The sequence below is a fragment of the Puma concolor genome, chromosome D1 (assembly GCF_028749965.1).
Source record: "Puma concolor isolate L17-30 chromosome D1, mPumCon1.1.hap2, whole genome shotgun sequence".
Classification (NCBI taxonomy): domain Eukaryota; kingdom Metazoa; phylum Chordata; class Mammalia; order Carnivora; family Felidae; genus Puma; species Puma concolor.
Genome location: NC_141676.1, coordinates 15,090,448 through 15,162,536, shown reverse-complemented (window position 1 = coordinate 15,162,536; position 72,089 = coordinate 15,090,448). Strand labels below are relative to the sequence as shown.

General features: G+C 39.1%; 5 protein-coding genes and 1 pseudogene across 6 annotated transcripts; 5 read left to right on the top strand and 1 right to left on the bottom strand.

Moving 5' to 3' along the window:
- The first annotated feature begins 6,260 nt into the window (after nt 1–6,260).
- LOC112865452 (olfactory receptor 4C15-like) lies at nt 6,261–7,265 on the top strand. The gene has a single exon (XM_025928551.2). It carries the CDS (start codon nt 6,291–6,293, stop codon nt 7,263–7,265), a length of 975 nt encoding a protein of 324 aa, XP_025784336.1. The 5' UTR covers nt 6,261–6,290.
- A 7,005-nt stretch (nt 7,266–14,270) lies between these two features.
- LOC112865453 (olfactory receptor 4C11-like) lies at nt 14,271–15,185 on the top strand. Its single transcript, XM_025928552.1, has one exon. It carries the CDS (start codon nt 14,271–14,273, stop codon nt 15,183–15,185), a length of 915 nt encoding a protein of 304 aa, XP_025784337.1.
- A 4,428-nt stretch (nt 15,186–19,613) lies between these two features.
- Nucleotides 19,614–26,165, bottom strand: LOC112865168 (solute carrier family 25 member 43-like; annotated as a pseudogene).
- A 3,714-nt stretch (nt 26,166–29,879) lies between these two features.
- On the top strand, nt 29,880–30,788 carry LOC147576501 (olfactory receptor 4C11-like). The gene has a single exon (XM_086676396.1). The coding sequence runs from the start codon at nt 29,880–29,882 to the stop codon at nt 30,786–30,788; it is 909 nt and encodes a 302-aa protein (XP_086532522.1).
- Nucleotides 30,789–38,339: 7,551 nt separating this feature from the next.
- Nucleotides 38,340–46,093, top strand: LOC112865257 (olfactory receptor 4C11-like). 2 transcript variants are annotated; one of them, XM_086679393.1, is made up of 2 exons: nt 38,340–38,353; nt 45,193–46,093. In XM_086679393.1, exons 1-2 carry the CDS (start codon nt 38,340–38,342, stop codon nt 46,091–46,093), a joined length of 915 nt encoding a protein of 304 aa, XP_086535519.1. The 2 variants fall into 2 exon arrangements, with proteins under 2 accessions (XP_086535519.1, XP_025784080.2); XM_025928295.2 differs by lacking the exon at nt 38,340–38,353 and having other exon boundaries at nt 45,185–46,093.
- A 17,020-nt stretch (nt 46,094–63,113) lies between these two features.
- On the top strand, nt 63,114–64,025 carry LOC147576500 (olfactory receptor 4C11-like). Its single transcript, XM_086679392.1, has one exon. It carries the CDS (start codon nt 63,114–63,116, stop codon nt 64,023–64,025), a length of 912 nt encoding a protein of 303 aa, XP_086535518.1.
- Nucleotides 64,026–72,089: the final 8,064 nt, after the last annotated feature.

Sequence of the window (72,089 nt, the reverse complement as noted above, 5' to 3'; positions counted from 1 at the left end):
AAGTGCAAACAAGTTGGATCCCAACTGTGCTGACATCAGAGAGCCTGATGCGGGGTTCAAACCCATGAACCATGAGATCATGACCTGAGCCAAAGTCAACACTTAACCAGCTTAGCCACCCAGGCGCCCCCTGTCATTACTTCTTTTAAAAAAAGTAGAAAGAGGGGGCGCCTGGGTGGCGCAGTCGGTTAAGCGTCCGACTTCAGCCAGGTCACGATCTCGCGGTCGTGAGTTCGAGCCCCGCGTCGGGCTCTGGGCTGATGGCTCAGAGCCTGGAGCCTGTTTCCGATTCTGTGTCTCCCTCTCTCTCTGCCCCTCCCCCGTTCATGCTCTGTCTCTCTCTGTCCCAAAAAGAATAAATAAACGTTGAAAAAAAAATTTTAAAAATAGAAAGAGAAACATTCCTTTAATCTCTAAAAATTGTTTTTAGTTTTAAAGTCATAACATATATCGCTTAGGTATTCAGACATAAAAAAAGAAGATTTTTGATGAATCCACACAGCTTTGCACATTATTCATAAAATGTGTTATTCCTGAAAAAGCACTTGTTATCTAATCCTAATCCCAACACATTACAGATCCTTATGAATTGTGCTTCATCCCAGAACTCAGCTCTTGTATTTAGTAAATACACGGGCATTTTGCTTGAATCCTGCACAGAGATATTATGTTCCATCCCAGTATACATAGTTTTCTATTCCTGAATATGAAGGGAAATCAAAGCATCTTCAAATGGGAACCCAGGAGAAGTTTAAAAAAAAAAAAGAAAAAAAAACTTTAATTGGTTAGGGACATAAAGGTTTTGCAAGTACCTGCATAAATCAAATCACAGATAACTGTGTCTTGAAAAATCATACTGATGGGAAATTTCCAAACCCTGAGGAAAACTAAGAAGGAATCCTACAGGTTCATAGCCTCTCAGGGAAACTTCTTTAAATCCTAGGTGGAAGTCAAGGAGGAAACTTTTGCTTCTTTATTTTATTTTTTTCCCTGAGGCCATGTTGAAGACTGCTTGAGAAGCAGTGGGGCACATTCTCTACCTCGTCTGCCAGAGACGCTCTTCTTCTGTCTCCTAGATGTAGAAATAAGACTTGGAAACATGCTTCACATTTTGGCCAGCCATTGAATGGACTTTTCTCCATAGAGTATAGGTGATTGCCATCACCAGAATTTTCAAGAAACTGATAAATGGTGAGATTTGTGATTCACATGTTTGCATTTTCAGAGAGAATTTTACTCTTTTTACTGCAGCAGTAAATAATAATCTGGATCAAAAATACAGTGGGTTTAGGAATTAAGGGGGAATAGTTAATCATGGAGTTTTAATCTATTCTTTTAATATGTAATAACCATGTATATTTAAAATTTACATGCAAATGTGATTGATATGTACATATAAGTACATAAAAACATATCTTAAATTTACTGTTTGTAATATAATTATAAAAATCTACCTATAATGACAACCTTACTAATAATTCCTCATATAGTTTTAAATATATATTTCAAAATTGAAACAAGCATTTCTATTATTTTCAGAAAGATTGATGCTAGATTAGTTTTGTTGCAGAATGAATGGGAAGGAAATAGTGGACAATGGGGTTAGTGGGGCGGCACATTCCCAAGGTCACAGCCCCAGGAAATAGTCCACAGCCCAGTTCATGGCCATGAGAGTCCCTGAGCAATCTCTGGTGTACGTCCAGCACATTACAAAGTGTGGCCATCAAGAAAGGATAGACCTTGGAATCTTTGGGAAAGTTTGGCCCATGATATGGATATTTATGAAAAGTTTACAATAGTTAAAAATTATTAGTTTAAGAATCTATGTCATGTTACCATGTTAGTGCCACCTATGCAAACTAATGATACTGGATAGTTAATAAAACTATCCTCATACCCTGTCTCCTTTCTCTGATGCTTAAAGTGATGGAAAATATGGTGATATGGATTTTAAACTTGATTTTTAATTTTAAATTGTATATATTTATGTCTAGATACATGTTGAAAATAAAAGTCTATTTTCGAATGATCACTTCTTGATTTTAAAATTTTATTAAAACATCTGTACAAATGGGCAGAGTTATTATACTACTTTTGTTTTTCTCATTTCACATTGATTAGCATTTTATTGACAGCATCCTGCGCTATTGGTAGTAGTTTGATTTACAGAAGCATTTTCCTATTATTGACCATGTTGGATATTTCTAATTTTTCACTATTATAAATGACACATAAATGACTATTATAAATGACATGACATCGTCTTCCATTATAAAAGTTACACCACCTTAATTTAAGCAAAAACCAAATGAGCAAAGGGGAAGAGAGAGAGAGAGAGAGAGAGAGAGAGAGAGGCAAACCAAGAAACAGACTCTTAATTATAAAGAACAAAGTGATGGTTACCAGCGGGGAGGTGGGTGGGGGGATGGGTGGAACAGGTAAAGGGGATTAAGGAGGGCACTTGTGATGAGCATAGGGCGATATAGGGAGTGTTGAATCACTATACTGAACATCTGAAACTAATATAGCACTCTATGTTAACTAACTAGAATTTAAATAAAACCTAAAAAAAAAACAAACAAACAAACCCAAACCCAAAATACCTTAGCTAAAATATTCAGAGGTATTTCAAGCAAAAGAAACTACAGGAAATCATTTGTTTTAACTCCTACCCTTCCTGCAGATAAATTTATTATTTCTATATTAAAAATGAGCCAAAAAGTATTCAGTCTACCGACTTTTGCGCAGTATTCAATAATGCTACCGTGTTCTGATAGCTCATTATCTTATAGTATCTTGATACATACTTGATACTTGAGCATTCAGTCTGGAGTATTCACAATGTATCAGATAGTATAAATAAAATATCAGTTCTTGGGGGAACCCTAGTAGAGCTGGTTGAATAATATGTCCCACGGGATAGGTCTACCAGAACATGTGAATGTGACCCTATTTGGCGGGGGTGGGGGATGGTCTTTTCAGATGTACTTGAGTTAAGGATCTCATGATGAGATTTATCCAGATGGGCCCTAAATCCAATGGCAAGTATCCCTGTGAGACAGAAAAGGAGAAGACAGAGATACCGAAGTCCCAGACCAAGATGCAGAGGAGAAGGCTATGTGAAGAGACAGAGGATAAAGTCACGCGAAGTCTAAGGCAGAGACTGAAGCTGCGCGCCTATAAACAAAGAATACTTGGAGCTGGAAGAGGCAAGAATGGATTCTCTCCTAGAGCTTGTGGAGGAAATGCCCTGGTAACACCTTGAATTTTTACCTCCAGCTTCCAGAACGATGAGAAAATACATTTCTGTTGTTTGAAACAAACAGAAAAAGTGACACCACCTTATTTCACTTTTAGAATAATTTTTTGTTTGGTGGGAGTCACTACTATAAGGAATAAAAACATGTTTATGATTCTGGAAATATTTACAAAAATATTTTCCAAATGATTCCATAATGAGAGTTTCCCTGCGATTTTAGAATTAATATAATTTTAAAAACCAACACTTTAAAGACACATTTTATCTCATGATAGATTAACGTTTTCAGCTTGCTTTGTGGGTGTAAACACTGCTTAAATATCACTCTGATATCAATATTTCACATCTTCCTTCTGGATTATACATTGCAAAACATAGGCATAATGACTATGTCATTTGACTCTTGTGAGCCATCAGCTTGAACAAGCGTTACTAAATCTATTTTATGGGAGAGGTTGCTGAAATTTAGTGGTTTTATTCAATGACACATGGGTGTTCAGCAATGAAGCTGTAATTGCTAGTTTTTTGACAGCAGAAACTGAATATTTGTTTATATTATTAAAAAATTTTGGGGGTCCCCTGGGTGGCTCAGTCAGTTAAGCATCCGACTTCTGCTCAGGTCATGATCTCGCGGTTTGTGAGCTTGAGCCCCGGGTCGGGCTCTGTGCTTACAGCTCAGAGCCTGAAGCCTGCTTCAGATTCTGTGTCTCCTGCTCTTTCTGCCCCTCCTCTGCTCACGTTCTCTCTCTCCTTCAAAAATAAATAAACATTACAAAAAAAAAAAAAACACCACTGTCATCTCTCTTCTGTCAGTAGCTCTGGGGCTTGTTCTTACCATTTATTGTAATTTTTCTCCTATGATCCTAACTACATAAATGTTATGTGTCTCACCTTTTCTGATTCTCACAAGAATCCTACCAATAGGCATTTTTATATATACCCAGTTACAGAAGTAAAATCAGAGTCTCTGAGAATTTCAAGTGATTTTTTTCCATCACACGATATAACTAAGTAGAACAGCCTGGTCTGTATGAATCTGGAGCTGATGTGCTTCCTCATTTCTTTCCTGCTTTGGCTCTAGGATAAGCTGATCACTGCTGGATCATGCATTGATATTCTTTACTTTTTAATAACTGGTTGTTGACTGATCCAATGACCTTCTAGTGTTTGATATTCTTGTTTTCTTAGTGACAGCTTGTAGCCAAATATCAACTTCGCAGTCCAGGCACTATTTAGGAATGTCTAGTATGCTGGAAAAATAATGGAAATAGTTATCTTAAAGCAAGAGACAACAGATATTCGTATACATGGTTGTACATTGGTTAGTGTTATTAACATTGTAAACTGTTTTGATTAGCTCTAAGGGGCGTTCACAAAAATCAGCTTATTTTTAATTTGCCCAATAAGACCCATTATTCTTTTATTCACCTGTTTAATAAACATAGATTATGTGTATATGTACATACATATACGTAAGGATGGATAAATTTCTGCTATATGTGCAGGTGAGGACATAATCATTCTTCAAAGCTGTGTTTTGCTATCGAAAATGAAGTCAAAAGTTGGAGGAATCATCTGGATGCCTTATGGAAAAGATTTCTGTGGGTAAAGTGCTTGGGTTTTTAAATGAGAGAGTAGTAATTATGATTGGTAAGGACTGCTGAATCTAAGTGACACTTTTCCTTTTTCCAGTTTGACCCACATCATAATCCTGTGAGATGAGCAGGCAGGTTACGTATGAATATCCCCACTTTACCATAAAGTCATATTCATTAGCAACAGATATACTTTGGCAAATTGTGCTTAATCAGATTGGACCACTTTGTATGATTAATTAGCAAGTAATTAATAAAGCCCTAAGATTCTGGCAATATTCACCGTGCTGTTACTGTTCCTTACTTATGTGATTGTTATCAATTTGTACCTTCAAGTAATTGGGTCATTACCTTCTGATTCTACACTCATCTGTTCTGTGTCCTTCATCAAAGGGACTCCTTCAAACATGAATAAGGAAATCAGAAGGTTAAAACCTCTACAGGTGGATGAACGTTTGAAAGGCCACCCTGCTCTGTGTTCTTGCTAGAAAAAGAAAGTTCTTACTCCTTTCTGTTGACACAGTGGATGGAGTTGGGGGTTAGTGCCAGAGTTTCTTTGTTAAAATCCCAGACCTAGCACCTGTTATTTGCTAACCTTATCTTTGTAAGCATGAGCTTCCCATCAGTAAAATAGGGATAAGACCTAACATGGACTGTTTCTTGGGCAGTGGGCCCTGAACAATTGTTTTTCTTGTATTATTTAACTTAGTCATCATGGCAAGACTCTGAAATAGGTACTTCAAAAAAACCCACAAAAAACGTTTGTTCTTATTTTAAAATGATGAATAAAAAAACCCCCCAACTTAACACATGCATACTTGTTCTGTGTTCACATGGAGCTTTCTCATGTATCTTTCTCTTTTATAAGGAATGAATGAACTCGTCTTAAAGGCCAAGTTCGTCTCAGATGTTTAAAGAAATATTTGGGGAGTAGCCATGATTTGCAAGGACCTTTTAACCTGGATGTTATTTCTTCTGTTTGCAGATCAGGCAGACTCCTATCAGGGATGGCATGCAAGTCCCCTCGGCTCCCATTCCATCTCATGGTGGACATGATGACCACATTGTCATGGTCCTTTCCTCAGAACCTGGATGTGCTTCAGAACCCTTGCCAACAGTTCACTCCTGGAAGCCATTGCTAAGGGACCCAAGTTGGCAGTTGAGATAAACTATTTCTCTACATGTGGATACCTCCATTCTTCCCCCTTATTGGAACTCTGGCTATTTTAAAGTATTTAATACTACCTTTCTCCTCCCCAATTCTTTCTGACCTCTCACTACCACCTTCAACAAACTTTGACTTTTGTGTGAGTCACAGTGACGCCAGAAACATAGAAGATAATTTTTCGTGTGGATGCACCAACTTCTTACTGACTGTTGCATTACTGTCCGCTGGTCCGAGACAAATTTTTCTTTCTCATAATTGCAGATTGCACATGCTCCTTCTGGCGGCTTTTAGCTTTTCCTTGGAAATCATGCGAAACCAAAGCTTTGTAACTGAGTTTGTCCTCCTGGGGCTTTCGCAGAATCCCAGTGTTCAGAAAATAGTATTTGTTGTATTCTTGTTCAGCTACATTGCAACTGTCGGGGGCAACTTGCTAATTGTGGTGACCGTCAGCAGCAGCCCAGCACTCCTGGGCTCCCCCATGTACTTCTTCTTGGCTTTCCTGTCCTTCCTCGATGCTTGCTTCTCCACTGTCATTGCCCCAAAGATGATTGTGGACTCCCTCTATGAGAGGAAAACCATCTCCTTTGGAGGTTGCATGGCCCAGCTCTTTGCTGAACACTTCTTTGCTGGGGTGGAAGTGATTGTCCTCACAGCCATGGCCTACGACCGCTATGTGGCCATCTGCAAGCCCCTACGCTACACATCCATTATGAACTGGAGGCTCTGTACCATTCTGATGGGTGTAGCCTGGACAGGGGGTTTTCTGCATTCCATGATACAAATTCTCTTTACTTTCCAGCTTCCCTTCTGTGGCCCCAATGTCATTGATCACTTCATGTGTGATTTGTACCCATTATTGGAGCTTGCCTGCACTGACACTCACATCTTTGGCCTTTTGGTGGTCGCCAATAGTGGGTCTATCTGCATTATAATCTTCTCTCTGTTACTCGTCTCCTATGTTGTCATCTTGCTCTCTCTGAGAACCCATAGTCCTGAAGGGCAGCGGAAAGCCCTCTCCACGTGCGGATCTCACGTTGCTATTGTGGTCTTGTTCTTTGTCCCTTGCATATTTGTGTATGCACGACCTCCATCTTCTTTCTCTTTTGACAAAATGGTGGCTATATTTTACACCATCCTAACTCCCTTGCTCAATCCTTTGATTTACACTTTCAGGAACAAGGAAATGAAAAATGCCATAAAGAAAATGTGGAACAGAATAATGGTGGTTTGTAGTGACAAATAAAACATTGAAGTTTACAAAATATTGTAAAGAGTAAAAGAGTCAGCTTTTCTAGACTAAGCCTTTGTGTGTTTGGGTCTGTTTGATAGGAGCTAATGTAATGCAATAAAAAAACCCAGTAATATGGGGTCAGGAAAAATGTTTTCACACTTAGATCACTTATCGACTCTGATTTGGTAACTCAGTATCTTCATAGTAAAGTAAAAGTGTTGGATATTATGTTTACTTAAAATCTTAAAAAAAAAGATTGAAGGGAGAAATTACCTATCAGACCTGTTGTCACTCATCCCATGCTTTGGTAAGTCTTTGTGGAGGCATGACAAAAATATCTTAAGAGGTTAGAAACTTAACACTATTTCAAATGAAAAGAAGTTTATGCGTAGGGCAATGATTTCAGTGATTGAGGAATTAAACAGTCATGGGTCTAGTGGAAGAGATCAGTGCATTCTCAGAACCTCAGCTATAGGTGTTCCTGTGTCATGGGACTATGTTTTGAAAAATAGCAACTTAGATTTCATAGCTCCACTTCCCTAACCTACTCTTCATCTTTTAACTTTTTTGAGAGAAGTTATTATTTTCTGATATGCTGTATAATCTGTTTCTTTCTTGCTTTCTTTCATCAGCCTTCTCTTATCGACATATTTAACTTATTATTGAAAGAGAAGTTATTTTCTCATATGCTACATAATCTTTCTTTCTTCTTTCTTTCTTTCTTTCTTTCTTTCTTTCTTTCTTTCTTTTGTCAGCCTTCTCTTATGGATTATAAACTCAAGTGAGGCAGGGAAATTTTCCCCTCTTGGGCTCATAATGTATCATTAGCATCTTGAACAGTCTGAGGTAGGAGTTCAGTAAATATATGTTGAATAAGTGAATAAATGAGATATCTTCCCATATTCACATTTAAATATATCTTTAACATTAACACACTAAAGTGTCAATTTTGGCAAAGGAGTGTGGTTATTGCTGATACGAGCTCTTAGCTCTTAATTCTTAATTCTTGACATACATAGAGCATTTAAAATAAATTCTACATTCTAGCAAATTTCCCCATGTTTAAAATCTAAATATAATATCTCAAAATTCAAATAGAAAATAAAGCCATTATTCTCTATCCACTTTCTCATTTTCATTCTCTATCCCTTCTTCCGTTCCCTGCAACAATAAGTCTTGCTCTCAGTGATCTGACTTTTATTCATAAAATATTTATGATCCCAATAAAGTCATCTATTGCCTCAAATTTGCAATTTATTAGTTGGGTTTATCTAGCCAGAGTTTCTGAATTATCCACTGGAAACCTTACCTTAGTAAGATACAAATTTCAATGAGCAGAGTTTATTTTATTTTTTTATTTTTTTTTCAACGTTTATTTATTTTTGGGACAGAGAGAGACAGAGAATGAAGGGGGGAGGGGCAGAGAGAGAGGGAGACACAGAATCGGAAACAGGCTCCAGGCTCTGAGCCATCAGCCCAGAGCCCGACGCGGGGCTCGAACTCACGGACCGCGAGATCGTGACCTGGCTGAAGTCGGTCGCTTAACTGACTGCACCACCCAGGCGCCCCTCAATGAGCAGAGTTTAAATAATCCTAAAATGAAGCCAGAGGTGGCTCAAACTAGTAAAAACCTCAGCTAGCATTTGTTCTGTTTCCACAGTTCCCATGATGGAGTGAGCATAGCCAAGTGCATTCAGCAAACCCCGCCATTGTTTTGACAGGACCTGGAATCCAGATCTCATTTAGTCCTTTGGTCTATAAGGAATTTAATGAGTGCTAAGGGTCAGTTCACTTAGAGATCGAAGAAACTTCAAGAGATCATTGACTTGGCTTCTTGGCTTTGACCGCTTCAAAGATCTCCTTGGAAACGCCCTCTGCAAAAATTTCCCACCAGCACTGGAGAGCTTAATCCTCCTTCAAATGTAAGGAGTTAAAATGGGGCTTTTTTGATTGGGAGGTTGAAGGCAGGGGCTCTTTCATTGCTTGCTCTTGTTTCCCAGCCTAAGAAATCTTATGACATTCCTGTGCACATCACATGAAAATAAAAGAAGTTTAGACTTCTACTTAAGAGATGTGGATTCTAGGCTCATTTCTGTTGCTTCTGTAACCTGTTGCTTCTGTTCTGTAACCTTCATGAGTTATTTCACTTCTCTGGTGCTCAGTTCATGTTTAAGCAGGAGTAATAAAAACACATGAATATTTCTTCTGTGCTTCTGCGAGCCAGGGACTCATTGTTTTCCTATGTTATATATTTTAAGATTTGCAGAAACTTTTTTTTAAAGGTAGGTTTTCATATTACCGTTTAATTTATGGGGCAGCGGAGGCTCTAAGACTTTAAGTGACAGACCAAAAACCTTCCTCAGGATTCTTCTAGTCCTTTTCTAATACAACAGGCCAGGTGTTGGGGTGTGATTTTCTCTCAGACGTTTCTGTGAGACACCAGGCCTTGCTGGTTGTCACTAGACCTTTCAGCAAGAGTTCAAAGCATTGTGAAATCTTTTGTAGTGTTCTCCTACCTCTCTTTCTGTCACCACCCTCTGTCATTCCCCTGTCACCTGAATGGATCACTTCATCCTCACTGAAGGTGCCTAGTGGACAGTGACGTGCCTGGCAGGAGATTCTAGAGCAGAGTGCTGGGTTGTAACATGATTTGCTTTGTGAAAAGTATTGTTTTAATGTAATTTATCCCATCTTTAATAGCTTGTAACCATTCACAAGCAACTTTCTGTACATAAGTGGAAGGGCATGAATCTTTAAAAACAAAAAGAAAATACAGAAGACCTATATTCAAAAATTCTTATTCTCATCTCATTCTCTGCATTGACTAAAAAATATAGGTAAGATTAAGAACAGGGGAGAACTGAACACTAATGTTAAAAATAAATAAATAATGATTACCAGTTGACTTTTCCCAAGAGAACATTGGAAATTAAAGAGGTTGAGAAACTTGCTTAAAATCACATAGCAGATAGTGTTGGGGCCAGGGCTCACGTCTGTCTATCTGACATGTATCTATCTGAGCCTTTAAATGACATCAATGACTTTCATGCTTCTAGAAGAGATGAGCTTAAGCAAATCCTATGGAAAAGTGAACAGACTTTCCTAACCTGCAATCATAGTGAGTTGAAGCTAACTAATTGGCCCCAAAGCATACATTTGCCCTTGGACTATCTGAATGAGGTAGCTCATTGGACATCCTTTGGGACTGGGTTAGGAGTAATGGTTTTCCTGGAAGTCTTGAGGCTGAAAGCCTGTCTTAGGCATTTGCAGACTTACGTGGGAATTGTCGTAAATACCTAATAGCATAAGAAGAAAATGCTTACCTCATTTGTATTCTCCAAAAGAAACTCTGGGAAGAGAGGTTGCTTCAGAGGCATTTCTCTCTCAGAATGCAGGAATAAGTTCCTCCATAAAATTTTGAAGGGCTGAATTAAGAAACTTTTCTTTTTCACCACCCCCTCCCTTCCTCCAATATAGACCTTGTTGTTTTTGTCGTAGTGCTTCCGGGGAGGAGCTGTGTCATGTGTGGCCACATGCAGAGTCCCCTTCCTCCATAAACTCTCTCTACCCCATCACCTCTTGTGATAAAAAAAAAAAACCAAGGATAAGTGTCAATGAAGTATGGTTTGCATGTGATATTCAGGCTTCATATGATTCACTTTCTAAGCAAATGGAAGTTGAAGATACAAGAAAATATACTACATTGGAAGTCATCTATTTCCTCTTAAGCAAAGGGGTAAGTTTTCCAGCCTGTCTGAGATGTTTTCATCATGTTGCATCTTCAAGACTGATCTGATATCAATACTCAGCATGTCTTCTAACAAATGATGAAGTTCCTGGACAGTATTTCCACCCATGAAGGGTTGAGGTTGTCCAGGGTTCCTAAGACTTTCCTGGCCTCAGCACAGAGTTATACTGACTTTCAGATAATCTCTGCTTAATGTAGGGGGTGAAGAACGATAAACTGCACCATGGCATTGAGGCCAACTTGGCTGAAGTTTCTACTTTGCAGGTCCTCTGATTTGAAAAGTTTTAGGTCACTGGTGATGTTTCTGGAATGGAGTATAAGATAGGAGTGTCCCTTCTCTACACTTGGGGTTTCAAGAACCTTGTTAACTCTTGCTAACGACCCAAAACTGCACTCTCTGTCTTTTGTTGGGGGGCAAGTGATAGTGTGGTGGGTCAGGAATAAAGAAGCTAAACTCTCTGATGAAAACTTGGGTGAAATGACTCCAACATTTTTTTGCTCACCTCTCCTCTATACATCTTTTGAATCTTATCCCCTGTTTCTTCTCTCCCTGATGTCTGCTCATTGTCACTCTCCTCTCTCCTGTTCTCTTTTCTGTCTTTGCCCTTCGCTATTATTCATTTGGATATCTAATTTTCCTTTTGCCATGAAGTTTACAGAACCTGATTTTGGAGTTGGGAGCAGGAATTAAGGTATCAGTTGGCATCCTTCCCTGATGGCTCAGGATTTATCTTCTCTTGGATGCAATCTACATGGTGATAGGGATTTGATACATTATATGACCTGGAGGGTGAATGATAGAGAGACTTCCAATCTAGTAGCCTCCCACTCAAGTTCTAGCCTGGTTGTACTCAGTGAAACTTTCTGTATCATACCTGAAACTTTGCACATAGAGTTTTTTGTACATAGGGCAAGTGGCCACACCTACATTGTAGGAAAATGTGCAGGTCAAATAAAATAACAAAAGTGGAATATCGTATGAATGGTAAGATTATAGAACATGAATAATGTATAATCTAAGATTGCCTTGTTCAGTTGCATATAAATATAAATATATATACATTTTAAATATATTTCTTATTTAATTTTTTTAATGTTTATTTTTGAGAGAGAGAGAGAATGACCAGAGGAGGGGCAGAGAGAGAGAGGGAGTCACAAAATCCAAAGCAGGCTCTGGGCTCTGAGCTGTCAGCACAGAGCCCGATGTGGGGCTTGAACTCACGAACTGTGAGGTGATGACCTGAGCCTAAGTCTGATGCTCAATCAACTGAGCCACCCAGCCGTCCCTACAAATATATATATTTAATAAAGCACATAGTAATATAGGATCTAGGGGTAGAGGTTTATTTATCTGGGAAAACCAAAAGAAGACTTTTGGTACCAATATAATTTGAAACTGGCTAAAATTTCAACAGATAAAAGTAAAACTTAAGAATTATTAAGAGAAAATACTGTGCTCCATTACTGTGATATCCTCCCAGATCAGAGAAAAAGTACAGTCCAGGAGTTTTGGAAATGATGACTGAATTCCGTGATAGAACTCTAAGTGGTGGTGTTGATCTCACATAATGCATACATCTTGTCAAGTGCTACTTTCTTGTCTTTATGTCCCCAATTTTTCTTTTTGCTTATTTAAAATAAAACAAATAGAATTACATCACCTGTTTTTCACAGTTGTCTATTATCTGCTCCCAAACTTCTCTGTTACAACCTTTTGATTTAACAAGAGTATAGTTTCTATGGAGATAGTCTCTATGTTGACCTGAAGCAATGCACGTTTCTCCCTTTATGATATTTTACTGACTCTTCTCACATAACTGCTCCTTTCTTCTCCGCCAAGAGCCCTTTTGGGTTTTTTTTTTTTATCCCTTTTTAGGAATCTAATGTTTCAAAACAAAGTAATAATTAATTTATTTACTTTTTTTATAGCTATCAAGAGATAATTGGACCTGCCAATCAGAGTTTGTAGTTATAACATCTCTGGTTTATCATAATGCACTAATATTATTTTAGCTGGATGGAAAATAAACTTGAAGTTTTTTAGATGCATAAATTTACTAGGGGTAAATGGACAATTTGAGTGAGTAATTTTGAACTATATATTTTACTTAAGGAAAGCCAGTATAAACTTATGGAATACTTGAGTTTCAGAGAACCGTATTGGGAACCAGTTTAACATATTTAAAGCAATTACTTCACATCTTTCTCATTTTTGAAACTTCACTGACCAATCAATTTAGAATCTAAGGATCTTTGTACTTTTGGAATCAAAAGTACAAATGCATTCAGCATTATCGCATAGAATTGTATATAATTCTTATGTAGTTAATTATCTTACCTAGAAGTGTGTTGTCCCTCCAACCTTGTTGTAAAGAGATTGAGGGCATATTTCTATGCCCTATTACATAGATTGAAGATATGAGTATGTGCTTAGTACATATTGGTGACTGGTTTGATGTTATTAATTCATCGAAGGACTGGTGATTTATCAGAAAGGAAGAGGATCTCAAAACTCATATTAAATTATAGATCATTTCACATCAATATTGAAAGGTAGAGAAATATTGTAAGACAGAATAAAGACAAATTGTAGTAATTTCCTAAGCTGAAGTAATAGGTAAAATTATGGCCACCATGAACCTGAATTTGGGGAAATAATTTCTTCTTACAGCATAATCTAACCAAGATACCAAAGAGGTCAGGAATAATTGGTACAAACCAGTGTCCAAATCAAGAAATGTGTTTTTTTTTCAAGAGAGAGTCTCCAAGTGTATATGTTTTAAAATCATATAAGGTTATTACTTTTCAGTAATTGAGCTGCATATACGTTACATGCACATATATACCATACACATATGTATGTACTTAATAAACTATTAGTATCTCTAATTGCAAATGAAGAAAAAGCTTCCAGACATTAAAGTGACCTGATCAAGATCATACAGCAAAGTCATTAGTTCTCAGAATTTGGTAGAGGTCACGATCACTTGAGAGATTTTTTTTCCCTCTCAAAATTTCAGTCCACATTGGAAGACCTTCAGTTAATGCTCATGGTGAAAGCGTGGACATCAGCATTAAAAAACAAAAAGTTTCCCAAGTGATGACAATACATAAAAAACTGAGAACCGTTGATTTATTTGTTGATGGAATTAGAACCACAAGAGTGAAATTCTGAATCAAGTCCACTGCTGTTGCTAAGTCACCATTTCCCCAACTTTCTCTGCAGATGAATACTTTCTCAGCTGTGTTTTTCTACGTTCACTGTGACCATGGAGTCGAATAGCAGTGTGAATGAGTTCGTTCTGTTTGGGTTAACACAGAGTGTTGTAAAGGGAAAAGTAGTGTTTGTGGTCTTCTTGTTTCTATACCTCGCAACCCTTTTGGCAAATTCACTTATTGTGATGACCATAAGATACAGCCAGACACTTGGGAGCCCCATGTACTTCTTCCTTTTCTACTTATCCTTTGCTGATGCCTGCTTCTCAACAACCACTGCTCCTAGGTTAATAGTAGATTCTGTATCTGAGAAGAAAGTCATCTCCTACAACGAGTGCATGACCCAGGTTTTTGCAGTTCACTTCTTTGGGTGCATGGAGATCTTGGTGCTTATCCTCATGTCTTTTGATCGCTATGTGGCCATTTGTAAGCCCCTGCGATACACTATCATCATGAACCGGCATGTCTGTGGTACACTGGTGAATCTAGCCTGGGTCGTGTCTTGTATCCATTCTTCTGCACAGATTTTCTTGGCTTTGAAACTACCCTTCTGTGGACCTGATGTTATTGATCATTATTTCTGTGATATGCCACCTTTGTTGAAACTCGCATGCATGGACACCTATGTAATCAATTTACTCATAGTTTTTAACAGTGGGGCTATCTGCATGGTGAGTTTCGTCGTCCTGCTTCTCTCTTATATTTTCATCTTACATTCTCTGAATAACCAGAGTGCAGAAGGAAGAAAGAAAGCCCTCTCTACGTGCACATCCCACATCATCGTTGTCATCTTATTCTTTGTTCCATGTATATTCACATATACTCGCCCTGTAACTACGTTTCCAGTGGATAAGATGGTGGCTGTGTTTTACACTATTGGGACACCCTTGCTCAACCCTCTGATTTATACTCTGAGAAATGCAGAAGTGAAGAATGCAATGCGGAAGTTATGGTGTGGCAAACTCTGACTTGATGTGGGAGAAAGCAGAGGACTCCAATCGCTAATTCTGTAACAACGTAAATAAAATTGGATTAATAGAAAAGAGAAGATGTTTTCATCCTGACGTGGACAATTGAATTCTCTCCCAGTAGAACTTTTGGAGACATAAGCAGAATGACCACAGAGCACCGACCCGAATTATTTTGAGCCAATATCACAGTGTGCCAAAACATCTAGTACAGTGGTATTTATGGGAAGATAAGACCACTCTTCCCTTCTGCTGTCTGCATTGCAGCTTGTAGCCAGATTCTGTTGTATCTATAGCTTTAGCTCCCTCCTTCGTATATTATTCTGGTGTGTTTCTCTTTTCCATGTTTCTGACCTGTGTTGAAAAATTGGCCCCTAATTTTGACTGACCTATTTGGTTGGCAAATCGATTCTGACACTATCAGATCTGGATCTTGTCTTTTCTGGCTCAACAGTGAATATCACAAAGTCACTACAAGAAACTGATGATCCCACAGGAGCATACATACCATCTAATTAAGCCTCTATTTGATGCTTGTCTTCTCTTTGTATCATCTTTAAAAATTGGCCCTTTTTGAAATTGTGGTTTATATACACAATGGAGTACTACGTGGCAATGAGAAAGAACGAGAAATGGCCCTTTGAGCAATGTGGATGGAACTGGAGAGTGTGATGCTAAGTGAAATAAGCCATACAGAGAAAGACAGATACCATATGTTTTCACTTTTATGTGGATCCTGAGAAACTTAACAGAAACCCATGGGGGAGGGGAAGGAAAAAAAAAAAGAGGTTAGAGTGGGAGAGAGCCAAAGCATAAGAGACTCTTAAAAACTGAGAACAAACTGAAGGTTGATGGGGGGTGGGAGGGAGGGGAGGGTGTGTGATGGGTATTGAGGAGGGCACCTTTTGGGATGAGCACTGGGTGTTGTATGGAAACCAATTTGACAATAAACTTCATATATTGAAAAAAAATTGGTCCTTTTTTCCTTTTTTTTTTTTTTTTTTTTTGCCTTTTGGACATGTACAAGATAAGTCATGACTTTTTTTTTAAAAGTTTATTTATTTATTTTTGAGAGAGGGGGCAGAGAGAGAGTGAGAGACAGAGAATCCCAAGCAGGCTCCTCACTGTCAGCCTGGAAACTGACGCAGGGCTTGATCTCATGAACAAGATCATGACCTGAACTGAAATCAAGAGTTTGACGTTTAACTGACTGAGCCACCCAGGCACCCCAAACAGGACAATTCTGCTTACAACAATATATTCATTGTATTAATCCATAATTACTCTCTATGTACTTTAATATCTTTTTTCTTTGTTCATCATGCTTCTCATTATTTGTTCATATTCTGAGTTTCATATATATTTTGTGATATAAATCCATGGGCATTTCCCTAATCATCGGTTGGTGAATTGGTGACAGTTTTATACAATTGTGAGAGTTACATCATGAAAGCCAACACCTCATGGATAAGATCATACATATGAAAAAACTGACAGAGACAACAGAGCTACTGTTATAATAGTCCATCCACCAAGAGAAGATGTCCACGGAAGTACGATTCCAACCTGGAAATACAGAACAAAATATGTCAAGGAGGCAATACTTCTCATTATGCAACAGGTGTAGACCTAGTGCAAAGAAGTGTTTCACGGACTAGTGGATAAGATTGCTCGGCTGCTTAGCATGGCACGTACACTTCTGGATTGGGAGAAACGTTTCAGGCTATGGCTTCTTGAATTCCACCTTTATCAAGCAAACTTTGCATGATAATTTGGCTTCCTTGAGAGATTTTCTTCCCTCGTGGGAAAGATATGGACTAGTGACTGGGATAAGCACTTCGGTGTTTTGGTTTATGTTTTTCATGTATCTCATCAGATTTCCATTCTAGTTTCAGGTACTGTTAACTAATGAGTATGGACAACAGGAGCCAGTCCCTGTGGGAGTGGCCAATGAGTCTGTCTCTGAGAGTAAATATAATAGAGAGTAGTTTCCTATAGATCTGATGATTGGCATGTAAAGTGTGGCAGATAAACTCATCTAAAGCCAATCTGAGAGGCTTTGCATGAGCATGCTTCCCTGGGGATAAAGGCGGACCTTCAAACTCTGATAATAAAATTTTGGAAGCTTTATTTATATATTTATTTATATATGCATTCATGTATTCATTAATTTATTTATTCATTTAAGTTTAGTTATTTATTTTGAGAGAAGGAGAGCGGCAAGAGAAAGAGAATGAAAGAACCCCAAAGCAGGCTCTGCACCATCGACGGAGAGCCCAATGCGGGGCTCGAACTCACAAATCATGAGATCTTGACCTGAACTGAAATCAGGAGTCCACACTTAACTGACCGAGACACCCAGGCACCCCTGGAGGATTTATTGAAAGCTCATCTCCTGTACTGGAAAATCTCTCACAGTACGAATCCTGTAGAGGATAAGGCAGGAATTTCTTGGTTGGTAAAAAAAAAAAAAAAAAAAAAAAAGGCATCAACAAGCTACTTTCCTTGCCTGATTTGCCACAAATTTAGCTTTGCTATGAATTGCTACAGTTTAGTATTGCTATAGAAACAGAAGGGAAGAGAGGAGAGGAGAAAAGAGTTATAATGGAGTTGAGATTATGAAGGAGAGAAAGCATTTCACTTTGAGTTTTAGGAACCTCCTCTGGGAAAGTGTGGAGCCACTGATGATCAGGAAGGTTCTTTTTTTCTTTCTTTTCTGTCAATTCTGATTAGCTGAGCTTTCTCTGAAAATGCATGTCTTTAGGACACTAAAGCTCAGCAGAAAAATTCATTTCATAAGTTATATTAAAACGAAAATAAAATCAAGGGTTCTTGGGGCTTTAAATACCATCTCTATGCTGATGACTCACACATTTATATTTCCATCCCAGACCTCCGTCTTGAATGCCAGACTAGTATACTTGACTACTTGATACTTTCCTTTATATATCTAATAGGTATCTTCATATTTAATGACTGGTTTGTCTCCCTTTTGAAAATAATTTAATAGGGAAAATGCTTTCAACATATTTTAAGCCTGTCTGTGTATAAATTAACATCTTAATATTAGATTTTTAAAACGCAGAAATAGGCACTATTGCAGGCATCTGGGTGGCTCAGTCAGTTGAGTGTCTAACTTCAGCTCAGGTCACGGTCTCGCAGTTCTTGACTTCGAGCCCCGCATTGGGCTCTGTGCTGACAGTGCAGACAGACCTGGAGCCTGCTTCAGATTCTGTGTCTCCCTCTCTCTCTGCTCTGCCCCTGCTCACACTCTGTCTCTCTCTCAAAAATACATAAAGGTTAAAAAAATTTTTTTAAATAGGCACTATTGGAAAGTACAGTTGCATAAACTTGATTGAGAGTCCTCAGCTGTAACAACCTGAAATCTGATTTTTAAAAAACTCTAGTAGAGATGATTAGCCTGAAGTATTTTGTTCAGTTACATTTTTTTTTTGATATATGCCAAATGTTCTATTTGATCCTTTCTAGGCATCTAAGACAATTTGTGAGAATAATTTGACTTAAATAATTTATTTTCAGGGTAGGTTTGCCAATCAGGTCTAAAAGACTGAGAATTCAGGCCACTCAATCTGTATATGACTTTACCTGGAAGAGGGTCTTTTCGGTCGTAACTAAGCAGTCATGATGAAAACTGTCTCCTGAAACACAAGATTCTTGAAATACCTAAGCTTGGGCTGCTTCAAATTTAAATAAAAAAGCATGGTTCTATGATAGTGATGACATTTAAAAATATTTATTTATTTAGTTTGAGAGAGAGAGAGAGAAACACAAGGAGGGGAAGGGTAGAGAGCATGAGAATCCCAAGCAGGCTCCACACTGTCGGCTCCTCGTGGGGTTTGATCCCACCACCCAAACTATGAGATCATGCTGTGAACCAAAATTCAGAGTCAGAAGCTTAACTGACTGAGCTACCCAGGCACCCTCATGGTGACAAATGTTAAATGTTTTCATTTAGTTTATGATTAAGGTGTAATTTATGCTGCGGTGTGTGTATTCAGCAGTCAGCAAAGGTTATGAGTTCCAGAATGATTGTACTGAGAAGTCTTGGGTCCCATTGAGTGAAACTGGATGGATGGAGTTTAGTGCAAACTGTGACCCGACATGGCATCTGCTCAGCCACCTCAGTTACATGTTGTTTTGAGGTGTCGTGACAGTGACGTTTCTTTGGCATCGTGTATCGAATCTAGTGAAGTGCCATCATGAGACAGTCGTGTTGGGCAGCCCTCCTGTGGCACAGGTGTTCCCAGGGACATCAGTTTGGAGCTCAGAGGCGGTATATGGCTGAACCTTCTCATTTCCAAGAGCAGCAGACAAGAGTACCCTCTCGTCGCTCCGTGTGTGCACAGTATGAAGCCACATCTGCCTGTGACTGCAGCATGCCTTCCATCGGTGCACTTCTATTCGACTTTAAAGTGTTCGTTCTTTAGACTTCAGTTGTCTAGTTTTGAAGAATGTTTTTAATTCCCATAATTCCTGGGGCCTCAAACTCTGATCCAGCCCTGGAGTCAATTTATAGCTCAGAGACACAACGTAACAATTTTGGTAAAGACAGATTCTGCTTGGAGAACTCAAAGGCGCCAAACATAACTCCAAAATGTGGCACAATCTTCAGTAGGTTGACTGTCAATCCATTCCAGAGCCTTAGTTCCCCTGGGGCTTTCCCTGTCCACTGTTCCTGAGAAATGGACATCTACTCCTCCACAATGGGGGAGGTAGGAGCTCTGAGCCTTCATCTTTTTCTTCACCGTGTAGAAGGGAGAGGATCTGGGCCACCACAGTAGCCAGGCAGACACTGGCAAAGTTGCGGGGGAGAGAGAATCAATCTCGGGGCCCAGTCTAGATTTTCTCTAGGTTCACAAAAACTAGAAGGGTGACAGTAGAGAAACAGTAAGGGAAACCCCCCGATAAAGTGTCAAGAACACTTCCTCTTCAGAAACAGTAGAAAAATACAGAGGATCCCCCTATGAGATGGTTTCAGCACATTCTGCCCAACAGCCTGGTTTTGATGAGGTCTGTATTTTTTACAATGGTGAAAACCATGTCTGCCAGACTTCCAGCCATGATGGAGCTCCACTGGGATTATGGCCCAGGTCATCCATGAACAGCACTACAAATTTCAGCAGGTACAGTTCTGCAGGGGAAGAAGTACAGGCATGCCATCATGTTTCCCTTCCATGTGCTGGAATCCCCGGGGTTGTGGGAAGACCCCTGATCCTTCCACCCCCAACCGCCAGGCCCAGTGCCCCCAGTGGCGATCAATTTGCAATTGTTTGATTCGAGAAGAATCGATTGTTCTTGCAATCAAACATAATTGACCTGTGGCCTTCCCCAGAAAATTCCATCCTTCCAGTTTCCCAGACCAAAAACATGGAAGTAAAAAAAAAAAATTGATAACATCACAGTTCACACATAACCTATTAGAAAAACATTCATTTGCCTTCAAAATAGATGCAGCATATGATCTATTTTCCCATCAAGTCTCCTTCCATCCTGGTCTGGGCTGCCATCATCTCTCACCTAGATCATAGTCATGAACTTAGAATTCTCCCTACTTCTACTCTCAATCTGTTAAGTCTATTTTCATCAAAACCCTGCAGTGACTCCATTTTGCTCAGAGAAGAAGACCAAACCCTTACAATGGTTTGACATTCTGTGGCTCTTTTGGCTTCTTCTGGTACTTCACACTTGCTCGCTCAGCATCAGCCACAATCACCTCCTTGCAATTTATTGACCACACCAGGAAGGCTTTCTCTTTGTGTTATTTGCTTCAGCTGTTTTCTCTGCTTAACACATGGGTGTTTGCCTAATGGCCTCATCTGCTTATGGTCTTATTCTAATCTCTCCTCAGTGAGGCCTCTCTTCTGCTGTATTTACTACTGTATTTCCATTAGCATGCCATATCCCCTGTTCTTACTTGGCTTTCTTTTTCAATGGCATTTATCATCTCTTAACATACTATTTGACTGACCTGTTATTATATTGTTTCTTGTCTGTCCCCAGCAGAATGTAAGATCCAAGAAGGCCCGGAGTTTTGTCTGTTCAGGAATACATACCACACCCATTGTAGAATCCTTTGAATGTAATAGAAACAGTATGGAGGTTCCTCAAAAATTTAACAATAGAACTACCCTATGAGCCAGCAATTGCACTACTAGGGATTTATCCAAGGGATACAATGTGCTGTTTCGAAGGGACACATGCACCCCCATGTTTATAGCAGCACTATCAACAATAGCCAAAGTATGGAAAGAGCCCAAATGTCCATCGATGGATGAATGGATAAAGAGGATGTGGTATATATATCAACACACACACACACACACACACACACACTGGAGTATTCCTTGGCAATCAAAAAGAATGAAATCTTGCCATTTGCATCAATGTGGATGGAACTACAGCATTCTGCTGAGGTAAATTAGAGAAGAAAAATATCTTATGACTTCACTCATAAGTGGAATTTAAGAAACAACGCAAATGAACAAAGGACAAAGAAAAAAAACCCAGACTCTAAAATAAAGAGAATAAAATGCTGGTTGCCGAAGGGAGGTGGGCGGCTGGGTGAAATAGTAAAGTAGATCAAGAGGAGAGAATATACTCCAGAGGTAGCCAGTCTGTGACACTTGTGATGAGCACTGAATAATGTGTAGAATTGCTCAATAACAAAAGGGCATTTCATTGTTAAGTATAACTTGAGTTGATTGAAAAATAAAAAAAAATATTTAAAAAAAGTCTTCATTTCCATATTCTTTCTCTTCTCTCTTTACCTACTGAGTCAACTGACTTCAAAATATTTAGAAATTGTAGAAATTTTAATGAGTAGTTTTCATTGTAATTTTATATTTTATGAGTCTCATTAAGATTTATTGTATTATATCTAAGAGTGACTTTTTCTAGAATAAGAAAGAGGGAGAAGTTTAGAAACTTGCTTAAAGTGACAGAGACACAAATAGTGAAGCTAGAATTCAATTATATCACATGTGGTTCAAACTCTACATGGGCTCCGAGTTTTGCGTGGGGTTAGAAAACATTTGGCTTAAGGAGCAGAGCATTTGGGAACTTTCAGTGATCTCTACCTGCTTACTTTTTCCTTAGGGCAGAGACAGGTGTGGAGCATTTGGTAACTGAAGTGAGATGTGTCCCTTAGGACAGACTGGAGGGGGAGAAGGGCTCTGAGGACAGAATCTGCCCACTGACAGTCTTGTTCATGAATCCTTGGCACCATGGTTTGCTGTGATTGGGATTAATTGTGCTTATCCGTTGAGGTGGGAAGGGCAGAGTCTTTGTCCCTCCAAAGGCTCAGCATTTGTGAACGTCTATGAAATCTCTATAAATATCTGATGGAGGAGGAAGAAATGTTAACTCATGTGCTCTTCCAGGGTTTTTTTGGGGGGTTACAGAGCTGCTTTTAGAGATGTTTCTATCATAGAATAGTGGGGATGTTTCCTTTTTATTCTCGAAAGTTCTAAGAATAGAAGTGAGAAATTTTCTGCTGATATTACAGCTCTAACTCAGTCCTTTTAAGGAAGACTGGCTGTCTGTGGAGTATCTCCTCTCCCCACAGACCCTGCACTGGAAAGCTGAGTAAATCTATTGGATGTACAGTTTACATGTTGCATACTTACTGCACATGATTCATCTTCAAAGTAAATCTGAATTGCGAGAGCAAATCGAGGAGCTCTCTCTTGGATCTCATCTCCTTTACGAGAAATAAGGTAAGTTTTCAAACCCAAGTAAACTATGTTCTTTTCCTTGCCTCCCATGCAGGACTGGGTTTTAGGGCAGTTGCCATGATTTAGTTCTGTCTCCTGAGAAGCTTGAAGCTCAAGGAACATATTTATCTCTGTGATGAGAGGATCTGGATGTGTCAGGGCTCCCAGCTTTCACTGGCCTCTGCTTGAGGCAGCACAGTCTCCGGAAAAATTCTTATCGAAAGGGTGGGGGGTATATTTGAAGGGGCAGAGGTATAGTGTCCTCTACATATGGGTTTCTTTTTCTTTTAATGGATTAAATAAGCAGCTGATCCTCAATTTTCTTTTATTCAGTTTAAATGGTTATTTATTTCACAAGAGAAAGAGAGAGGAGAGATAGAGAAAGAGAATGAGTGAGGGAGGGAGAGAGAGAGAGAATACCAGGCAGGCTGTCAGCCCAGAACCCAATGTGGGCCTTGTCCCATGAACCATGAGATCATGGCCTGAGCTGAAATGAAGAGTCTGACACATAACTGACTGAGTCACCCAGGGGCCCCTAAACAGGTGAATTTCTTTTTTTGTTGTTTAAAATTTTTTAAATGTTTTATCTATTTTTGAGAGAGTGTGACAGAGTGTGAGCAGGGGAAGGGCAGAGAGAGAGGGAGACACAGAATCTGAAGCAGGCTCCAGGCTCTGAGCTGTCAGCAAAGAGCCTGACGCGGGGCTCGAACTCACAAACCGCGAGATCACGACCTGAGCCAAAGTCCATGCTTAACCACCTGAGCCACCCAGGAGCCCTCAGGTGGATTTCTTATTCACAAGGTTTAAGATCAGGAAAAGGACCAAGTTGTACACTGACCATATGCAGTCTGTATGTATTGTTACAGTCGATACCACGATTCTATGATGCACTGAATGTTCTGCCAGTCGTGATACTAAAGTGGTCTGTCCAGACCCACTGTCACCCCTGCTCACAGCTAAGAATTATATTCTCTTTCTGCTCTTGGGGTAAGGGGTATATATGGAGTGGAGGAATGAGAAGCAAACTCTCTCGTGAAATCCGAGAAAAGTACTCTTTATCCCTAACAAGATTCTTTGCTCAACCTTACACTGTGGGCTTAAATGATAAATGTGAACATAAATAAATATAAATAAACAGAAACATAAATATAAATATAAATTCTGCTCTCTTTTTTAATCCCTCTTCAATTTGCATCCATTTGAGAGTCAGGATACATACTGGGCATGGCAGTGCTTTTCTTCTCTACTGGTTCATGGTTTCTGGCTTTATGCCGGCTCCACCCAAATGAATGGAGTCTGATGCTTTGCAGGGCAGTGGTGGGTGAGGTGTGGAGTGTTCGAGAGGGAGAGATGACCATGGAGCACAAAGGTTTGAGTTCTGGTACTGGTTGCTTTTTGACTGCTCTCTGCTAAGCTGCTTCCCAGCCTAGTCGGACGTGCACAAAATAGAACAATGTGAATTTGCCTAATGAGATATAAATTCCAATGAAAAAAGATTTTAAAGAGAGAAGGAAAGAGGGGTATAATCAAGGGTTGCATGATTGAAAACACACACACACAGACACACAGACACACACACACACACACACACACACACACACACACACATTTTAACAGTTGAAGGCCATTAGCAAGAAAGTCGTTTGGGAAAACCTGGAGGGCTGTGGCGAGGAGATGGACAGGGTACTCTGGATCCAGGAAGAAATGGAAGGTGGAAGTTGTATCAGCGGAAGTCACGTAACCACTAAGAAGTACTTAAAATTTAGGAAATGAGACGGTCGGGAAATATTCATGAGGGACAGCGAGTGTCAGGCATGGCTGGAACACACACGAGCAGAAGCCTTGGGAGGAAAGGTGGTAAGCAAGACTATGGCACAGCATTTGAGGATTTTGAAAGTCATGGTGAGTATTTCAGCCTTTGCACTTGAAAACCACAGTAACCCTTTAATCTTAAGATTCATCATAGTTTTAGAATGTCCACTTTTCCTTTTGAAGTTGTAGCTACGAGGTAAAAGAAGGGAGAGGATAGAGAGCAAGGAGAAGAGGGAACTTCTGAAATTGTGTCCTTTCTTTCTGTATAGAAACAGAGGGTCCACTTAAAGAACTGTAGGATTGGCCATTTGTAATACTTCTGTTTATGAGTAACCAGCCTGATTTTGTACTATGTTTGAGCTAATAATGCTCACAGTGAAAACTCACATAGTTATCTCCCGCGGTGTGTTATTTTCTCCAACAAAATGGTGTGAGACATTTTATTTAGATTTTAATGAGTATTAGACACTGTGTGAAAGGAATATTTATGTCCCATGTTTTGAGAATCTAAACTGATCCTGTTTTTAGATCAGTGAAAATACTCTGCATGATATTACAATGATGGATGTCTGTTACTAATATGTCCCGAAACCATAGAATGTACCACACCCAAGAGTGACCCTTGGGGTAAACTTTGGACTCTGGGTGATGAGGATGTGTCACGGTAGGCTCATCAGTTCTGGGAAATGTACCGTTCTGGCGGGCGATGTTGGTAATGGCAGGGGTGATATTTGGGTGGGGGCTAGGGACCTTATGGGGAATCTCTGTACCTGTGTCTTGGTGTTGCTGTGAATGTAGCACTGCTCTAAAAAAGTTAAGTCTTAGCAACGCGAACAAACTAAAAAGCAACAACGACCAAAAGATCTTATTAAAGCTGAGAGGAGGTATGTGATTTTGCTGCCTCCTCCCCGCCCCCCACAGAGACAGCTGAGAGGGAGCCATCTGCTCCTCCTCTGAGAGGGGAAGGGACAGGTCTGGAGTCACCATTGAATCATACTCGGGATGCCTGCTGGGTCAATCTTCGTTCTGTTGGGGCCACAGTGGATCCACCTGTATGTTCTCCATTGAGTTTCTAATGCAGGGGATTCAAAGATGGATGTCTTCAGGGCAACCCTGACATCTTGAAGGGAGAAGGCACCTCATTCCAGATAAGCCCAAATCCAACTGGACTATGTTTAGAAAACTAGATAACTAAATTTTGATAAACAGCTGAATGATTCTGTTCTTCTGTGCTGAATAAATCTTAATAAAATCAGCTCTCATATCTTGTATATCTCTAAATCTTATACTTGACTGCAAAAATATGTTCAGATTTCATAACGTGGCTTCCATGGCCTTTGGTAGAGACGAAACCTTCTTTTCCAAGTTTTTCTACTATGACACTAGAATCTGTGTAAACCAGCAGTTTCATATTGACCTTCTCTATTTGTCCCATTATCCCCATTAAAACTTTGGTTCGTTTCTTTCATGTCAAATGCTCTCACCCCTCTGATTTTTGTATCTTTGGATCACAAACTCTTTACAACCAAGGGTGTGTTTTATTTCTACTCTCATTTCATCATGGGTCACATTTAGGGAAGCTGTTTGCACTTTGTATTTGTTTTTTAGTATTTATTAAGGATATTTGGAGTTGCCATTCCCAGCTTCTGATCACCATGAGCAAATTAGCAGAAACCACAGTGCCGAGGTGATTTCAGTCATTCGAGGAAGGAAATTGTCATAGGCACTGGCTGTAAAATTCCCTTTTGTCTGGCAAGAGACTGGGACACAGGATGAAAAATGAGAGATGGCTAATGTCTGGGAAAGACAAGAGCCCTGAATAAGTGTCCTTGCCCTGTTTTTATTAGGATCAGAAGGTGATGGATGTGCACAAAGAGAGAATGAATTTGTCAACATTAACTTGCGGTTGTGAGGGAAAGGGGGTCCTGAAGGTATTTGGGGTTAGGGGTTTGGGTTAATACAAAACAAAAGCTGGGTGCAGGGCAATTGGGAGGAAGGTTGTTTACAGTGGATATGAGGCAGAACCTCTGTTTACCTTAGCTAGCCTAGGGGATGAGGCAGGTAGGGGAAATAACCTCAGAGTTAACAAGGCACCTTTTCTTTTGTTAACCCTCTCTGCTCTGGGCTGCTTTGCCTCCAGCGCAGCAGTCCACAGTCCAATTCACCAATTTACCTAACGTGGCCCTATCCTCCTGCAAAAGCAGCTTTTCTGATGTAGTACTAAATTGGGAATGGTTTCAACCTGAACATCTATTCTTGTTTATTTCATATACCTATGTGTTGGGCACCTTTGTGCCTGTTCCTATTTTAGGCCTTTGCCAATCCCTCTCTATTCTGGGGGTTCTGCACCGGTGTCTATTTTGGGGTGCCTTTACACCTCCCTATTCCTTCTTGGCACCTTTTTGCCTCCTTATACTCGGGGTGCCTTTGCAACCCCTATATTTGGGGTGTCAATCTGGCTAACTCAAACTCGGGTGTGACTGTTTTATGACTGTAATTCTCTATGCCTTGTTAACCCATTGGTGTAAGCCCAGAGGATTCCTAAGCTTATCTTCCACAGGCAATTAGTGTGAAAACAGTTGAGCAGCTGTATTAGGGGTAAATGAACAGGTAGATTAATATCTTGATATATTAATAATCGTAATACAACATTGATGCTAATAATCTTGATGAAAGGACCATTCCAAAAGCATGTACTGCCTATCTGCATCTCTTATGCATTGTACATACTTAATTATTTAGCTTTCATAGAAACTCTAAAAAGTAGATTATTTTACTCTTCACATTTACAGGTGACGAAAATGAAGCCCAGAGATATAGCGGGACTTGTGAAATATGGCACCATACTGTGCAGGAGTTGGGGTATGAATCCAGGCGGTTCAGCTTCAGCTTCGATGCTCTGTCACTGTGCTAACCTACCTCTCTGCTCTGCTTTAGGATGTTTGCATCTCAGGGAACCTGATTCAGAATCTGACTTTCTTCAGTTAAAGCTGTAGTTCATCCCTTAACGTAATCTGGAGTTTTTCACTGATCCGTCTGTCTCTTAGGAATTTTTACACTTCTCTCTGCAGATGGTTTCTATTCTTCTAATACCAACCACATAGTCCCTTACATAATGAATGATTTCGTCTACATGTATCTTAAAACTTAAAAATCATTAAGAAGAAGTGAGTATTTTATGTTATGTTAAAGTAGCTTTCCCCATCTAGTAAAAAGTGGAGCTGGGATTTGAACCCAAGACATCTGACTGGAGCCACTGTGTTCTTGACCAAGAAATGTAGTTATTTTCTTGATGAATAGCCATCCCAGATAAAATATCAACATTGCAAAATATGAACTGAACAAACATAAAAAAATTCTCGTCAGAGCAATACTTTCATTAAAAAATGTAGTAAACATGTAAAAAAACGTAGTAAAAATGTAACATGTGGCTGGTGATAAAAATGTGTATGTATATAACAAAATGCATTTTTTTTACTAACTAAATAAGAGAATAAGATCATGTCATAAAATAACCTTTTTGTTTGTTTGCATCTTCTGTAAAATCATGAACCTTGAAATATTGACCATATGTGTATGGTGAGCTCTTCTGAAAAATCATGAACCTTGAAATATTGACCATATGTGTATATAGTAAAAAGATGTGGAGATAAACACAAATGTAAATATACTTAGAGAATGTTTCTTAAAATACATATAAGAAAACCAATAGTTATTTCCGAAGAGTAGGATTATAGATACAATAATTTGGAGACAGCTTTTAAATTTTCTTTCATTCTTCTGTGTACTTGGAATAATTAATGACAATCATGAATTATTTCATAATAAAATATAGTTAATAAATGTACACAAAATATTGAAAAACGTTTTAATAATTGTCAACAGCAATGATAATCCCTAGCACTTGGGACAGCGGCGTCATACTTGGGAAACTAAGTTGTTATCTGTGTGAGTCAAAATTGGAAGCGATATAATACCTCAAAAGACAAATGATCAAAGAGATGCCACTTAAAAAGCTTTATACAATGTCACATAATTAAATTAACAGTTAAACTAATGATAACTATAATAACATGGGAAGAAGTGTTATAATAATCCCAAGTCAAAATCAGGACACAAAATGATATTATATGATGATTTCAGTGACAAACTCAACATGTTATGAACAAATACTTGAAATAGAACAATCATAACATAGTATGTTGGAATTATGGGATACTTTTCAGATGAAATTTTTAGAAGCATGCGGGTGACTTCAGGGTAAAATGAACATCTCTGAGTAACATCTCTGATGCCTATTTAGATTATAGGCATCATTAGGAATTTTATAGCATGTTGAATTCATAGGCAGAGATGCTCAATATTCTGAGTTTAGTCCCACAGTACAGTCAAGAGGGTAAACAGTTTCCTCAATTATTCCAACCACAAAGTTGTCCTGACATTTGTTTTTAATGACCTCAGAGAAGCTGACATTGAACATGAGAGGTGTAAGTAAAAGATTGTCAAAACAGACTTTTGTAAAGCATATTACATCCAAGATACAGATGGGATCAGGGATGAAGGGGTCAGGGACCTAAATGAGTGAACTGAACAGAGAATATTTTCTTCCAGAGGGATTCTCCAACGAAATGAGTGCTTAATCATAGTGGAATAGAGGTTTTTTTTTTATTTCAAAGCACATAGGTAACACCTATATGTGTATCTGTGTGCATATACAATCTTTTAATTCTTAAGAAAACTCAGGATCAGGTAAGGCAAATATTTGCACTCCCTTTTTCACATGAAAGCTAAATTATGAGACAGTTAAGTCACTTGCCCAAGGACAGTTCAAGTTCTGCAGTTTTCAATCTTGGTGGGAATCAGAATTTTTAAAGGACATTTAATTTTACCTCCCCAAATGCAAAGGCTTTGTTGATCCAAGGCAGTTAGCTTCTGAATCAACAGATAGATCTGGGAGAGGCTTGGGCATCTGCAGATTTACCAAGAGTCATAGGGGATTGAAGGCAGTCAGAGGTAACATAACATGGAGCAAAAGCAAGGCATTCAGAGTTCAGCCCACTGATCTTCCCAAGCTGTCACTTCTTTTCTTCTCTTTGCAGATTCAGCCCTTGTCCTCAACTGCACCTTACTTTCAGCCAGTAGTATTACGATGAATAGCAGTGTGACTGAATTCATTCTCCTTGGGCTGACACAGGATCCAGTAAAGCAGAAGGCAGTATTCGGGGTCTTCTTGATCTTTTACCTTGCGACACTGTTGGGGAACTTTCTCATTGTAGTGACTATCAAAACAAGCAGGACCCTTGGGACTCCCATGTACTTCTTCCTATTCTATCTGTCTTTTGCTGACACCTGCTTCTCTACAACCACAGCCCCCAGATTGATTGTGGATGCCCTTTCTCACAAGAAGACCATTTCCTACAATGAGTGCATGATTCAGGTCTTTACATTCCATTTCTTTGGGTGCATGGAAATCTTGGTGCTCATCCTCATGGCTTTAGATCGCTATGTAGCCATTTGTAAGCCCTTGCGATACACAACCATCATGAACCGGCAGGTCTGCAGCATTTTGGTGATTCTAGTCTGGGTGGCATCTTGTATCCACTCTTTGGCACAAATTTTCCTGACTTTGAGATTGCCTTTCTGTGGCCCCAACGTGATTGACCACTATTTCTGTGACTTGCAGCCCTTGTTGAAACTTGCCTGCATGGACACTTATGTGACAAATTTGCTACTTGTTTCTAACAGTGGAACCATATGCACGGTGAGTTTCATAATCCTGCTTACCTCCTATGTTGTCATCTTGTACTCTCTGCGTAACCACAGTGCTGAAGGAAGGCGAAAAGCCCTTTCTACCTGCACCTCCCACTTTATTGTGGTTGTCTTATTTTTTGGTCCATGCATATTCATATACACACGCCCCCCAGCTACATTTCCAATTGACAAAATGGTGGCTGTGTTTTATACAATTGGGACCCCCTTGCTGAACCCTCTGATATATACACTGAGGAATATGGAAGTGAAAAAAGCCATGAAGAAATTATGGTGTAGCAAAGAATGACTTCTTTGGATATAGGATATTCAGGGATTCTAAAGTATTTTTCCTTGACAGCTTGGTTTCCTTCATGGACAGGCAAGATGAATTATTCTCATTGTGGGAAAAATCCATTAGGAAATTTTAATTTCACTAATATTTTATATATTTAATTGAATTATTATGAATAAGTACGAATAAATACACATCCCTTATTCAGAGAGGATGGCATTAAAATAGGATTACTTAACACCCATAACCATTGTGAACATCCTGGGCTGGCTCTCAGTTGAATTCTTTTGACAGCTAGCCATATTCACATGATGATTTCTCTTCTTGTACAATTTGTCTTCAGAAAAAAATATACTGACTATTGACAGAATGATTGTGCGTGTGTGTATGTGTGTGCACACACCAATTCTTTACAGATTTCATTCTAGTCCTTAAGAACTTGGATATAGAGCTAATCCCTATGGAACCAGAACTTAGAAATGAATGTTGTGGTCTGACAACCTGTGAGTTGGAGAAGATGTTCTGAGAAAATTCTGCGGTGGAATGTGTGCCTGAGGCTGACTCACTGGGACATGGACGGACCCTCAAACTCCACAAAAAGCTGGAAATCTCAGTGAAAACCTGGACTGTCACTGGAAAACACTCTCAGTGTTCAGTGAATGGTGGGAGAAGGAGAGTTTTACACTTGGCAGTGATGGGCGGTATCAGCCAGGAACTGCTTTTGGCAGGGTCCTTCTCTTTCATCATCACAGATCAAGGGTAGCGCAATGAGGGGGTCACAATGAGGGGGTTTGGCAGCAGGAATATGCAGAAGGTTAAGTGCTAGAAGGGCGGCTAGAAAGCAATGTACAGTGTACAGAAAGCAAAGGTGAAAGGAAAGTGGTAACTGTATCCAGGTGGGATAGAAGAAGCTTTGCTTTTTTATATTAATAATCACTTTTTGGATATCTGAACGTTTGCAGGGAAACAAATGCACTTTCTGGGTATCTCTATAAAATTGACGTAGATTGGCTTGACGTCCTCGGCTGTTACATTTATTTGCATATAGGGAAAACACTTTATTTATTTATTTATTTATTTATTTATTTATTTAGGGTTCCCAATGGTGTCTGAAAATTCAAATTTCATATTCCTCGGGAGAAGCCAGGATTGAAGGTCCACATTAGTGCTTTTCAATTCTGGTCTTCTGGTTTTGTAGGAGAATGTTTGAATACATGGTTTGATTTTTGAAGTTAAACAATTGAGATGTGTAATAAACACCCTACCACCATAACTACCACCACCTCCACCACCACCACATCGTAATCTCATAATTAAGTACCGTCATGTGATGCTGTTTCAGTATCTGAACTTATAATTCCCACCAAACTAGCACCAAGAAGAATTACTTTATTTTATTTATTTATTTATTTATTTATTTATTTATTTATTTATTTTTAATTTTTTTTTCAACGTTTTTTATTTATTTTTGGGACAGAGAGAGACAGAGCATGAACGGGGGAGGGGCAGAGAGAGAGGGAGACACAGAATCGGAAACAGGCTCCAGGCTCCGAGCCATCAGCCCAGAGCCTGACGCGGGGCTCGAACTCCCGGACCCCGAGATCGTGACCTGGCTGAAGTCCGACGCTTAACCGACTGCACCACCCAGGCGCCCCCAAGAAGAATTACTTTAAGTGATATAAGCTAATGAGAAAAGAATACAATGACCTTCCCAATTATGAGAACATTTCTACCAACTGAAGACCAAATGTTATTGTGTCACATCAAAGATGCCCAAGACTCCTACATAGAAAGAGGTGGCAGAATAAATAGTTAAGTCCCAAGGAAGACATTCGTCAGAGCTCTCAGTGCGATAGTTACAAGAGGCAATTATGTTTTATGTTCTAAGTGAAGACTCCCGATCTTCCTAATTTTGTGTCTTGCAGTTTCATTTCTGAAGCATTTGAATCTGGTCACGTGAAGGTTATATTTAGAACAATTGCAGAAATTTTCTTGTCATGCTTAGTTCATTTAGATGCCAGATTCTTTTAGATGTTAAATAAAGTCTCAGTTGGAAGGGGTGGGAGAACTTGCAGGGAACTGAAAGATCTTACTTGACCTGGTACCTTAACAAACTGCCTCACTGTCTCTGCCTCTGGCAAATGGTGAAAGCTTTTTATTTGCCTTCCTTGGGGGGCTTTTTGTAGGCTCTCTAATTTTAGCATCCTTGATGTGGAAAGATTTCTATTTCTTGTCATCACTGATGACCCCTTGTTAGCCCTTAGAAAGCCAGTGGTTAACTTCCAAATTCTGTACTCTTCCCAGTGAACTCTTTTGGGCTGGTCCCTAAAAGATCACTTTCTGGCTTCTCTGTGGCAGTTTGTGGGAAACATCCAGGCATCTCTGCTCCCAAAGTGTTCTATTAATGAAGAAATATTTCTAACATAGGCTGATGTCAAACAGTCACCCTCATCTGATACCAACCAGTCTCTCTTCCTTCCTTGACTTTACTTACCTCAGTCTGCTCAGTGCACCCATATGGAGGGTCCCATGCTAGGTTCTCAGAGTAGGGCTCCATCACACACGCACATGCACACACACACACACACACACACACACACCCCTGGGGTGAGGGACAGACATACCTCTACAGTGAATTCTCTGAAGCTGTTTTCACAAATTACTCAGCCACTTTATAACCCGACCACGTTTATATCCTTTATCTAGTTGTAGCATACTTCTGTTGATCATTTCCTTGGTTTGGAAGTAGGCATAAGATGATTTAGGCACAAGTTCACATCCATTGTGTCTATTCAACATTTCAGTTTTAACACCTTGCTGCATAAGAAAGGTTACATTATAAACAATTTGTATGCCACTGGACCTGAAGAGAATTTATTTTCATTTGGAAAGTGATGGTAGACAGCACTGGAGGGGCGAAGATGGTGGAGCAGCCAGGTAGTTTTTTCTTTTCTCTGTCTCTTCCCTGAAATACAGTTAGATCATCACCAAACCATCTTGCACAACTAGAAAACAGATTTGAGGATTAACACAACAATCTGCAACATGAGGCACAGAACTCAGCAGGTCCATGGTGCAGAGAGGTGAACTGGGTGAGAGAGAAGCTGTGGATAGTGGGGAGCTGTTTTTGCTTGTGGACAGAGGACAGAGACAGGGCGAGTGTACAGGAAATGCACTCCCCCTAAAAGCAGCTGATGAGGAAGAGAAAGAGTGGAAACACCCACAAGGACTGATCAAGAAAGGGAGAAAGGGAACTTAGAAAGAAAGGGTTTAATTACCATTTACAAACTGGGGTTTTATCAAGAAAGGAGGCTGAATTTTGTCAAATGGTTTCTCCATATCTATTGACAGGTTCACGTGGTTCTTCTCCTTTCTCTTACTAATGTGATGTGTCACATTGATTAATTTGTGGAAATTGAGTCATCCTTGCATCCCAGGTATAAATCCCACTTGATCATGGTGATAGTTCTTTTAGTGTATTGTTGGATCAGGGTGGGTAGGATCTTGTTGAGAGGTTTTGCATCCATGTTCATTAGGGAAATTGGCTGTAGTTCTCCTTTTTAGTGGGGTGTTTGTCTGGTTTTGGAATCAAGGTAAATGCTGGCCTCATAGAATGAGTTTGGAACTTTTCCATCCATTTCTACACTTTGGAAGAGCTTCAAAAGAATAGGCATTAACTCTACTTTCAGTATTTGGTAGAATTCCCCAGGAAAGCCATCAAGCCCTGGACTCTGGTTTTGGGGAGATTTTTGATTACAGATTCAGTTTCTTTACTGGTTATGGGGCTGCTCAAATTTTCTATTTCTTCCTATTTCAGCTTTTGTAGTTTATATGTCTCTAGGAATTTGTCCATTTCTTCGAGATTGCCCAATTTATTGGCATATAATTGCTCATAATACTGTCTTAATATTGTTTGTATTTCTCCAGTGTTGGTTGTGATCTCTCCTCTTTCTTTCTCGATTTGATTTATTCGGGTCCTTTCATTTTCTTCTTGATCAAACTTGTTAAGGTTTATCAATTTTGTTAATTCTTTCAAAGAGCCAACTCCTGGTTTCATTGATCTGTTCTACTTTTTTTTTCAATTTTAATACAATTGATTTCCACTCTAATATTTATTATTTTCTGTCTAATGCTGATTGGGGGTTTTATTTGCTGTTCTTTTTCCGACTCTTTTAAGTAGAATGCTAGGTTGTGTATCTGAGATCTTTCTTCCTTCTTTAGGAAGGCGTGCATTGCTACATACTTCCCTCTTATGACTGCCTTGGTTGCGCCCAGATTTTGTGTTGTGGTGTTATCATTTTCTATGGCGCATATACTTTTTATGTACCTCTTTAACTTCTTGGTTAACCTATTCATTCTTTAGTAGGATGCTCTTTAGTATCCAAGTATTTGTTGACTTTCCAATTTTTTTCTAGTGGTTGATTTCGAGTTTCACAGTGTTGTGGTCTGAAAATATACAAGGTATGATCTCAATCTTTTTGTACTTATTCAGGGCTGATCTGTGTCCCAGTATGCGATATTTTCTGGAGAATGTTCCACGTGCACTGGAGAAGAATATGTATTGTGCTGCTTTAGAATGGATTGTTATGAATATATCTGTTAAGTACATCCAGTCCAGTATGTCATTAAAAGCCTTTGTTTCTTTGTTGATGTTCCACTCAGATGACCTGTCCATTGTTGTCATTTGGGTGTTGAAGTCCCCTACTATTATCCTATTATTGTCAATGAGTTCCTTTATATTTGTGATTAATTGATTTGTAAATTTGTGGTATCAAAACTTGAGGAAATAAACATTTACAATTGTTAAATCTCCTTGGCAGATAGAAACCTTAATTTTGATCTGATACCCTTCTTCATCTCTTGTTACACTCTTTATTTTAAAATCTGGATTTTCTGATATAAGACTGGCTACTCCAGCTTTCCTTTGGCAACCATTAGCATGATAGATGGTTCTCTACCTTCTTACTTTCAATCTGAAGTTGTCTTAAGTCTAAAATGAGTCTCTTCTAAACAGCATATAGATGGATCTTGTTTTTTTATACATTCTGTTACCCTATGTCTTTGATTGCAGCATTTAGTCCATTGACATTTAGAGTGAGTACTGATAGATATGAACTTATTGCCATTGTGTTGTCTGTGGAGTTGGAGTTTCTGGTGGTATTGTCTGGTCCTTTCTAGTCTTTGTTGCTTTGATCTTTTTTGTTTTGTTTCGTCTTTTTTCCTCTCAGAGAGTTCCCCTTAAAATTTCTTGCAGGCCTTGTTTAGTGTTCACCAACTCCATCAGTTTTGTTTGGGAAACTTTTTATCTCTCCTATTTTCAATGACAACTTTGCTGGATAACGAATTCTTGGCTGCATTCTGGTTCAACATGTTGAACATATCTTACCACTCTTTTCTTGCCTGCCAAGTTTCTGTGGATAGGTCTGCTGTGAACCTGCTCTGTTATCCCTTGTAGTTTAAGGACTTTTTTTTTTCTCTTCCCTTGCTGCTTTCATGATTCTTTCCTTGCCTGAGTATTTTGTGAACTTGACTATGATTTGCCTTTTTCATGCTTGGTTTTTGTTGAATCTAATGGGAGTTTTCTGGGCTTCGTGGATTTTGAGGTCTACTTTTCCACTATTATTTGCTCCCATGACCCTTCTACCCCTTTTCCCTCTCTTTGTCTTCTGGGACCCATATGATTTGGATGTTACTCCTTTTTTTTTTTTTTTTTTTTTTTTTTTAAATTTTTTTTTTCAACGTTTATTTATTTTTGGGACAGAGAGAGAGAGCATGAACGGGGGAGGGGCAGAGAGAGAGGGAGACACAGAATCGGAAACAGGCTCCAGGCTCTGAGCCATCAGCCCAGAGCCTGACGTGGGGCTCGAACTCACGGACCGCGAGATCGTGACCTGGCTGAAGTCGGACGCTTAACCGACTGCGCCACCCAGGCGCCCCGGATGTTACTCCTTTTTAATGAGTCACTGAGTTCTCTCATTCTTATATCCTGCTCCTTTGCCTTAGTTTTCCTCTTTTTTTCTGCTTCACTATTCTCTATAATTTTGTCCTCTGTATCATGAATTTGCTGCTCTGCTTCATCCATCCTTGCCACCATAGCACCTTTCGAGATTGAATGTCAGTAGTAGCATTTTTATTTTCACCTTCCTGGAGTTTACTTCCTTTTTGCCACAGAAAGGGATTCTTCGTGTTTTTTGTTTTTTATTTTACCCTGGGCATTATTCTTACTATCGTGATTCTAAATTTGTGTTCTGTCATCTTGCTTGTAACAGTGTTGATTAAGTCCCTGGTTGCCATTTCTTCCTTTTCTTTCTTTTGGGGTGAATTCTTTCATTTCATCATTTTGAAGGAAGAAAAAGAATTAATAAAATAAAGTAAATAAATAAAAATTAAAAAATTAAAATCAACACAAAAAAACCAAATGAAGGATGCTGGTCACAGGTGTGTTCTGGATGTCTGTTGAAAGAAGTTTGATAGAATAGAGAAAACAAGGAAAGAATAGTAGTGAAAAAAAGGCAAACAGTTGAAAATTTAAAATAATGAATACAATAACAGAATAAAAAGAAATGAGGAAAGTGAAATAGATTTAAAAGTTTACAAAAACATGAAAAATACGGTAGAAAAAACTGAAGAAAAATCTTTTCATAAAAATGGGAATAAGTATCAATTTTTTCTCTTTCTCTCTTCACGAACAAGAAAAGAAACTAAAATTAAACATAGAGAACATACAGATGGGTGCTGGGTGGGTTGTGTGTGAGTGGATGCATAAATGGGCAAAGGACCTTGAGGAAGACACTTGTTAGGATGAACACTGGGTGTCAGATGTAGGGCATGAATCACTGGATTCTACTCCTGAAATTATTAGTGAACTATATGCTCACTACCTTGGATGTAAATTAGAAAATATAATGTGGTATGTACAATGCAGTCATAGCATTAAAATGAATGGAATCTTACCATTTTCAACAACATGGATGGACTTAGAGTGTCCATAAGCTAAATAACTCAGACAGAAGAAGTCAAATAGCACATGATTTCACTCATATGTGGAATTTAAGAAATAAGGCAAATGAACAAAGAAAGGAAAAAGAAAACAAAACACCCAGACTCTAAAATACCGAACAGAAAATGCTGGTTGCTGAAGGGAGGTGGGTGGCTGTGTGAAATAGTAAAGGAGATCAAGAGGAGAGAAGATACTCCACAGGTAGCCAGTCTGTGACACTTGTGATGAGCACTGAGTAATGTGTAGAATTGCTCAATAACAAAAGTGCATTTCATTGTTAAGTATAACTTGAATTGATTTAAAAATAAAAACTACTTGAAAACATCTTCATTTCCATATATTTTCCCTTCTCTCTTTACCTGACAACTTACTGCCTTCAAAATATTTAGAAAGTGTAGAAATTTTAATGAGTAGTTTTCATTGTAATTTTATAATTTATGAGTATTTTTAAGATTTATATTATATCTAAGAGTGACATTTTCTAAAATAAGAAACAGGGAGAAGTTTAGAAACATGTTTAAAGTGACAGAGACAAAAATAGTGAAGCTACAATTCAATCATATCACATGTGGTTAAACTTGTACATGGGCTCTGAGTTTTGTGTGGTGTTACAAAAGATTTGGCTTAAAGAGCAGAGCATTTGGGAACTTTCAGGAATCTATACCTGCTTGCTTTTTCTGTAGGGCAGGGACAGGAGTGGAGCAGTTGGTAACTGAAATGCGAAGTGTCTCTTAGGACAGACTGGAGGGGGAGAAGGGCTCTGAGGACAGAATCTTCCCATTGATGGCATTGTTCAGGAATGCTTGGCACTGAGGTTTGCTGTGGTCAAGGATTGTTTGAGATTATCCCTTGCGATGGGTGGAAGGCTAGAATCCTTGTCCCCCCAAAGGCTTGGCATTTGTGAACATCTGTGAAATCTCTATAAATATTAGATGGAGGAGGAGAAATGTTTAATTCACGTGCTCTTCTGGGGAGTTGTTTTGGGGTTACAGAGTTGCTTTAAGAGACTTTTCTATCATCAAATATTGGGGATATTTCCTTTTTATTCTCGTAAGTTTTAAGAATAGAAGTGAGAAATTTTCTGCTGATATTACAGCTCTAACTCAGTCCTTTTAATAAAGACTGGCTGTCTGTGGAGTATCTTCTCTCCCCACAGACCCTGCACTGGAAAGCTGAGTAAATTTATTGGATGTACGGTTCACATGTTGCACACTTACTGCACATGATTCATCTTCATAGTAAATCCGAATTGCAAGAGCAAATACAGGAGCTCTCTATTGGATCTCCTCTCCTTTACGAGCAATAAGGTAAGTTTTCAAACCCAGTAAACTATGTTCTTTTCCTTGCCTCCCATGCAGGGCTGGGTTTTAGGGCAGTTGCCATGATTTATTTCTGTCTCCTGAGAAGCTTGAAGCTCTGGGAACATATTTGTCTTAGTGATGAGAGGATCTGAATGTGTCAGGGCTCCCAGCTTTCACTGGCTTCTGCTTGAGGCAGCACAGTCTCAGGAAAAGTTCTTATTGAAAGGGTGGGGGGTATATTTGAGGGGGCATAAGTATAGTGTCCGCCACATATGGGTTTCTTTTTCTTTTAATGGATTAAATAAGCAGCTGACCCTCAATTTATTTATTTCATTGAATTTTTTTTTTATTTATTTTGAGAGAGAGAGAGAGGAGAGAGAGAGAAATGGAGAATGAGTGACTGAGAGGCAGGAAGAGAGAGACAGAGAGAGAGAGAAAGAGAGAATCCCAGGCAGGCGGTCAGCGCAGAACCCTATGGGGCTTGATCCCACGAACCATGAGAACATGACCTGAGCTGAAATGAAGAGTCTGACACATAACTGACTGACCCACCCAAGCACCCCTATTCATGTGGATTTCTTATTTACAAGGCTTAAGTTCTGGAAAAGGAATAGGTTGTATGCTGGCCATACGCAGTCTCTATGCATTAATACTGTTGATACCTCGATCTGTGGTTTACTCATTATTCTGCCAGTAATGATACTAAAGTTGGCTGTCCATAACTCCTGAAAAACCTGCTTACAGCTAAGAATTATATTCTCTTTCTGCTGTTGGGGAAAGGGGTATATATGGAGTGGAGGAATGAGAAGCAAACTCTCTCATGAAATCCGAGACAAGTACTCTTTTTCCATAACAATTCTTTGCTCAACCTTACACTGTGGGCTTAAATGGTAAATGTGAACATAAATAAATATAAATATATATATAAATAAATATAAACATAAATAGAAATATAAATTCTGCTCCCTTTTTTAATCCCTCTTCAATTTGAGCGTCAGGGTACATACTGGACATGGCAGTGCTTTTCTTCTCTACTGATTCATGGTTTCTGGCTTAATCCGGCTCCACCCAAATGAATGGAGTCTGATGCTTTGCAGGGCAGTGGTGGGTGAGGTGTGGAGTGTTCGAGGGGAGAGATTACCATGGAGCACAATGGTTTGAGTTCTGGTACTGGTTGCTTTTTGACTGCTCTCTGCTAAGCTGCTTCCCAGCCTAGTCGGACGTGTACAAAATAGAACAATGTAAATTTGCCTAATGAGATATAAATTCCAATGAACGAAGATTTTAAAGAGAGAAGGAAAGAAGACTATAATCAAGGGTTGCATGATTCAAACACACACACACACACACACACACACACACACACTTTTTAGCAGTGGAAGGCAAGTAGCAAGAAAGTTGTTTGGGAAAACCTGGAAGGCTGTGCCGAGGAGATGGACAGGATACTCTGGACACAGGAAGTAAATGTGGAAGGTGGAAGTTTATCAGAAGAAGGTTATTTAGCCACTAAGAAATACTAAAAATGTAGGGAATGAAATGGTCGGGACATATTCATCAGGGACAGCAAGTGTCAGGCATGGCTGGAACACACAAGAGCAGAAGCCTTGGGAGGAAAGGTGGTAAGCAAGACTATGGCACAGCGTTTGAGGACTTTGAAAGTCATGGTGAGTATTTCAGCCTTTGCACTTGAAAACCACCATAACCCTTTAATCATAAGTTAAGATTCATCATATTTTTAGAATGCCCACTTTTCCTTTTGAAGTTGTAGCTAGGAGGTAAAAAGAGGAAGAGGATAGAGTGAGGAGAAGACGGAATTTCTGAAATTGGGTCCTTTCTTTCTGTATAGAAACTTTATAGAGGGTCCACTTAAAGAATTGTTGGATTGACCATTTGTAATACTTCTGTTTATGAGTAACCAGCCTGATTTTGTACTATGTTTGAGCTAATAATGCTCACAGTGAAAACTCACATAGTTATCTTCCACGATGTATTATTTTCTCCAACAAAATGGTGTGAGACATTTATTTAGAATTTAATGAGTATTAGACACTGTGTGAAAGGAATATTTATGTCCCATGTTTTGAGACTCTAAACTGATCCTATTTTAGGTCAGTGAAAATACTCTGTATGATATTATGATGATGGATGTATGTTACAATATTTACTGAAACCATAATGTACCACACCCAAGAGTGACCCTTGGGGTAAGCTTTGGACTCTGGGTGATGAGGATGTGTCACGGTAGGCTCATCAGTTCTGGGAAATGTACCGTTCTGGCGGGCGATGTTGGTAATGGCAGGGGTGATATTTGGGTGGGGGCTAGGGACCTTATGGGGAATCTCTGTACCTGTGTCTTGGTGTTGCTGTGAATATAGCACTGCTTTAAAAAAATTAAGTCTTAGCAACGCGAACAAACTAAAAAGCAACAATGACCAAAAGATCTTATTAAAGCTGAGAGGAGGTGTGTGATTTTGCTGCCTCCTCCCCGCCCCCTACAGAGACAGCTGAGAGGGAGCCCATCTGCTCCTCCTCTGACAGGGGAAAGGACAGGTCTGGAGTCACCATTGAATCATACTCGGGATGCCTGCTGGGTCAATCTTCATTCTGTTGGGGCCACAGTGGATCCACCTGTATGCTGTCCATTGAGTTTCTAATGTAGGGGATTCAAAGATGGATGTCTTCAGGGCAACCCTGACATCTTGAAGGGAGAAGGCACCTCATTCCAGATAAGCCCAAATCCAACTGGACTATGTTTAGAAAACTAGATGACTTAATTTTGATAAACAGCTGAATGATTTTGTTCTTCTGTGCTGAATAAATCTTAATAAAATCAGCTCTCATATCTTGTATATCTCCAAATCTAATACTTGACTGCAAAAATATGTTCAAATTTCATAACGTGGCTTCCATGGCCTTTGGCAGAGAGGAAACCTTGCTTTTCCAAGTTTTCTACTATGATACTAGAATCAGTCTAAACCAGGAGTTTCATATTGACCTTCTCTATTTGTCCCATCATCGCCATTAAAACTTTGGTTGGTTTCTCTCATGTCAAATGCTCTCACCCCTCTGATTTTTGTATCTTTGGATCACAAACTCTTTACAACCAAGGTTATATTTTATTTCTAGTCTCATGTCATCACGGTTCACATATAGGGAAGCTGTTTGCACTTTGTATTTGTTTTTTAGTATGTATTAACGATATTTGGAGTTGCCATTACCAGCTTCTGATCACCATGAGCAAATTAGTGCCAAGATGATTTCAGTCACTTGGGGGAAGGAAATTAGTGTGCAAAAGCGTTGTGCAGATGTAGTATGGGTAAATGAACAGGTAGATTAATATCTTGGTAATATTAATAATCATAGTGGAATGTTGATACTAGTAATCATAATGAAAGAACCATTCCAATCACAGTTACTAAATACCTGCATCTCTTCTGCGTCGTACATACTGAATTATTTAGCCTTCATAGAAACACTAAAAAGTAGATTATTTTACTCTTCACTTTCATAGGTGAAGAAAATAAAACACAGAGATATGTACGGAATTTGCAATATGCAACGATACTGGGCAGTGTTGGGGTATGAATCCAGTGGTTCCACTTCAGCCTCGATGCTCTCACTGTGCTAACTTACCTCTCTAGTGTGCTTTCAGGTGTTTGCATCTCAGAGAACTTTGCTCAGATCCTGACTTTTTTCAGTTAAAGCTATAGTTCATCTCTTAACAGAATTCTCAGTTTTTCACTGACCCATCTGTCCTTTAGTAATTTTAACTCTTCTCTCTGCAGATGGTTTTTATACTTGTAATACCAACCACATAGTCCCTTACATAATTAATGATATCATCTACGTGTATTTTAAAACTCAAAGTCATTAAGAAAAAGTGAGTATTTTGCCCATTTTTGCCATAAGTCCAGGTAATTGTGATTTGATATTTAAAATCAAAGATGATTATGGAAGTATGAGAGAAGGGAATGGCAGTACCATTATTAAATGTTTTGGAAAAAGACTAAATTAGAATGGGAAAATGGACAGCTTGTAATATAAGAAAAGGAAAAAAAGTCATAGAAAAAGAGAAAAAGTAAAATCATAATAGGGAAAGTAGCAGAGGCGGGACTTACATAGCTCTCGCTTATTATAAGCTGGATCTTTTTCTCATTTTATCTGCAGTGTAACCATGTTATGTGTAAAGTAGTTTTCCCCAGCTAGTAAAGAGTGGATCTGGGATTTGAACCCAAGACATCTGACCGCAGCAACTGTGCTCTTGACCAAGAAATGTAGTTATTTTCTTGATGAATAGCCATCCCAGATAAAATACCAAGGTTGCAAATTATGAACTGAACAAAGATAAAAATTTCTCAGTAGAGCAATATTTTCATTAAAAATGTAGTAAAATGTAAAATGTGGTTGGTGATAAAGATGTGTATGTATGTATGAAACAAAATATGATTTTCTCTACTAACCAAATGAGGGAATAAGATCATGTCATAAAATAACCTTTTTTGTTTGTTTGCATGTTCATCAGCTTTTCTGCAAAATCATCAACTTTGAAATATTGACCATATGTGTATATAGCAAAAGGATATAGGCATACACACATATGTTAATATACTTAGGGAATGTTTCTTAAAAGACATTCTAAAAGAAACCAAAAGTAGTTATTTCTGGAGAGTAGGATTATATATTCAATTGCTTGGAGACAGCTTTAAATTTTCTTTCATATTTCTGTGTACTTTGAATAATTAATGAAAAACATGAATTATTTCGTCAGAAAATATAGTTAATAAATGTACACACAATACTGAAAAATATTTTTAGTAATTATCCACAGCAATGATAATCTCTAGTATTTGGGACGACAACATCATGCTTAGGAAATTACTCTAAGTTGCTATTTATGTGAGTCAAAATTGGAAGCAATATAACTATCTCAAAGAAAAACGGTCAAAGAGATTCCATAGAAGAAATTTTATACAAAGTCACATAATTAAATTAACAGTTAAACTAATGATAAGTTTGATAACATGGGAGGAAGGGTTATAATAATCCCAAGTCAAAATCAGGACACAAAATGATATTATATGATGATTTTAATGACAAACTCAATATGTTATGAACAAATACTTGAAATAGAACAATCATAACATAGTATGTTGGAATTATGGGATACTTTTCAGATGAAATTTTTAGAAGCATGCTGGTGATTTCAGGGTAAAATGAACATCTCTGAGTAACATCTCTGATGCCTATTTAGATTATAAGCATCATTAGATATTTTATAGCATGTTGAATTCATAGGCAGAGATGTTCAATATTCTAGTTTAGTCCCACAGTACAGTCAAGAAGGTAAACAGTTTTCCTCAACTATTCCAGCCTCATAGTTTTCTTGACATTGGTTATATAATGACATCAGGGAAGCTGATGTTGAACACGAAGGCATTAAGTAAAAGATTGTAAAAATAGAGTTTTATAAGGCATATTATATCCAAGAAACTGATGGGTTCAGAGATGAAGGGGTAGGAGACCCAAAAATAAGTGAACTGAACTGAGAGTATTTTCTTCCAGAGGGATTCTCCAACAATATGAGTGCTTAATCTTAGTGGAATAGTCTCTTTTAGATTTCAAAGCACATAGATAAAACGTATAACACATGAGATATATGTGTGTATCTGTGTTCATAAACAATCTTTTAATTCTTAAGGAAACCCAGGGACAGGTAAGGCAAATACTTTCACTCCATTTTTCAAATGAAAGCTAAATTTTAACACAGTTAAGTTACTTGCTGAAGGAGAATTGAAGTTCTGCAGTTTTCAATCTTGGTAGGAATCAGAATTTTTAAAGGACATTTCATTTTACCTCCCCAAATGGAAAGGCTTTGATCCAAGGTAGTTCATTTCTGAATCAACAGATAGCTCTGGGAGAGGCTTGGGCATCTGCCGATTTACCAAGAGTCAAAGAGGATTGAAGGCAGTCAGAAGTAACATAACATGGAGCAAAAGCAAGGCATTCAGAGTTCAGCCCACCGATCTTCCCAAGCTGTCACTTCTTTTCTTCTCTTTGCAGATTCAGCCCTTGTCCTCAACTGCACCTTACTTTCAGCCAGTAGTACTGCGATGAATAGCAGTGTGACTGAATTCATTCTCCTTGGGTTGACACGGGATCCAGGAAAGCAGAAGGCAGTATTTGGGGTCTTCTTGATCTTTTACCTTGCGACACTGTTGGGGAACTTTCTCATTGTAGTGACTATCAAAACAAGCAGGACCCTTGGGACTCCCATGTACTTCTTCCTATTTTATCTGTCTTTTGCTGACACCTGCTTCTCTACAACCACAGCCCCCAGATTGATTGTGGATGCCCTTTCTCACAAGAAGACCATTTCCTACAATGAGTGCATGATTCAGGTCTTTACATTCCATTTCTTTGGGTGCATGGAAATCTTGGTGCTCATCCTCATGGCTTTTGATCGCTATGTAGCTATTTGTAAGCCCTTGCGATACACAACCATCATGAGCCGGCACGTCTGTAGGGTTTTGGTGATTCTAGCCTGGGTGGGATCATGTATCCACTCTTCGGCACAAATTTTCCTGGCTTTGAGATTGCCTTTCTGTGGCCCCAACGTGATTGACAACTATTTCTGTGACTTGCAGCCCTTGTTGAAACTTGCCTGCATGGACACTTATGTGACAAATTTGCTACTTGTTTCTAACAGTGGGGCCATATGCACGGTGAGTTTCATAATCCTGCTTACCTCCTATGTTGTCATCTTGTACTCTCTGCGTAACCACAGTGCTGAAGGAAGGCGAAAAGCCCTTTCCACCTGCACCTCCCACTTTATTGTGGTTGTCTTATTTTTTGGTCCATGCATATTCATATACACACGCCCACCCACCACATTTCCAATAGACAAGATGGTGGCTGTGTTTTATACAATTGGGACGCCCCTGCTCAACCCTCTGATCTATACTCTGAGGAATATGGAAGTGAAAAAAGCCATGAAGAAATTATGGTGTAGCAAAGTATGACTTCTTTGGATACAGGATATTCAGGGTTTCTAATGTATTTTTCCTTAACAGCCTGGTCTTCCTTCATGGACAGGCAAAATGAATTATTCTCATTGTTGGAAAAATCCATTAGGAAATTTTAATTTCACTAAAATTTATATATTTAATTGAATTATTATGAATAAGTACGAATAATACACATCCCTTTTTCAGAGAGGATGGCATTAGAATAAGATTATTTAAATTCTGTAACCATTATGAACAAGCTGGCTGCTTCTCAGTTGCATTCTTTTGACAGCTGGCCATATTCACATGATAATTTCTCTTCCTGTACAATTTGTCTTCAGAAAAAAATATACTGACTGTTGGCAGAATGATTGTGTGTGTGTGTGTGTGTGTGTGTGTGTTTGCACACACCAATTCTTTACAGATTTTATTTTAGTCCTTAAAAACTTGGACATAGAGCTAATCCGTATAGAATCAGAACATAGAAAGGAAGGTTGTGGTCTTGACAACCTGGGAGTTGGAGAAGATGTTCTGAGAAAATTCTGTGGTGGAATCCTTGCCTGAGGCTGACTCACTGGGACATGGATGGACCCTCAAACTCCATGAAGAGCTGGAAACCTCAGTGAAAACCTGGACTGTCTCTGGAAAACACTCTCAGTGTTCAGTGAATGGTGGGAGAAGGAGAGTTTTACACTTGGCAGTGATGGGAGGTATCAGCCAGGAACTGCTTTTTGGCAGGGTCCTTCTCTTTCATCGTCACAGATCAGGGTCAGTGAGGGGCTTTGGCAGCAGGAATATGCAGAAGGTTAAGGGGTAGAAGGGCGCTAGAAAACAATGTACAGTGTAGAGAAAGCAAAGGTGAAAGGAAAGTGGTAACTGTATCCAGGTGGGATAGAAGAAGCTTTGCCTTGTTATATTGGAGAATTGCTCATTGTGTATCTGAACATTTGCAAGGAGAAAAATGGAGTTCCTGTGTATCTCTATAAAATTGACCTAGATTAGCTTGACTTCCTTATCTCTTGCATTTATTTGCATATTGAGAAAACACATTTATTTATTTATTTATTTATTTATTTATGGTTCCGAATGGTGTCTGAACATTCAAATTTCATATTCCTCAGGAGAACCCAGGATTGAAGGCCCACATCAGTGCTTTTCAATTTTGGGCTTCTGGTTTTGTAGGAGAATATTTAAATACATAGTTTGATTTTTGAAGTTAACATAATTAATATGTGTAATAAACACCCTACCACCATAACCACCACCACGTCCGCCACCACCACATCATAATCTCAAAATTAAGTACCGTCATGTGATGCTGTTTCAGTGTCTGAACTTATAATTCCCACCAAACTGGCACCAAGAAGAATTACTTTAAGTGATATAGGCTAATGGGAAAAGAATCCAATGACCTTCCCAAGCATGATATCATTTCTAGCAACTGAAGACCAAATGTTATCATGTCCCATCTAAGATGCCCAAGACTCCTACATAGAAAGAGGTGGCAGAATAAATAGTTAAGTCCCAAGGAAGACATTTGTCAGAGCTCTCAGTGCCATATTTACAAGAGGCAATTATGTTTTATGTTCCAAGTGTGTTCTCAAGATATTCCTAATTTTGTGTCTTGCAGTTTCATTTCTAAAGCATTTGAATCTGGTCTGTGAGGGTTATATTTAGAATACTCGATTCTTAAGTGACCAAGACATAATAAAATAAACGTTTAATTCTTATCACTTGTTGATTCTTAAAATTTAATATAGTGGGAGAAAGAAAATATTCATTACTGTTCAGAAAGCTGTGGGAATTTTCTTTTCATGCTTAGGTTATTTAGATCCCAGCTTCCCTTAGATGTTAGATAAAATCAGTTCATAGGGGTGGAAGAAGTGGTCAGGGGACCAAAAAGTCTTATGTGACCTGGTACCTTAACAAACTCACTCACCGTGTCTGCTTCTGGCAAATAGTGAAAGATTTTTCTTTGCCTTCCTTTTGGGGGTTTTTTGTAGGCTCTCTAATTATAGTATCCTGGGTGTGGGAAGAAGATTTTTGTTTCTTATGATCACTGATGACCCCTTGTTAGCCCTCAGAAAGCCAGTGGTTTCCTTCCAAATTTTGTACCCTTCCTAGTGAACTCTTTTGAGCTAGTCCCTAGAAGTTCTCCTTATAGCTTCTCTGTGGGAGTGTGTGGGGAAACATCTAGGCATATCTGCTCCCAAAGAGTTATATTTATATGGAAAACTTCTAACATGGCTAACGTCAACTAGTCACCCTCACCTGATACCAACCAGTCTGTCTTCCTTCCTTGACTTTTCTTATCTCATTCTGCTGTGAGTACCCATATGGAGGGCCCCATGCTAGGTTCTCCGAGTAGTGCTCCAGCATGCAAACACACACACGCGCACACACACACACACACACAGACACATGTGAACTCTGGGGTGAGGGACAGACATATCTCTACAGTGATTTACTTAAAGCTTTTTGTCACAAGTCTCTTGGCCACTTTATAACCTGACCACATCTATATCCTTTTTCTAGTAGGATACTTTCTTTCATCTTTTTCTTTGGTTTGGAAATAGGCATAAGGTGATTTAGAACATAGTTCACATCCATTGTGTCTAGACAACATTTCAGTTTTAACACCTAGCTACATAAGAAAGGTTACGTTATAATTTGTATGAACACTGGGCCTCAACAGAATTTATTTTCATTTAGAAAGTGATGGTAGACAACACTGGAGGGGCCAAGATGGAGGACCAGCAGGGATTTTTTTTTTCCTTTCTCGTCCCTGAAATGCAGCTGGATCAACACTAAACTACCTTGCACACCTAGAGAAGAGATTTGAGTATTAACACAGTAATCTGCAACTTGAGGCACAGAACTCATCAGGTACATGAGTGCAGAGAGGTGAACTGGGGGAGAGAGAAGCTGTGGATACTAGGAACTGTTTTGCTTGAGGAAAGAGACACGGTGAGAGTATAGGAAATGCACTCCCTCTAAAAGCAGCTGGTGAAGAAGAAAAAGAGCAGAAACACCCACAAGAAAGGGAGAAAGAGAAATTAGAAAAGAGAGGGTTTAATTAAGTCTCCATAAACAGGGGTGGGCAGAATTAAAACTCCACAGCTCAATACCCAGCAAAGCTCTGTTTGGAAGGGTGAATTCCCCAGCAGCAGACAGTGAGGTCTGAGGGGGTTCTAGGGCCACACCAGGAGAGGCAGTTTCCTTCCGGGATAACATTTGGTAGACACTGTGTGGCCTCCCCACAGGCATAGGTCCCAGCGGACCCTGGATAACAGCCACGTTCACTGGGGTTGCGACAAGGATGTTAAGGGTGAAGCCTGGTGCCATATCTGTGTTGTGATTTACCATAATTCATAATCCCTGACACTGCTGCTACATGATTGCATGAACTTTTTTTAGCAGAAGCTGGAACCAGGCTTCACTCTCTGGGCATCTGTAACATCACAGTCATGTGAACCTTCCTGGGGGCAGGGAGGCACTGGCTATTGCTCTTGAGACCCTCCCCCAGAGCATCTCAGTGGGTCATAGCTGCGAGGCCCTCAGAAGTGAGGGGTTGGATACACAGTCCCATCTGAGATAAAATGTGGGGGGAAGGTGCTGCCTGGTGGACTGATGTCTTGGTCACAGGCAGTGTAGTTGCGGGGAGTGGACAGAAGCCTGAGACAAAGGAGGAGTGCTTGATTGCTGGTGGGGGAGTTCACAGAGTTCTGATACTAGAGACTGGGTAGCTTGGTGTTTCCATTTTCAGCCCTCCTGAATACACACCCATGCTTGCCACAACCTTCAACTCTAGCACACTAAGCAGCGCCATCTTGTGGAGGATCGAGCCATTACACCAAGGTCCTTCCAAGTGGGCCAATGGTGCTCTAGAGGAATGCCACAAGTGTCTGCCTGCTTAGTTTACAACCATAAAGCGCTTGATAGTTTGACTCCTGGAGGAAACTGGATTTCTTTGAACCATATTTCATTCTGTTCACTGGTCCATCTATTCAATTTTTTTTTCTTTTTCTTCTCTTTTCTCATTCTTGCAAAGACAAAGAGAAAAACATATTTATTTTCCATTTTTTATAAAAAGATTTCTCTTTACGGCTTCTACTTTACTTTTTAGTTTATTGTAAAATTTTAAATCCTATTTCACTTTCATCATTTCATTTTATTCTACCTGATTGTATTTGTTATTTTAAATTTTCAAATGTTTTTCTTTTTGTCCCCTTTTATTCACTTGTTTTATTTCCTTTGTTCTCTATTCTATCAAGCTTCTTTCAACAACCAGACCAAAACACATCTACAATCCAGCATTCTTTATTTGATATTTTTTGTGTTGTTTTAAATTTTGATTTATTTCAAAAACAAAAACAAAAAAAAATAAATTTTGATTTATTTCTTTTACTTTATTAATTCTTTTTTATCCTTCAAAATGATGAGATGAAGGAATTCAGCCAAAAAGAAAGAAGAGGAAGAAGTGACAACCAGAGACTTAATCAATTTAGTTATAAGCAAGATGTCAGAAACAGAATTTAGAATCCCAATATTAAGAATACTACTCAGCTTAAAACATACACACACACAAACACACACATACAAACACACACACAATCGCTTTCTGTGGCAATAAAAGAAGTAAACTCTTGCCAGAGTGAAATTAAAAAAGTTATAACTGACATTCAATCTCAAATGATGCCATAGTGGCAAGGATGGATGAAGCAGAGCAGCAAGTCAATGATATAGAGGACAAAATTATGGAGAAAAATAAAGTTGAGAAAAACAGGAAAACTAAGGCAAAAGAGCATGATATAAGAATGAGAAAACTCAGTGACTCATTAAAAAGGAATAATATAGAAATCATAGGGGTCCAGAAGATGAAGAGAGAGAAAAAGGGGTAGAAGGGTCATGTGAGCAAATAAGAGTGGAAAAGTAGACCTCAAGATCCAGAAAGCCCAGAAAACTGCCATCAGGGTCAACAAAAACCAAGCATCAAAAAGGCATATCATGTTCAAATTCACAAAATACTCAGGCAAGGGAAGAGTCATGAAAGCAGCAAGAGAAAAAAAAACAAAACCTTAATCTACAAAGGAAGACAGATCATGTTCACAGCACACCTATCCACAGAAACTTGGCTGGCCAGAAAGAAGTGGCAATATATGTTCACATGTTGGATCAGAAAAGTATGCATCAAGAATTCATTATCCAGCAAGGTTGTCACTGAAAATAGAAGGAGACATAAAAAGTTTCCCAAACAAACCTGATGAAGCTGGTGAACACTAACCCAGCCCTGCAAGAAATTTTAAGGGGAACTCCCTGGGAGGAAAAAAGACGAAACAAACAAAAAAGGTCAAAAGCAACAAAGACTAGAAAGGACCAGAGAATACCCCCAGAAACTCCAACCCCACAGACAATTTGAATAGCCCCACTAAAGAAATTGAATCCGTAATCATAAATCTCCCCAAAACCCGAGTCCAGGGCTGGATGGCTTTCCCAGGGAATTCTACCAAACACTGAAACAAGAATTAACACCTATTTTTTTGAAGCTGTTTGAAAAAATAGAAAAGGAAGGAAAAGTTCCAAACACATTCTATGAGGCCAGCATTACCTTGATTCCAAAACCAGACAACCACCCCACTGAAAACAACTACAGACCAATTTCCCTGTTGCACATGGACATAAAAGCTCTCAACAAGATCCTAGCCAACATTAAAAGAATTATTCACCGTGATCAAGTGGTTTATAGGTGGGATGCAAGACTGACTCAATTTCCATAAACCAATCAATGTTATACATCTTGCTTAGAAAAGAGGGGGGAAGAACCACATGAACCTGTCAATAGATGCGGACAAAGCATTTGACAAAATTCAGCATGCTTTCTTCATGAAACTCCTCAAAGAGTAGTGATAAAAGGATTATACCTCAAGATCATAAAAGCTATATATGAGAGATCCACAACTAATATCATCCTTGGTGGGGAAAAAACTGAGAGCTTTCCCACAAGGTCATGAAAATGACGAGGATGTCCACTCTCTCCACTGTTATTCAACATAATATTGAAAGTCCTAGCCTCAGTAATCACACAACACAAGGAATAAAATGCATCCAATTGGCAAATAGGAAGTCAAACTTTCACTCTTTGCAGACGACATGATACACTATATGGAAAACCCAAAGGTTCCACCAAAAAGCTGCCAGAACTGATCCGTGAATTCAGCAATGTCGCAGGATATAAATTCAATGCACAAAATCGGATGCATTTCTATATACCAATAATGAAGCAACAGAAAGATACATCGAGGAATCGATCCCATTGGCAATTGCACCAAGAACCATAAGACACCTAGGAATAAACCTAAACAAAGAGGTGAGAAATCTATACACTGAAAACAATAGGAAGCTACTGAAAGAAATGGAAGAAGACACACAACAAGATGGAAAAATATTCCCTGGTCATGGATTAGAAGAACAAATATTGCTAAAATGTCAATACTACACAAGGAAATCTACGTATGTAATGCAATCCCTATGAAAATAAGACCAGCATGCTTCACAGAGCTAGAACAAACAATCCTAAAGTTTGTGTTGAACCAGAAAATACCCTGAAGAGCCAAAGCAATCCTGAAAAAGAACACCGAAGCTAGAGCATCACATTCTGGGCTTCAAGGTGGATTCCAAGGCTGTAATCATCAGGACAGTATGGTACTGCCACAAAAACAGACACTTAGATCAAGGGAACAGAATATAGAGCCCAGAAATGGACCCACAAACATATGGGCAACTAATCTTTCACAAAGCAGGAAAGAAAATCGAATGGAATAGACACTCTTCAGCAAATGGTAATGGGAAAACTGGACAGCGACATGCCGAAGAATGAACCTGGAACACTTTCTTTTTTTTTTTTTTTTTTCAACGTTTATTTTTATTTTTGGGACAGAGAGAGACAGAGCATGAACGGGGGAGGGGCAGAGAGAGAGGGAGACACAGAATCAGAAACAGGCTCCAGGCTCTGAGCCATCAGCCCAGAGCCTGACGCGGGGCTCGAACTCACGGACCGCGAGATCGTGACCTGGCTGAAGTCGGACGCTTAACCGACTGCGCCACCCAGGCGCCCCTGGAACACTTTCTTACACCAGACACACAAATAAACTCAAAATGGATGAAAGACCTAAGTGTAAGGCAGGAAGCTCTCAAAATCCTTGAGGAGAAAACAGGCAAAAACCTCTTTGACCTCGGCTGCAGTAACTTCTTGCTCAACATGTCTCTGGATGCAAGGGAAGAAAGCAAAATGAACTAATGGCACCTCATCAAGATAAAAAGCTTTTGTGTGGCAAAAGAAACAATCAGCAAAAACAAAAGGCAAATGATGGAATGGGAGAAGATGTGTTCAAATTACATATCAGATAAAGGGTTCGTATCCAAAGCCTATAAAGAATTTGTCAAACTCAACACCTGAGAAAGAAATAATCCAGTGAGGAAATGGACAGAAGACCTGAACAGACACTTTTCAAAAGAAGACATCCAGATGGCTGACAGACACATGGAAACATGCTCAACTCACTCATCACCAGGGAAATACAAATCTAAGCCACAGGGAGATACCACCTCACAGCTGTCAGAATGGCACACATTAGCAACTCAGGCAACCATAGATGTTGGCGAGGATGCGGAGGAAGGGGAACCCTTTTGCACTCCTGGTGGCAATGTAAGCTGGTGCAGCCACTCTGGAAGACAGTATGGAGGTTCCTCAAAAAATTAACAATAGAACTACCCTATGAGCCAGCAATTGCACAACTACATATTTATCCAAAGGATACAGGTATGCTGTTTTGAAGGGACACGTGCACTCCATTGTTTATAGCAGCACTATCGACAAAAGCCAAAGTATGGAAAGAGACCAAACGTCCATTGACAGATGAATGGATAAAGAGGATGTGGTATACACACACACACACGCACACACACACACACACACACACACACACACACACTGGAGTATTACTCGGCAATCAAAAAGAATGAAATCTTGCCATTTGCATCAATGTGGATGGAACTAGAGTATTCTGCTGAGGGAAATTAGTCAGTCAGAGAAGACAAATATCATATGACTTCACTCATATGTGGAATTTAAGATACAAAACAGATGACCATCTGCTTCCTTTGCAAAGGAAGCAAAAATAGTGTAAAAAAAAGGGAAGGGGACAATGCATGAAACTCTTAAATGTAGAGAACAAACTGATAGGTGCTGGAGGGGTTGTGAGTGGGTGGGTGGATAAATGGGCAACAGGCATTGAGGAAGACACTTGTTGGGATGAGCCCTGGATGTCAGATGTAGGGGATGAGTCACTGGATTCTACTCCTGAAATCATTAGTGAACTATATGCTCACTAACTTGCATGTAAATTAAAAAAAATGATGTGGTACGTACATGCAGAAACACTTAGCCTTATTATGAATGAAATCTGGCCATTTGCAACAACGCGGATGGACTTAGAGTGCCCATAAGCTAAATAAATCAGACAGAGGAAGTCAAATAGTGTATGATTTCACTCATATATGGATTTAAGAAATAAGGCAAATGAGCAAAGAAAGGAGGAAGAGAAAAAACACCCAGACTCTAAAATACAGAGAATAAAATGCTGGTTGCCGAAGGGAGGTGGGCGGCTGGGTGAAATAGTAAAGGAGATCAAGAGGAGAGAAGATACTCCAGAGGTAGCCAGTCTGTGACACTTGTGATGAACGCTGAGTAATGTGTAGAATTGCTCAATAACAAAAGTGCATTTCATTGTTAAGTATAACTTGAATTGATTTAAAAATAAAAACTACTTAAAAACATCTTCATTTCCATATTTTTTCTCTTCTCTTTACCTGCCGACTTACTGACTTCAAAATATATAGAAATTGTAGGAATTTTAATGAGTAGTTTCATTGTAATTTTATATTTTATGAGTATCATTAAGATTTATAATATTATATCTGAGAGTGACATTTTCTAGAATAAGAAATAGGGAGAAGTTTAGAAACTTGCTTAAAGTGACAGACATATAAATAGTGAAGCTAGAATTCAATTTCATCACATGTGGTTCAACCTGTACATGGGCTCCGAGTTTTGTGTGGGTTAGAAAAGATTTGGCTTAAAGAGCAGAGCATTTGGGAACTTTCAGTGATCTATACCTGCTTGCTCTTTCCGTAGGGCAGGGACAGGAGTGGAGCACTTGGTAACTGAAATGAGAGGTGTCCCTTAGGACAGACTGGTAGGGGAGAAGGGCTCTGAGGACAGAATCTGCCCATTGATGGCCTTGTTCAGGAATCCTTGGCACTGAGGTTGCTGTGGTCAAGGATTGACTGAGTTTATCCCTTGGGGTTGGGTGGGAAGGGCAGAGTCCTTGTCCCTCCAAAGGCTCAGCATTTGTGAACGTGTATGAAATCTCTATAAATATCTGATGGAGGAGGAAGAAATGTTAACTCATGTGTTCTTCCAGGGTTTTTTTTTGGGGGGGGGGTTACAGAGCTGCTTTTAGAGATGTTCCTATGATAGAATAGTGGTGATGTTTCATTTTAATTCTTGAAAGTTCTAAGAATAGAAGTGAAAAATTTTCTGCTGATATTACAGGTCTAACTCAGGCCTTCTAGGAAAGACTGGCTATCTGTGGAGTATCTCCTCTCCCCACAGACCCTGTAATGGAAAGCTGAGTAAATCTATTGGATGTACGGTTCACATGTTGCACACTTACTGCACATGATTCATCTTCAAAGTAAATCCGAATTGCGAGAGCAAATCTAGGAGATCTCTATTGGATCTTATCTCCTTTATGAGAAATAAGGTAAGTTTTCAAACCCAAGTAAACTATGTTCTTTTCCTTGCCTCCCATTCAGGACTGGGTTTTAGGGAATTTGCCATGGTTTAGTTCTGTATCCTGAGAAGCTTGAAGCTCCGGGAACATATTTGTCTTAGTGATGAGAGGATCTGAATGTGTCAGGGCTCCCAGCTTTCACTGGCCTCTGCTTGAGGCAGCACAGTCTCAGGAAAAATTCTTATCGAAAGGGTGGGGGGTATATTTGAGGGGGCAGAGGTATAGTGTCCTCTACATATGGGTTTCTTTTCTTTTAATGGATTAAATAAGCAGCTGATCCTCAATTTTTTTAATTTAGTTTAAATGGTTATTTATTTATTTTGAGAGAGACAGAGAGAGGAGAGATAGAGAAAGAGAGAATGGGTGAGCGAGAGAGTGAGAGAGAGAGAGAATCCAAAGCAGGCTGTCAGCCCAGAACCCAACGTGGGCCTTGTCCCATGAACCGGGAGATCATGGCCTGAGCTGAAATGAAGAGTCTGACACATAACTGACTGAGTCACCCAGGTGCCCCTATCCAGGTGAATTTTTTGTTTGTTTAAATTTTTAAAAAATGTTTTATCTATTTTTGAGAGAGTGTGAAAGAGTGTGAGCAGGAGAGGGGCAGAGAGAGAGGGAGACACAGAATCTGAAGCAGGCTCCATGCTCTGAGCTGACAGCACAGAGCCCGACGTGGGGCTCAAACTCATGAACCGTGAAAACATGACCTGAGCCAAAGTCGATGCTTAACCGACTGAGCCACCCAGGCACCGCCAGGTGGATTTCTTATTTACAAGGTTTACGTTCAGGAAAAGGATCAGGTTGTATACTGACCATATGCAGTCTGTATGGATTGATACAGTCGTTACCACGATTCTATGATACACTGACTGTTCCGACAGTCATGATATTAAAGTTGGCTATCCAGACCCCATTTAAAACCTGCTTACAGCTAAGAATTATATTCTTTTTCTGCTGTTGGGGTAGGGGTATATATGGAGCGGAGGAATGAGAAGCAAACTCTCTAGTGAAATCCTAGACAAGTACTCTTTATCCCTAACAGTATCCTTTGCTCAACCTTACACTGTGGGCTTAAGTGATAAATATAAACATAAAAAATATATAAATATAAATCTAATCATAAATATCGATACAAATTCTGCTCTCTTTTTAATCCCTTTTCAATTTGCATCCATTTGAGAGTCAGGATACATACTGGACATAGCAGTGCTTTTCTTCTTTCCTGGTTCATGGTTTCTGGCTTTATGCCAGCTCCACCCAAATGAATGGAGTCTAATGGTGGTGGGTGAGGTGTGGAGTGTTCAAGAGGGAGAGATGACCATGGAGCACAAAGGCTTGAGTTCTGGTACTGAGAGAGCTGACTGCTCTCCGCTAAGCTGCTTCCCAGCCTAGTCTGCAGTGCACCAAATAGATCAACGTGAACTTGCTAATGAGATATGAATTCTAATGAGCAACAATTTTAAAGAGAAAAGGAAAGAAAACTATAATCAAGGGTTGCATGATTCAAAACACACACACGCACACACACATTTTAGCAGTGGAAGGTAAGTAACAAGAAAGTTGTTTGGGAAAACCTAGAAGGCTGTGCTGAGGAGATGGACAGGGTACTCTGGACACAGGAAGTAAATGCGGAAGGTGGAAGTTTATCAGACGAAGGTCATTTAGCCACTAAGAAATACTAAAAATGTAGGGAATGAAATGGTCGGGACATATTCATCAGGGACAGCAAGTGTCAGGCATGGCTGGAACACACAAGAGCAGAAGCCTTGGGAGGAAAGGTGGTAAGCAAGACTATGGCACAGCATTTGAGGACTTTGAAAGTCATGGTGGGTATTTCAGCCTTTGCACTTGAAAACCACCGTAACCCTTTAATCATAAGTTAAGATTCATCATATTTTTAGAATGCCCACTTTTCCTTTTGAAGTTGTAGCTAGGAGGTAAAAAGAGGGAGAGGATGGAGAGCGAGGAGAATATGGAATTTCTGAAATTGGGTCCTTTCTTTCTGTTTAGAAACATAGAGGGTCCACTTAAAGAACTGTAGGATTGACCATTTGTAATACTGACATTCATGAGATACCAGCCCGATTTTGTACTATGTATGAGCTAATAATGCTCACGGTGAAAACTCACGTAGTTATCTCCTGTGACATGTTATTTTTCTTCAACAAAATGGTGTGAGACATTTTATTTAGAATTTGATGAGTATTAGACACTGTGTGAAAGGAGTTTTTATGTCCCATGTTTTGAGAATCTAAACTGATCCTGTTTTAGATCAGTGAAAATACTCTGCGTGATATTACGATGATGGATGTCTGTTACTAATATGTACCGAAAGCATAGAATGTACCACACCCAAGAGTCAACCTTGGGGTAAACGTTGGACTCTGGGTGATGAGGATGTGTCACGGTAGGCTCATCAGTTCTGGGAAATGTGCCGTTCTGGCGGGCGATGTTGGTAATGGCAGGGGTGATATTTGGGTGGGGGCTAGGGACCTTATGGGGAATCTCTGTACCTGTGTCTTGGTGTTGCTGTGAATGTAGCACTGCTCTAAAAAAATTAAGTCTTAGCAACGTGAACAAACTAAAAAGCAACAACGACCAAAAAATCTTATTAAAGCTGAGAGAAGGCGTGTGATTTTGCTGCCTCCTCCCCACCCCCCACAGAGAGAGCTGAGAGGGAGCCCATCTGCTCCTCCTCTGAGAGGGGAAGGGACAGGTCTGGAGTCACCATTGAATCATACTCGGGATGCCTGCTGGGCCAGTCTTCATTCTGTTGGGGCCACAGTGGATCCACCTGTATGCTGTCCATTGAGTTTCTAATGCAGGGGATTCAAAGATGGATGTCTTCAGGGCAACCCTGACATCTTGAAGGGAGAAGGCACCTCATTCCAGATAAGCCCAAATCCAACTGGGCTAAATTTAGAGAAACCAGATGATTAAATTTTGATAAACAGCTGAATGATTCTGTTCTTCTGTGCTGAATAAATCTTAATAAAATCAGCTCTCATATCTTGTATATCTCCAAATCTAATACTTGACTGCAAAAATATGTTCAAATTTCATAACGTGGCTTCCATGATCTTTGGCAGAGACAAAACCTTGCTTTACAAAGTTTTTCTACTATGACACTGGAATCAGTCTAAACCAGAGGTTTCATATTGATCTTCTCTATTTGTCCCATGATCCCCATTAAAACTTTGGTTGGTTTCTTTCATGTCAAATGCTCTCACTCCTTTGATTTTCATGTCTTTGGACCACAAACTCTTTACAACCAAGGGCCTATTTTATTTCTACTTTCATGACATCATGGATCATATTTAGGGAGGCTGTTTGCACTTTGTATTTGGTTTTTAGTATTTATTAGCGATATTTGGAGATGCCATTCCCAGCTTCTGATCACCATGAGCAAATTAGCAGAAACCACAGTGCTGAGATGATTTCAGTCATTCGAAGAAGGAAATTGTAAGAGGCTCTTGCTGTAAAATTCCCTTTTGTCTGGCAAGAGAGTGGGACACAGGATGAAAAACGAGAGATGGCAAATGTCTGGGAAGGACAAGAGCCCTGAATAAGTGTCTTTGCCCTGTTTTTATTAGGATCAGAAGGTGATGGATGTGCACAAAGAGAGAATGAATTTGTCAACATTAACTTGCGGTTGTGAGGGAAAGGGGGTCCTGAAGGTATTTGGGGTTAGGGGTTTGGGTTAATAGAAAACAAATCTGGGTGCAGGGCAATTGAGAGGAAGGTTGTTTACAGTGGATATGAGGCAGAACCTCTGTTTACCTTAGCTAGCCTAGGGGATGAGGCAGGTAGGGGAAATAACCTCAGAGTTAACAAGGCACCTTTTCTTTTGTTAACCCTCTCTGCTCTGGGCTGCTTTGCCTCCAGCGCAGCAGTCCACAGTCCAATTCACCAATTTACCTAACGTGGCCCTATCCTCCTGCAAAAGCAGCTTTTCTGATGTAGTACTAAATTGGGAATGGTTTCAATCTGAACATCTATTCTTGTTTATTTCATATACCTATGTGTTGGGCACCTTTGTGCCTGTTCCTATTTTAGGCCTTTGCCAATCCCTCTCTATTCTGGGGGTTCTGCACCGGTGTCTATTTTGGGGTGCCTTTACACCTCCCTATTCCTTCTTGGCGCCTTTTTGCCTCCTTATACTCGGGGTGCCTTTGCAACCCCCTATATTTGGGGTGTCAATCTGGCTAACTCAAACTCGGGTGTGACTGTTTTATGACTGTAATTCTCTATGCCTTGTTAACCCATCGGGGTAAGCCCAGAGGATTCCTAAGCTTATCCCCTACAGGCAATTAGTGTGAAAACAGTTGTGCAGCTGTATTAGGGGTAAATGAACAGGTAGATTAATATCTTGATAATATTAATAATCGTAATACAACATTGATGCTAATAACCTTAATGAAAGGACCATTCCAAAAGCATGTACTGCCTATCTGCATCTCTTATGCATTGTACATAATTATTTAGCTTTCATAGAAACTCTAAAAAGTAGATTATTTTACTCTTCACATTTACAGGTGACGAAAATGAAGCCCAGAGATATAGCGGGACTTGTGAAATATGGCACCATACTGTGCAGGAGTTGGGGTATGAATCCAGGTGGTTCAGCTTCAGCTTTGATGCTCTGTCACTGTGCTAACCTACCTCTCTGCTCTGCTTTAGGATGTTTGCATCTCAGGGAACCTGGTACAGAATCTGACTTTCTTCAGTTAAAGCTGTAATTCATCCCTTAACATAATCTGGAGTTTTTCACTGATCCATCTGTCTCTTAGGAATTTTTACACTTCTCTCTGCAGATGGTTTCTATTCTTCTAATACCAACCACATAGTCCCTTACATAATGAATGATTTCATCTACATGTATCTTAAAACTCAAAAATCATTAAGAAGAAGTGAGTATTTTGCCCATTCTTGACAATAAATGCAGGTAATTGTGATTCCATATTTAAAATAAAAGATTATTATGGATTTATGAGAGAAGGGAACAGGTAGTACAATTGTACAAATTTGGATGTAAATTTTAAAAAATAAAAAATAAAATTAAAAAAATAAAAATAAATAAAATGTTTTGAAAAAACACTAAATTAGAATGGGGAAATGGACAGCTAGTAATATAAGAAAGGAAAAAAAAGTCATAGAAAAAGGAAAAAGTAAAATCATAATAGGGGAAATATCAGAGGCTGGGACTTACAGACTTCTCGCTTTTTATGAGCTGGATCTTTTTCTCATTTCATCTGCAGCGTAACCATGTTATGTGTAAAGTAGCTTTTCCCAGCTAGTAAAGAGTGGAGCTGGGATTTGAACCCAAGACATTTGACTGGAGCCAATGTGTTTTTGACCAAGAAATGTAGTTATTTTCTTGATGAATAGCCATCCCAGATAAAATATCAACATTGCAAAATATGAACTGAACAAAGATAAAAAAATTCTCATAAGAGCAATATTTTCATTAAAAAAATGTAGTAAACGTAAAAAAAGTAGTAAAAATGTAACATGTGGCTGGTGATAAAAATGTGTATGTATATAACAAAATGCAATTTTTTCTACTAACCAAATGAGACAATAAGATCATGTCATAAAATAACCTTTTTTGTTTGTTTGCATCTTCTGCAAAATCATCAACCTTGAAATATTCACCATATGTGTATATAGTAAAAAGATGTGGAGATAAACACAAATATAAATATACTTAGAGAATGTTTCTTAAAAGACATATAAGAAAACCAACAGTTATTTCCGAAGAGTAGGCTTATAGATACAATAATTTGGAGACAGCTTTTAAATTTTCTTTCATTCTTCTGTGTACTTGGAATAATTAATGATAATCGTGAATTATTTCATCAAAAATATAGTTAATAAATGTACACAAAATATTGAAAAACATTTTTAATAATTGTCAACAGCAATGATAATCTCTAGCATTCGGGACAGCGGCGTCATACTTGGGAAATTAAGTTGTTATCTATGTGAGTCAAAATTGGAAGCGATATAAATATCTCAGAAGACAAATGATCAAAGAGATGCCACTTAAAAAGCTTTATACAATGTCACATAATTAAATTAACAGGTAAACTAATGATAAGTATAATAACATGGGAAGAAGTGTTATAATAATCCCAAGTCAAAATCAGGACACAAAATGATATTATATGATGATTTCAGTGACAAACTCAACATGTTATGAACAAATACTTAAATAGAACAATCATAACATAGTATGTTGGAATTATGGGATACTTTTCAGATGAAATTTTTAGAAGCATGCGGGTGACTTCAGGGTAAAATGAACATCTCTGAGTAACATGTCTGATGCCTATTGAGATTATAGGCATCATTAGGAATTTTATAGCATGTTGAATTCATAGGCAGAGATGCTCAATATTCTGAGTTTAGTCCCACAGTACAGTCAAGAGGGTGAACAGTTTTTCTTAATTATTCCAACCACAAAGTTGTCCTGTCATTTGTTTTATAATGACATCAGAAAAGCTGACATTGAACATGAGAGGTGTAAGTAAAAGATTGTCAAAACAGACTTTTGTAAAGCATATTACATCCAAGATACAGATGGGATCAGGGATGAAGGGGTCAGGGACCTAAATGAGTGAACTGAACAGAGAATATTTTCTTCCAGAGGGATTCTCCAATGATATGAGTGCTTAATCATAGTGGAATAGAGGTTTTTTTTTTATTTCAAAGCACATAGATAACACCTATATGTGTATCTGTGTGCATATACAATCTTTTAATTCTTAAGAAAACTCAGGATCAGGTAAGGCAAATATTTGCACTCCCTTTTTCACATGAAAGCTTAATTATGAGACAGTTAAGTCACTTGCCCAAGGACAGTTCAAGTTCTGCAGTTTTCAATCTTGGTGGGAATCAGAATTTTTAAAGGACATTTAATTTTACCTCCCCAAATGCAAAGGCTTTGTTGATCCAAGGCAGTTAGCTTCTGAATCAACAGATAGATCTGGGAGAGGCTTGGGCATCTGCAGATTTACCAAGAGTCATAGGGGATTGAAGGCAGTCAGAGGTAACATAACATGGAGCAAAAGCAAGGCATTCAGAGTTCAGCCCACTGATCTTCCCAAGCTGTCACTTCTTTTCTTCTCTTTGCAGATTCAGCCCTTGTCCTCAACTGCACCTTACTTTCAGCCAGTAGTATTATGATGAATAGCAGTGTGACTGAATTCATTCTTCTTGGGTTGACACAGGATCCAGGAAAGCAGAAGGCAGTATTTGGGGTCTTCTTGATTCTTTACCTTGCGACACTGTTGGGGAACTTTCTCATTGTAGTGACTATTAAAACAAGCAGGACCCTTGGGAGTCCTATGTACTTCTTCCTATTCTATCTGTCTTTTGCTGACACCTGCTTCTCTACAACCACAGCCCCCAGGTTGATTGTGGATGCCCTTGCTCAGAAGAAGACCATTTCCTACAATGAGTGCATGATTCAGGTCTTTACATTCCATTTCTTTGGGTGCATGGAAATCTTGGTGCTCATCCTCATGGCTTTTGATCGCTATGTAGCCATTTGTAAGCCCTTGCGATACACTACCATCATGAGCCGGCACGTGTGCAGTGTTTTGGTGATACTAGCCTGGGTGGGATCATGTATCCACTCTTCGGCACAAATTTTCCTGGCTTTGAGATTGCCTTTCTGTGGCCCCAACGTGATTGACCACTATTTCTGTGACTTGCAGCCCTTGTTGAAACTTGCCTGCATGGACACTTATGTGACAAATTTGCTAGTTGTTTCCAACAGTGGAACCATATGCACGGTGAGTTTCATAATCCTGCTTACCTCCTATGTTGTCATCTTGTACTCTCTGAGAAACCACAGTGCTGAAGGAAGGCGAAAAGCCCTTTCCACCTGCACCTCCCACTTTATTGTGGTTGTCTTATTTTTTGGTCCGTGCATATTCATATACACACGCCCCCCAGCTACATTTCCAATTGACAAAATGGTGGCTGTGTTTTATACAATTGGGACCCCCTTGCTGAACCCTCTGATGTATACACTGAGGAATATGGAAGTGAAAAAAGCCATGAAGAAATTATGGTGTAGCAAAGTATGACTTCTTTTGAAACAGGATATTCAGGCATTCTAATATATTTTTCCTTAACAGTTTGGTTTTCCTTCATGGACAGGCAAGGTGAATTTTTCTCATTGTGAGAAAAAATCCATTGGGTCATTTTAACTTCACTAATATTTTATATATTTAATTGAATTATTATGAATAAGTACGGATAAACACACATCCCTTTTTCACAGAGGATGGCATTAGAATAGGATTACTTAAAATCCGTAAACATTGTGAACAACCTGGAGTGGCTCTCAGTTGAATTCTTTTGATAGCTGGCCATATTCACATGATAATTTCTCTTCCTGTACAATTTGTCTTCAGAAAAATATATACTGACTATTGGCAGAATGATTGTGTGTATGTGTGTGTGTGTGTGTGTGTGCACTAATTCTTTACAGATTTCATTCTAGTCCTTAAGAACTTGGATGTAGAGCTAATCCCTATGGAACCAGAACTTAGAAATGAAGGTCATGGTCTTGACAACCTGGGAGTTGGAGAAGATGTTCTGAGAAAATTCTGTGGTGGAATGTGTGCCTGAGGCTGACTCGCTGGGACATGAATGGACCCTCAAACTCCACGAAGAGCTGGAAACCTGAGTGAAAACCTGGACTCTCTCTGGAAAACACTCTCAGTATTCAGTGAATGGTGGGAGAAGGAGAGTTTTACAGTTGGCAGTGATGGGCGGTATCAGCCAGGAACTGCTTTTTGGCAGGGTCCTTCTCTTTCATCATCACAGATCAGGGTCAGTGAGGGGATTTGGCAGCAGGAATATGCAGAAGGTTAAGGGGTAGAAGGGCGCTAGAAAACAATGTACAGTGTAGAGAAAGCAAAGGTGAAAGGAAAGTGGTAACTGTATCCAGGTGGGATAGAACAAGCTTTGCTTTTTTATATTAACAATCACGTTTTGGATATCTGAACGTTTGCAGGGAAACAAATGCAGTTCCTGGGTATCTCTATAAAATTGACCTAGATTAGCTTGACTTCCTTGGCTCTTACATTCATTTGCATATCAGGAAAACACTTTATTTATTTATTTATTTATTTATTTATTTATTTATGGTTCCCAATGGTGTCTGAAAATTCAAATTTTCTATTTCTCGGGAGAACCCAGGATTGAAGGTCCACATAGTGCTTTTCAGTTCTGGTCTTCTGGTTTTGTAGGAGAATGTTTAAATATATATTTTGATTTTTGAAGTTAACCAATTGAGATGTGTAATAAACACCCTACCACCGTAACCACCACCACGTCCGCCACCACCACATCATAATCTCATAATTAAGTACCGTCATGTGATGCTGTTTCAGTATCTGAATGTATAGTTCCCATCAAATTTGCACCAAGAAGAATTACTTTAAGTGATACAGGCTAATAAGAAAAGAATCCAATGACCTACGTAAGTATGTGAGATACCAACTGAAGAGCAAATGTTATTGTGTCACATCAAAGATGCCCAAGACTCCTACATAGAAAGAGGTGGCAGAATAAATAGTTAAGTCCCAAGGAAGACATTCATCAGAGCTCTCAGTGCCAGAGTTACAAGAGGCAATTATGTTTTATGTTCTAAGTGAAGACTCCCGATCTTCCTAATTTTGTGTCTTGCAGTTTCATTTCTGAAGCATTTGAATCTCGTCATGTGAAGGTTATATTTAGAACAATAGCAGAACAATAGCAGGGTAACGAATTCTTGGATGCATATTTTCTGATTCAACATGTTGAACATATTTTGCCACTCCTTTCTTGCCTGCCAAGTTTCTGCAGATAGGTCTGCTGCAAACCTGATCTGTCTTCCCTTGTAGGTTAAGGACTTTTTTTTTTCCCTTGCTGCTTTCATGATTCTTTCCTTGCCTGAGTATTTTGTGAACTTGACTATGATTTGCCTTTTTCATGCTTGGTTTTTGTTGAATCTAATGGGAGTTTTCTGGGCTTCGTGGATTTTGAGGTCTACTTTTCCACTCTTATTTGCTCCCATGACCCTTCTACCCCTTTTCCCTCTCTTCATCTTCTGGGACCCCTATGATTAGGATATTATTCCTTTTTAATGAGTCACTGAGTTCTCTCATTCTTATATCCTGCTCCTTTGCCTTAGTTTTCCTCTTTTTTTCTGCCTCACTATTCTCTATAATTTTGTCCTCTGTATCATGAATTTGCTGCTCTGCTTCATCCATCCTTGCCACCATAGCACCCTTCGAGATTGAATGTCAGTAATAGCATTTTTAATTTCACCTTACTGGAGTTTACTTCCTTTTTGCCACAGAAAGGGATTCTTCGTGTTTTTTGTTTTTTATTTTACCCTGGGTATTATTCTTACTATCGTGATTCTAAATTTGTGTTCTGTCATCTTGCTTGTAACTGTGTTGATTAAGTCCCTGGTTGTCATTTCTTCCTTTTCTTTCTTTTGAGATGAATTCCTTCATTTCATCATTTTGAAGGAAGAAAAAGAATTAACAAAATAAAGTAAATAAATAAAAATTAAAAAATTGAAATCAACACAAAGAAATCAAATGGATGCTGGTCATAGGTGTGTTTTGGTCTGGTTGTGGAAAGAAGTTTGATTGAATAGAGAAAAAAGGGAAAGAAAAGAAGTGAAAAAAGGCAAACAGTTGAAAATTTAAAATAATGAATACAATAACATAATATAAAAAGAAATGAGGAAAGTGAAATCGATTTAAAAGTTCACAAAAATGGAAAAATACAGTAGAAAAAAACTGAAGAAAAATCTTTTCATAAAAATGGGAATAAGTATCAATTTTTTCTCTTTCTCTCTTCATGAACAAGAAAAGGAAATAAAATTACATATAGACAACAAAAGTATGGGTGCTGGATTGGTTGTGAGTTGGTGGATGAATAAATGGGCAAAGGACATTGAGGGAGACACTTATTGTGATGAGCACTGGGTGTGAGATGTAGGGGATGAATCACTGGATTCTACTCCTGAAATTATTAGTTAACTATATGCTCACTACCTTGGATGTAAATTAACAAATATAATTTGGTATGTACAATGCAGTCATAGCATTAAAATGAATGAAATCTTACCATTTGCAACAACATGGATGGACTTAGAGTGTCCATAAGCTAAATAAATCAGTCAGAGGACGTCAAATATCACATGATTTCATTCATATGTGGAATTTAAGAAATAAGGCAAATGAACAAAGAAAGGAAAAAGAAAAAAAAAACCACTCAGACTCTAAAATACAGAGCAGAAAATGCTGGTTGCTGAAGGGAGGTGGGTGGCTGTGTGAAATAGTAAAGGAGATCAAGAGGAGAGAAGATACTCCACAGGTAGCCAGTCTGTGACACTTGTGATGAGCACTGAGTAATGTGTAGAATTGCTCAATAACAAAAGTGCATTTCATTGTTAAGTATAACTTGAATTGATTTAAAAATAAAAACTAGTTGAAAACATCTTCATTTCCATATTTTTTCTCTTCTCTTTTTACCTACTGACTTACTGACTTCAAAATATTTAGAAATTGTAGAAATTTTAATGAGTAGTTTTCATTGTAATTTTATATTTTATGAGTATTATTAAGATTTATAATATTACATCTAAGAGTGACATTTTCTAGAATAAGAAACAGGGAGAAGTTTAGAAACTTACTTAAAGTGAGAGACACAAATAGCGAGGCATGAATTCAATTACATCACATGTGGTTCAACCTGTACATGGGCTCCGAGTTTTGTGTGGGGTTGGAAAAGATTTGCCTTAAATATCAGAGCATTTGGGAACTTTCAGGAATCTATACCTGCTTGCTTTTTCCATAGGGCAGGGACAGGAGTGGAGCACTTGGTAACTGAAATGAAAGGTGTCCCTTAGGACAGACTGGGAGGGGAGAAGGGCTCTGAGGACAGAATCTGCCCATTGACAGCCTTGGTCAGGAATCCTTGGCACTGTGGTTTGCTGTGGCCAAGGATTGACTGAGTTTATTCCTTTGGGTTGGGTGGGAAGGGGAGAGTCCTTGTCCCTCCAAAGGCTCAGCATTTGTGAACATTTATGAAATCTCTATAAATATCAGATGGAAGAGGAAGAAATGTTTAATTCATGTGCTCTTCCAGGGAGTTGTTTTGGGGTTACAGAGTTGCTTTAAGAGATGTTTCTATAGCAGAATAGTGGGGATATTTCCTCTTTATTCTAGAAAATTGTAAGAATAGAAGTGAGAATTTTCTGCTGATATTACAGCTCTAACTCAGGCCTTCTAGGAAAGACTGGCTATCCTTGGAGTATCTCCTCTCCCCACCGACGTTGCACTGGAAAGCTGAGTAAATCTATTGGATGTACGGTTCACATGTTGCACACTTACTGCACATGATTCATCTTCAACGTAAATCTGAATTGTGAGAGCAAATCGAGGAGCTCTCTATTGGATCTCATCTCCTTTACGAGCAATAAGGTAAGTATTCAAACCCAAGTAAATCATGTTCTTTTCCTTGCCTCCCATTCAGGACTGGGTTTTAGGGCAGTTGCCATGATTTAATTCTGTCTCCTGAGACGCTTGAAACTCTGGGAACATATTTGTCTTAGTGATGAGAGGATCTGAATGTGTCAGGGCTCCCAGCTTTCACTGGCTTCTGCTTGAGGTAGGACATTCTCAGGACCAATGCTTATTGGAAAGGTGGGGGGTATATTTGAGGGGGCAGAGGTATAGTATCCTATACATATGGGTTTCTTTTTTTTTAATTGATTAAATAAGCAGCTGACCCTCAATTTATTTATTTTATTTAAATGTTTTTTATTTATTTTGAGAGAGAGAGAGGAGAGAGAGAGAGAAAGAGAGAATGAGTAAGGGAGAGGCAGGGAGACAGAGAGAGAGAATCCCAAGCAGGCTGTCAGCGCAGAACCCTATATGGGGCTTGATCCCATGAACCGTGAGATCATGACCTGAGCTGAAATGAAGAGTTTGACACATAACTGACTGACCCACCCAAGCACCCCTATTTTGTGGATTTCTTATTTATAAAGCTTAAGTTCTGGAAAAGGAATAGGTTGTATACTGACCATATGCAGTCTGTATGCATTAATACTGTTGATACCTCGATCTGTGATATATTGATTGTTCTGCCAGTAATGATACTAAAGTTGGCTGTCCATACCTCCTGAAAAACCTGCTTACAGCTAAGAATTATATTCTCTTTCTGCTGTTGGGGTAAGGGGTATATATGGAGTGGAGGAATGAGAAGCAAACTCTCTATTGAAATCCGAGAGAAGTGCTCTTTATCCCTAACAAGATTCTTTGCTCAACCTTACACTGTGGGTTTAAGTTATAAATATGAATATGAATATAGATATAAATAAACATAAATATAAATATAAATGTAAATATAAATATATAAATTCTGATCTTATTTTGATCCCTCTTCAAGTTTGCATCCATTTGAGAGTGAGGGTACATACTGGGCATGGCAGTGCTTTTCTTCTTTACTGATTCATGGTTTCTGGCTTTACGCTGGCTCCACCCAAATGAATGGAGTCTGCTGCTTTGCATGGCACTGGTGGGTGAGGTGTGGAGTGTTAGAGCAGGAGAGATTACCATGGAGCACAAAAATTTGAGTTCTGGTACTGGTTTCTTTTTGACTGCTCTGTGCTAAGCTACTTCCCAGCCTAGTCGGAAGTGCACAAAATAGAACAATGTAAATTTGCCTAATGAGATATGAATTCCAGTGAGAAAAGATTTTAAAGAGAAAAGGAAAGAAGACTATATTCAAGGGTTGCATGATTCAAACACACACACACACACACACACACACACACACACACACACACATTTTAGCAGTGGAAGGCAAGTAGCAAGAAAGTTGTTTGGGAAAACCTGGAAGGCTGTGCTCAGGAGATGGACAGAGTACTCTGGACACAGGAAGCAATGGAAGGTGGAAGTTTATCAGACGAAGGTCATTTAGCCACTAGAAATAAAGAAAATGTAGGGAATGAGATGGTCGGGACATATTCATGAGGGACAGCAAGTGTCAGGCATGGCTGGTCACACATGAGCAGAAGCCCTGGGAGGAAAGGTGGTAAGCAAGACTATGGCACAGCGTTTGAGGACTTTGAAAGTCATGGTGAGTATTTCAGCCTTTGCACTTGAAAACCACAGCAACCCTTTAATCATAAGTTAAGATTCATCATATTTTTAGAATGCACACTTTTCCTTTTGAAGTTGTAGCTAGGAGGTAAAAAGAGGGAGAGGATGGAGTGAAGAGAAGATGGAATTTCTGAAACTGTGTCCTTTCTTTCTGTATAGAAACATAGAGTGTCCACCTGAAGAATTGTAGGATTGACCATTTGTAAGACTGCTCTTTATGAGTAACTGATTTTGTACTATGTGTGAGCTAATAATGCTCACAGCAAAAACTCACGTAGGTATCTCCCTCGACGTGTTATTTTCTCCAACAAGATGACGTGAGACATTTTATTTAGATTTTAATGAGTATTAGCCACTGTGTGAAAGGAGTTTTTATGCCCCATGTTTTGAGAATCTAAACTGATCCTGTTTTTAGATCAGTGAAAATACTTTGTATGATATTACTATGATGGATGTATGTTACTAATATTTACCAAAACCATAGAATGTACCACACCCAAGAGTCAACCTTGGGGTAAACTTTGGACTCTGGGTGATGAGGATGTGTCATGGTAGGCTCATCAGTTCTGGGAAATGTGCCGTTCTGGTGGGCAATGTTGGTAATGGCAGGGGTGATATTTGGGTTGGAGCTAGGGATCTTATGGGGAATCTCTGTACCTGTGTCTTGGTGTTGCTGTGAATGTAGCACTGTTGTAAAAAAATAAACTCTTGACAACAAGAACAAACTAAAAAGCAGCAACAACCAAAAGATCTTATCAAAGCTGAGAAAGGTGTGTAATTTTGCTGCCTCCTCCCTGCCCCCCCACAGAGACAGCTGAGAGGAGCCCATCTGCTCCTCCTCTGAGAGGGTAAGGGACAGGTCTGGAGTCACCATTGAATCATACTCGGGATGCCTGCTGGGTCAATCTTCATTCTGTTGGGGCCACAGTGAATTCACCTGTATGCTCTCCATTGAGTTTTCAAGTGCAGGATGTACAAAGACTGATGTCTTCAGGGCAACCCTGACATCTTGAAGGGAGCAGGCACCTCAGTCCAGATAAGCTCAAATCCAACTGGACTATGTTTAGAAAACTAGATGACTAAATCTTGATAAACAGCTGAATGAGTTTGTCCTTCTGCGCTGAATATATCTTAATAAAATCAGCTCTCATATCTTGTATATCTCCAAATCTCATACTTGACTGCAAAAATATGTTCAAATTTCATAACCAGGCTTCCATGGCTTTTGGCAGAGACAAAAACTTGCTTTTCCAAGTTTTTCTGCTGTGACACTAGAGTCCGTCTAAACCAGCGGTTTCATATTGATCTTCTCTATTTGTCCCATCACCCCCATTAAAACGTTGGTTGGTTTCTTTCATGTCAAATGCTCACCCCTCTGATTTTCATATCTTTGCATCACAAACTCTTTACAAACCAGGGTATATTTTATTTCTACTTTCATGTCATTATGGGTCACATATAGGGAAGCTGTTTGCACTTTGTATTTGTTTTTTAGTATGTATTAACGATATTTGGAGTTGCCATTACCAGCTTCTGATCACCATGAGCAAATTAGTGCCAAGATGATTTCAGTCACTTGGGGGAAGGAAATTAGTGTGCAAAAGCGTTGTGCAGATGTAGTATGGGTAAATGAACAGGTAGATTAATATCTTGGTAATATTAATAATCATAATGGAATGTTGATACTAGTAATCATAATGAAAGAACCATTCCAATCACACTTACTAAATACATGCATCTCTTCTGCGTCGTACATACTGAATTATTTAGCCTTCATAGAAACACTAAAAAGTAGATTCTTTTACAGGTGAAGAAAATGAAGCACAGAGGTATGTAAGGACTTCTGCCACATGGCACCATACTGCGCAGTGGGTGAGGTATGAATCCAGCTGTTCCGCTTCAGCCTCGATGCTCTCACTGTGCTAACTTACCTCTCTAGTGTGCTTTAGGATGTTTGCATCTCAGGGAACCTGG

Coding starts and splice junctions, on each gene's coding strand:
- LOC112865452 (XM_025928551.2), top strand. CDS start 6,291: ATGCTCCTTCTGGCGGCTTTTAGCTTTTCCTTGGAAATCATGCGAAAC.
- LOC112865453 (XM_025928552.1), top strand. CDS start 14,271: ATGGAGTCGAATAGCAGTGTGAATGAGTTCGTTCTGTTTGGGTTAACA.
- LOC147576501 (XM_086676396.1), top strand. CDS start 29,880: ATGAATAGCAGTGTGACTGAATTCATTCTCCTTGGGCTGACACAGGAT.
- LOC147576500 (XM_086679392.1), top strand. CDS start 63,114: ATGATGAATAGCAGTGTGACTGAATTCATTCTTCTTGGGTTGACACAG.